The following is a 72,089-nucleotide window of genomic DNA, read 5'->3' on the forward strand; positions in this document are numbered from 1 at the left end:
CCACCACACACAGCTAATTTTTTAAACTTTTGGTCCGTTCCAAGATGATGATATAGGAACAGCTCTGGTCTGCAGCTCCCAGCGTGACTGACGCAGAAGACGGGTGATTTCCGCATTTCCAACTGAGGTACCTGGTTCATTTCATTGGGACTGGTTGGACAGTGGATGCAGCCCATGGCGGGTGAGCCGAAGCAGCGTGGGGCATCACCTCACCCGGGAAGTGCAAGGGGTTGGGGAATTTACCTTTCCTAGCCAAGGGAAGCCGTGACAGACTGTACCTGGAAAATCAGGACACTGCCGCCCAACTACTGGGCTTTTCCAATGGTCTTAGCAAACAGCACACCAGGAGATTATATCCCACACCTGGCTCAGTGGGTCCCACATCCACAGAGCCTTGCATACTGCTAGCACAGCAGTCCCAGATCGAACTGTGAGGTGGCAACCTGGCTGGGAGAGGGGCGTCTGCCATTGCTGAGGCTTGAGTAAGTAAACAAAGTGGCTGGGAAGTTCCAACTGGGTGGAGCCCACCACAGCTCACCAAGGCCTGCCTGCCTCTGTAGACTCCACCACTGGGGGCAGGGCATAGCTGAACAAAAGGCAGCAGAAACCTCTACAGTCTGTTTTTTTTTTTTTTTTTTTTTTTTTGAGACAGTCTCGCTCTGTTGTCCAGGCTGGATGCAGTGGCGCAATCTCAGCTCACTTGTCAGCTCTGCCTCGTGAGTTCATGCCATTCTGCTGCCTCAGCCTCCCGAGTAGCTGGGACTACAGGCACCTGCCACCACACCCGGCTAATTTTTTGTATTTTTAGTAGAGACGGGGTTTCACCATGTTAGCCAGGATGGTTTCGATCTCCTGACCTCATGATCTGCCCACCTCGGCCTAAACCTCTGCAGTCTTATTAAACATCTTTGTCTGACAGCTCTGAAGGGAGCAGTGGTTCTCCCAACACGGTGTTTGAGCTCTGAGAACTGGACAGACTGCCTCCTCAAATGGGTCCCTGACTCCCTTATAGCCTAACTGGGAGACACCTCCCAGTAGAGGCCAACTGACACCTCATACAGGTGGGTACCTCTCTGGGACGAAGCTTCCAGAGGAAGGATCAGGCAGCAATGTTTGCTGTTCTGCAATATTTGCTGTTCTGCAGCCTCTGCTGGGAATACCCAGGCAAACAGGGTCTGGATTGGACCTCCAGCAAACTCTAACAGACCTGCAGCTGAGGAACCTGACTGTTAGAAGGAAAACTAACAAACGGAAAGGAATAGCATCAACATCAACAAAAAGGACATCCACACCAAAGCCCCATCTGTAGGTCACCATCATCAAAGACCAAAGGTAGATAAAACCACAAAGATGGGGAGAAACCAGAGCAGAAAAGCTGAAAATTCAAAAAACCAGAGCGCCTCTTCTCCTCCAAAGGATCGCAGCTCCTCGCCAGCAACGGAACAAAGCTGGATGGAGAATGACTTTGACAAGTTGACAGAAGTAGGCTTCAGAAGTTTGGTAATAACAAACTTATCTGAGCTAAAGGAGGACGTTTGAACCCATCGCAAGAAAGCTAAAAACCTTGAAGAAAGATTAGACGAATGGCAAACTAGAATAAACGGTGTAGAGAAGACCTTAAATGACCTGATGGAGCTGCAACCATGGCACAATAACTATGTGACGCATGCACAAGCTTCAGTAGCCGATTTGATCAAGTGGAAGAAAGGGTATCAGTGATTAAAGATTAAACTAATGAAATAAAGTGAGAAGAGAAGTTTAGAGAAAAAAAGAGTAAAAAGAAATGAACAAAGCCTCCAAGAAATATGGGACTATGTGAAAAGACCAAACTTACGATTGATTGGTGTACCTGAAAGTGACAAGGAGAATGGAACCAAGTTGGAAAACACTCTTCAGGATATTATCCAGGAGAACTTCCCCAACCTAGAAAGGCAAGCCAACATTCAAATTTGGAATTACAGAGAACACCAAAGGATATTCCTTGAGAAGAGCAACCCCCAGACACATAATTGTCAGATTCACCAAGGTTGAAATGAAGCAAAAATGTTAAGGGCAGCCAGAGAGAAAGGTAGGGTTACCCACAAAGGGAAGCCCATCAGACTAACAGCGGATCTCTCAGCAGAAACTCTACAAGCCAGAAGAGAGTGGGGGCCAATATTCAACATCCTTAAAGAAAAGAATTTTCAACCCAGAATTTCATATCCAGCCAAACTAAGCTTCATAAGTGAAGGACAAATAAAATCCTTTGCAGACAAGCAAATGCTGAGAGATTTTGTCACCACCAGGCCTGCCTTACAAGACCTCCTGAAGGAAGCATTAAACAGGGGAAGAAACAACCAGTACCAGCCACTGCAAAAACATGCCAAATTGTAAAAACCGTCGATGCTAGGAAGAAACTGCATCAACTAATGGGCAAAACAACCAGCTAACATCATAATGACAGGATCAGATTCACACATGACAATACTAACCTTAAATATAAATGGGCTAAATGCCCCAATTAAAAGACATAGACTGGCAAATTGGATAGAGTCAAGAGCCATCAGTGTTCTGTATTCAGGAGACACATCTCATGTGCAGAGACACACATAGGCTCAAAATAAAGGGATGGAGGAAGACCTACCAAGCAAACAGAAAGGCAAAAAAAGCAGGAGTTGCAATCCTAGTCTCTGATAAAACAGACTTTAAACCAACAAAGATCAAAAGAGACAAGGCCATTACATAATGGTAAAGGGATCAATTCAACAAGAAGAGTTAACTATCCTAAATATATATGCACCCAATACAGGAGCACCCAGATTCATAAAGCAAGTTCTCAGAGACCTACAAAGAGACTTAGACTCCCACACAGTAATAATGAGAGACGTTAACACCCCACTGTCAATATTAGACAGATCAATGAGACAGAAGGTTAACAAGGATATCCAGGACTTGAACTCAGCTCTACAACAAGAAGACCTAATAGACATCTACAGAACTATCCACCCCAAATCAACAGAATATACATTCTTCTTGGCACCACATTGGACTTATTCCAAAACTGACCACATAGTTGGAAGTAAAGCACTCCTCAGCAAATGTAAAAGAACAGAAATCACAACAAACTGTCTCTCAGACCACAGTGCAATCAAACTAGAACTCAGGATTAAGAAACTCACTGAAAACTGCTCAACTACATGGAAACTGAACAACCTGCTCCTGAATGACTACTGGGTAAATAACTAAATGAAGGTAGAAATAAAGATGTTCTTTGAAACCAATGAGAACAAAGACAAAACATACCAGAATCTCTGGGACACATTTAAAGCAGTGTGTAGAGGGAAATTTATAGCACTAAATGCCCACAAGAGAAAGCAGGAAAGATTTAAAATTGATACCCTAACATCACAATTTAAAGAATTAGAGAAGCAAGAGCAAACAAATTCAAAAGCCAGAAGGCAAGAAATAACTAAGATCAGAGCAGAACTGAAGGAGATAGAGACACAAAAAACCCTTAAAAAAATCAGTGAATCCAGGAGCTGGTTTTTTGAAAAAAACAAAATTGATAGACCACTAGCAAGACTAATAAAGAAGAAAAGAGAGAAGAATCAAATAGATGCAATAAAAATGATAAAGGGGATATCACCACTGATCCCACAGAACTACAAACTACCATCAGAGAATACTATAAACACCTCTGTGCAAATGAACTAGAAAATCTAGAAGAAATGGATAAATTCCTGGACACATACACCCTCCCAAGACTAAACCAGGAAGAAGTTGAATCCCTGAATAGACCAATAACAGGCTCTGAAATTGAGGCAATAATTAATAGCCTACCAACCAAAAAAAGTCCAGGACCAGATGGATTCACAGCCAAATTCTACCAGAGGTACAAAGATGAGCTGGTACCATTCCTTCTGAAACTATTCCAATCAATAGAAAAAGAGGGAATCTTCCCTAACTCATTGTATGGGGCCAGCATCATCCTGATACCAAAGCTGAGCAGAGACACAACAAAAAAAGAGAATTTTAGACCAATATCCCTGATGAACATCCATGCAAAAATCCTCAATAAAATACCAGCAAACCAAATCCAGCAGCACATCTAAAAGTTTATCCACCACGATCAAGTCAGCTTCATCCCTGGGATGCAAGGCTGATTCAACATATGCAAATCAATAGACATAATCTATCACATAAACAGAGCCAAAGACAAAAACCACTTGATTATCTCAATAGATGCAGAAAAGGCCTTCGACAAAATTCAACAGCGCTTCATGCTAAAAACTCTCAATAAGCTAGATATTGATGGAATGTATCTCAAAATAATAAGAGCTATTTATGACAAATCCACAACCAATATCATACTGAATGGGCAAAAACTGGAAGCATTCCCTTTGAAAACTGGCCCAAAACAGGGATGCCCTCTCTCACCACTCCTATTCAACATAGTGTTGGAAGTTCTGGCCAGGGCAATCAAGTAAGAGAAAGAAATAAAGGGTATTCAATTAGGAAAAGAAGAAGTCAAGTTGTCCCTGTTTGCAGATGACATGATTGTATATTTAGAAAACCCCATCATCTCAGCCCAAAATCTCCTTAAGCTGATGAGCAACTTCACAAAGTCTCAGGATACAAGATCAATGTGCAAAAATCACAAGCATCCCTATACACCAATAACAGACAAAACAGCCAAATCATGAGTGAACTCCCATTCACAATTGCTACAAAGAAAATAAAATACTTAGGAATCCAACTTCCAAGGGATGTGAAGGACCTCTTAAGGGGAACCTCAAACCACTGCTCAATGAAATAAAAGAGGACACAAACAAATGGAAGAACATTCCATGCTCATGGATAGGAAGAATCACTATCATGAAAATGGCCATACTGCCCAAGGTAATTTATAGATTCAATGCCATCCCCATCAAGCTACTAATGGCTTTCTTCACAGAATTGGAAAAAAAACTACTTTAAAGTTCATATGGAACCAAAAAAAAAAGCCCACATTGCCAAGACAATCCTAAGCCAAAAGAACAAAGCTGGAGGCATCATGCTACCTGACTTCAAACTATACTACAAGGCTACATTAACCAAAACAGCATGGTACTGATGCCAAAACAGAGATACAGACCAATGGAACAGAACAGAGGCCTAAGAAATAGTACCACACATCTACAACCATCTGATCTTTGACAAACCTGACAAAAAGAAGCAATGGGGAAAGGATTCCCTATTTAATAAATGGTGCTGGGAAAACTGGCTAGCCATATGTAGAAAGCTCAAACTGGATCCCTTCCTTACACCGTATATAAAAATTAATTCAAGATGGATTAAAGAATTAAATGTTAGATCTAAAACCATAAAAACCCTAGAAGAAAACCTAGGCAATACCATTCAGGACATAGGCATGGGCAAGGACTTCATGACTAAAACACCAAAAGCAATGGCAACAAAAGCCAGAATAGACAAATGGGATCTAATTAAACTAAAGAGCTTCTGCACAGCAGAAGAAACTACCATCAGAGTGAACAGGCAACCTACAGAATGGGAGAAAATTTTTTCATCTACCCATCTGACAAAGGGCTAATATCCAGAATCTACAAAGAACTTAAACAAATTTACAACAAAAATCCAAACAACCCCATCAAAAAGTGGGCAAAGGATATGAACAGACACTTCTCAAAGGAAGACATTTATGCAGCCAACAGACACAGGAAAAAATGGTCATCATCACTGGCCATCAGAGAAATGCAAATCAAAACCACAATGAGATACCATCTCACACCAGTTAGAATGGCGATCATTATAAAGTCAGGAAACAACAGGTGCTGGAGAGTATGTGGAGAAATAGGAACACTTTTACACTGTTGGTGGGCCTGTAAACTAGTTCAACCATTGTGGAAGACAGTGTGGCGATTCCTCAAGGATCTAAAGCTAGAAATACCATTTGATGCAGTGATCCCATTACTGGGTATATACCCAAAGGATTACAAATCATGCTGCTATAAAGACACATGCACACGTATGTTTATTGCGGCACTATTCACAATAGCAAAGACTTGGAACCAACCCAAATGCCCATCAATGATAGACTGGATTAAGAAAATGTGGCACATATACACCATGGAATACTATGCAGCCATAAAAAATGATGAGTTCATGTCCTTTGTAGAGACATGGATGAAGCTGGAAACCATCATTCTGAGCAAACTATCCCAAGGACAGAAAACCAAACACCACATGTTCTCACTCATAGGTGGGAATTGAACAATGAGAACACTTGGACCCAGGTCGGGGAACATCACACACTGGGGCCTGTCATGGAGTGGGGGGAGGGGGGAGGGATAGCATTAGGAGAAATACCTAATGTAAATGACAAGTTAATGGGTGCAGCAAACCAGCATGGCACATGTATACATATGTAACAAACCTGCACATTGTGCACAGGTACCCTAGAACTTAAAGTATAATAAAAAGAAAAAAAAAAGAAACTTGTAGAGACAGAGGCCTCACCATGTTGCCCAGGCTGGTCTCAAATTCCTGAGCTTAAGTGATCCACCCACGTTGGCCTCCCAATGTGCTGAGATTATAGGCGTGAGCCACCATACTGGGTCAGCCTTTCTTTGTAAACTAAGGAGCCTGGCACTCATAGGCTTTGATGTGTTCCCATTATTCAGGTGTTGCATCTCTTTGACTGATTCTCAAATGTCCTTATATTTTATGTCCTAATTTCTGTCTCTTTAATTTGTTTGTTTACTTTCTGGAGAAAATGGCATTAAGCTTTATGTTATACATTTTCATAATATTTATATATGACTATTAAACTTTTTAATCTTCAAGAGCTTTAAATGTTCCTTTTTTTGAGCATCCTGTCCTTATTCCATGATTTATCATTTAATCTGTTCTGTTCCTGGTAGCGATCAGTGATTTATTTCCTCTGAGTTTTGTTATATTGCTTGTTTGTTCATGTTTAATTTTGGTTGCTCTTGTTAGTGGTTTTTCTCAAATGTCTGGTTGTCCTGTGTTGTCCATTTATATTTATGGGTAAGAACAAAAAAGTTGATTGAAACCAGACGAGGTGGTTCATGTCTATAATCCTAGTGACTCGGGAGGCTGAGGTGGGAGGATCACTTGAGTCCAGGAGTTTGAGACCAACCTGGACAACATAGCAAGTTACCATCTCTAAATAAATAAGTAATACTTAAAAAAATTAAAAAGCTGATTCAAGTTCTGTGAGCAATGATGGGACATGTCAAATGTTATGAACTGCATGGTTGTGTCCCCGCAAAATTCATATGTTCAAACCTTTATCTCAAATATGATGGAACTTGGAGTTGGAGATGGGCCTTTGGGAGGTAACTAAGTCATGAGGATAGAGCCCTGATGATAAAATTAGTGCCCTTATAAGAAGGGACATGAAAAAGCTTTCCCCACTTGCTCTCCTCTTTCTCTGTCCTGTCCCATCTCTGTCTCTTCTCTCTCTTTCTCCTTCTCTCCCTCTGTCTCTCTCCCTGCTATGTGAAGACAGCAAGAAGGCATCCATCTCCAAACCAAGGAGAGGGCCCTCGCCGGACATCAGATCTACTGGTACCTTCATCTTGGACTTTCCAGCCTCCAGAGCTGTGAGAAATAAATGTTTGTTTTTTAAACCACCCAAACTATGTTAATTTTTTTTTCATATAGCAGCCTGAACAAAGACATCCAGGTAGTGATATGCCTGTAGTGATTAGACAGAGACATGGCTCTTTCATTAGGGGATCCTCAACTGTCAACACCTATTGTCATTTCTCTTGTATAATCCACTTCCTCAGAGAGGAATCCAACAAACGTGTGTAGGGATGAGAGTGGCAGTGAGGGAGTTGAAGGAGGGGCTTATCTATCCCTGCTTGCAATATTCTCAGAGCACATGGAAAAGGGAACCAGGGGATCACCAGTCAGAACAGAGACTTTCATTCAGGCTTCATTCTCAGTCCTTGTGACTTGTGTTTCCAATCCAAACTCCTCCATAGACTGAACCTTCTGTCAGGCTGTTGACCTGCAGCATGGGGGAGGGAATCTAAGGCTCTGACTTCTTAGACCAACCATCAGCCATTCATTCCATTGAAGGAAATACCTGGAACCTTCAGTTCCAGAGCCTTTCCAGAGTGCTAGAAATTACCTTGCTTACTCAAATTCACCCGTAGATCTAGGTGTTTGGCTTTCTCCTCCGATTTTAACAGCCATCTTCTTTTCTGGTCCTGAAATGTGGCTATCTCTTCTGCGTTTTCTCTCTTGACCTCCTCATTATATATGGGCTTTGTTGTTTTGGTGGGGGAAGGGCTTTGAAAATCCCTTAACTGTAATTTTATTGGGAATTGGGACATAAATATATGTGTCCAACCTGCCATGTTTAACCGGAAAAAAGAATGTTCTGCTTAGGATCTTTTAATAAAGCTTCCGATCCTTGTGCCTTTAAAAGTCTGTATGTTGCTTTCACACTTTATTAGTGATGGCTGCTATCGAATGTTAGTTTCACATTCATTTTCCCTCAGAGCTTGGAGGCTTTCTTCTGTTAGATGTTAAGCATGCACTGATGCTGATGAGAAGAGTGCTGTCTTCATGGGGACTCCTGTTCCTTTACAGGTAATGTTGTTCTCTCTCTGGAAGGTTTTATGGTCTTTTGTTTATCCTTCATTTTCAATTTCACAAATTTGTCTCTAGGGCTGAGAGTCTTTTTTATTCATCCTTTGGTGCTTGGTGGGACTGCCCCACCAAGAATGGCTCTCATCTCTGATTCCAGCTTCTTCTGTACCCGTGTTAAAGGATATGGCCCCTTTATTCTGGTTCATCTATCAGTAGGTTATCATTTGCTTTCAATCTTCAAAAAAATTATTCAAAATCTGTGGGCTGATTCTGCCCACCTCACTTCTCATCTGCTGTGGACTTACTCTCTTCTGTGAATCGTGTCTCTTCAGTGCGATCTGAGGAAGGAGAGAGGGTAAACGTGTGTCTGTCTGTCACCCTGACCTAGAGTGTGACCTTCTCCCTCACGGTGCTCTTTGTCTGATTGCTTGGACCTCAGAAGGCCCAGGTCTTTGTTTTGTAAGCCAACCTGTGGTTGTTTGTATGAACCTTCACTAGAATATTCTTAGAGGGCAGGAACCAGTTTTATTAACATCATTTTTGTGCATATCTAGAAAAGATAGCTAACTGAAATTTTTATGACAGATGATAACCAAACACTTTAAATTATTGCTGTTGCGGTTTATGCTTAATTGTAACATTCTCGAATAAAAATCAAAGCAAAACTCTAAAAAGAATACTGTGATTATAGTTCACCTTATTCCTTTTTCTATTCTTTTTTTCCTTCACTTGTTTTTCACTTTTCTCTTCAAAAATGGCCATTATCCCTTGCTTCTTTTCCCTTCTTTCCTGGTGGCTGTATTTATTTTTGTTCAAATTCTTTTCCACAAGCACTTTTGAAAATCAGTCTATTAAGGGATTCTAGAGTTCGTAAATCTTTTTAGAGTGCCTGGGGATAGGGCCCTAAGACTAACGTACTTATTAAAAAAGAGTGCCAAGAGGTCTTATATACTTTGATTTTTAACTTTGAAAATAAAAACTTTAGGTTTTTCATTCATCACTTGGACTACATGTTTCAGTTCTGAACTATTTCCCTTGGGCTTTGCTAAAATTAATAACAAGCTTTTCAAAACTTATTTAACAGTTAACTCCTCTAGCCCATAAAATTTTCTCAAGAATAGAAATAACAAAAATTTAACTTCAATAAGAAAGCAATTACTGGTCATCCACCAAAAATTAAATGCATAAGGTGAAAAATTTATTTTATACAACTCAATTATGTTAAATGTTATAACACATATCGGAACTATAAATTCACCATTGCTTTATTGCTATTAGTAGTCGTTGCACCTATACCTATCAATTCTGAAGGATTTTTTGTTTTATTTCTGGTGAAATTTTATCATTCTCTGACTAGTCCAGAAAATTTGGGTTATTTTCTAGTCAAACAAATATAGAGCTTTTATGAATGTGAACAAAAAGTTTATTTACTAGTATAAAAATTTTAAGTAACAGGCCAGGCGCAGTGGCTCACGCTTGTAATCCCAGCACTTTGGGAGGCCGAGGCGGGTGGATCACGAGGTCAGGAGATCGAGACCACCCTGGCTAACACGGTGAAACTCCATCTCTACTAAAGAAAATACAGAAAATTAGCCGGGCGTGATGGCGGGCGCCTGTAGTCCCAGCTACTTGGGAGGCTGAGGTAGAAGAATGGCGTGAACCCGGGAGGCGGAGCTTGCAGTGAGCCGAGATCGGGCCACTGCACTGGGCGACAGAGCGAGACTCTGTCTCAAAAAAAAAAAAAAAAAAAAACTTTTAAGTAACATTGGAAATTACCCAGACATAGCTTCAAAAATCTAGCTTTATAAATGTTAGAAACAGTATGAAAATGTTAATACTGACTTAAAGTTGCTAGCCTTGATGAGACTCACATGTTTTATTATTAATTTCTGAAGAATTTAATTTTCCACAAAAACAACTTTGACAATTAAATGAAAATACAGTCAGAAATATTGTTACTCTCGGTGTTATTAATTATTGGGTAAATTTCCATCCCTATTGCTGTTGTGAATCTGTCATTACATGATAAGGACCAAGAAATACGTATTTTAGTAAATCATTTGTTAGTGAATATTATTCAATTGAAACCAAAGAAATCTCATGTAGTTTACATCTCAAGACTCAATTCTCTAAACTAAATATCTTGAATTTAAAATTTACTTCAAAAATGAAAGGGGCTTAGCTTTTCCAGCACAGTGTTTGGCAAAGTCAGGCTTTTCATGGAGTCCTGGATGAGGAGTCCAAATTTGGCTCTGTGGCTGACTGCAGAATGACTTGTCATCCCAGGTCCTTAAACATGCCATTTTGCCTCTAGGTCATTGATTTTCCAATCATAAAATAAGGAGACTAACATTTCCTTGTGTATGTGTGAGATCATAGCACCTACAATGACGTCTATGCCTTCCATAACCGACACACCATCCACCCCAAACATTAGAAAATGCATGCGGTAGGAAAAAAATAGTGAGCTTACATCAACTAAACTTGAAGTTGGACTCTGAAAGATTATTTTAGTCAGCTTCAGGCTTTAAGCCTTGGAAATAATCTTAGATGCAAATGGTGGTAGAATTTTTGGAATGAAAGCAATTGTTTCATTCACTGGTGCCAACATTTCTCTTCATGAAAATTATAACATTTAAAAGAACTCCCATTGACCTACAATGAGCATTTGATCCTTTCACTTAAGCGAAAAAAAATTTCTTCTTCAAAAAATGTTTTTAGTATAGCTGTTGGTTTTTCATTACAGAATGCTTACTAAAATTTTAAATAATTTGCCCTGTGGAAAAATTATTTGTGATAATTTGCTTGAAATTATTTCAGAATTTATGGAATATTAAATATATGGAAATATATGTGTAGAATGTGCATACCTGTATACATTTTTTAAAGTGAGAAACTTTTAAAAGATTATAAAATAGAAAGACTGCAAGATTCAAAACATAGATCCCCTTAAATGACACTTCCATCACCAATAATTGGACTGAGTTACAGTAATTTTACTTTAGCAAACAGACATGTATTCTGTGTCTCACGGGCCACCTGCTGAATGAGAGGACTCCAGTTGAAAGGTCAAGAACATAAAACCACAGGAGCTTTTTGAGTGGGTCTTCAGCTTAGTTAAAATAAAAATAAAGGACCTGTACTGGCCCCTAAATTTTCTTTCTCTACTTCAGAGTGTGGCAATGATGTGTTTGGGGACTTTGGCCAAAATTGAAGGTTTAGAAAACATTGAACATGACTTGAGAATATTTAGCATGTTTACAAATGCATTTGGAAATATTTATATCACCATCTATATAAAAATAAAACTGTGAACAGCTGGACAAGAACACTGGTCTACTCGCCGAACTTTTTTCCAAGTTCCTTGACATCGAGGATTACCAATTGCTTGCCAATGGAGAGTCTGATTTCTGAAACGATATTTCGAAAATGTTAGTTACACTAAAAGCATACCAAAGAAAAGTCTAATTTACAGAATTAAAACTCGGAGTTAAATATGATCACAGCCTGAGCAATATAGTGAGACCCATATTATATTTTTTTTTTTTTTTATTACCAGACATGGTGGCACACCTATGGTATGATTGCTTGACCTGTGAAGGTCGCTTAGGCTGCAGTGCAGTGGTGCAATCATGGCACACTGCAGCCTCGAACTCTTGGGCTCAAGCGGTCCTCCCACCCCAGCATCCAAGGTGGTTGGGTCCACAGGTGCATGCCACCACGTCTGGCTAATTTTTATAAAGAAAAATTATTTGTAGAGATGGAGTTTAACTGTGTTGCCAAGCTGGTCTCAAACTCCTGGGTGCAAGGGATCCTCCTGTCTCGGCCTCCTGGCTCATGCTGGGATCAGAAACATGACCCACTGCACCCAGTTCCCCAATTTTTTTTTTAATGATCACAAACAGTTTCCCTTGTTTAGTTTCTGTCAAAGCAAGTTTTAATTCATTGCTACTTTAGGACACCCTCATGTTGACAGAGTAACTTGGGGTTACTGTATTTGCTTTTCCCGTTCTATCTGAGCACAAGTGCTGCGTAAAGGAAAATGGCTGACTGTTCTATGTGTATTTAAACTGGGAGGTCTGAACTAAATGATCTCTTTTAATGCTTTCCAACTCTTTGATTTCATAATGAAAAAACAATGAGAGAGCTGAAAAGAGCAAAGCCAGATTATTAAAATTATTATTTTTAAAGTCACTGCTACCTCAGCCAGGGTTTAAATACTATATGGGTACAAATTAAATTATAAATTCATTTAAAATCAAAACATGGATGAGGTATTCAGAAAAATACTACATAAATATTTTCTATTTGATATAAATTCCTTACCCACTTTATTGTTCATATGGTGTGCTCAATGGAGGCCATGAGGCACTAGTGACTAATAAACATAAATTGAAGTTATTAAATATGAAAACATTCTACAGGAATAATTGACTGGAAAGGCCCATATTTTACCTTTTAATCTGTATTTCTACCAGTTCCATCTGACATACTGAAAACCACAGTCTATGTGTGACCTAAATTAGTCTTTGCCCAATAGTTGCCCAGCATGAAGTTGACTCTTCTTTTAGTTTTGTATAGTGTTATCAAATTTAAACACTAAAATAAGTGCAGAACTGGGATACAGGTGCATGACTGTAACATGTTTTTGGAGTCAATTATTTCAGGGAAATCTACAGATTTATATAAGATTATTACACTGCAAAGATGACCCCGCCACTGTCTCAGTCAGGGTTTGATGAAGAAGCCCCACTGAGCAACAGTTCTGAAACTTCACCGTGAGTATGAATTACCTGGGCAGGGGTCCCCAAACTATGACCCCGTAGAGACCAAAGCCAACCTACCCCTTCTTTGTGTCTGGACTGTGAGTTAAGAATAATTTTTATGTTTTAAAGTGTTAAAATCAAAACAATAATGATATTTTGTGACACACGAAAATTATATGAAATTCAAATTTTAGGGTCCATAAATAAAGTTTTGTTAGAACAAATCCAAGGTTTGCATAGTGTCTGTGACTGTTTTCCTGCTACAAAGTCAGAGTTGAGGAGCTGTCACAGAGACCACACAGCCTACAAAGCCAAAAATATCTACTCTCTGGTCCTTTACAGAAAAAGTTTTCTGGATCCTGACCTAAGACATTTTAAAAAATCCACCTCCAAAGTGCGATTCAGTTAGTCGGAAATGAGGTTCAGGAATCTGTACATTTTACGTCTCCATCTCACGAGATTCTGATCCTAGTGATCTTCAGAACACCACTTTGGAGTGATCAGGTTTTTGATGATCATTTGGGAATGTGATCTAAACTCCAATATCCTTTTTTTTTTTTTTTTCCTGGAGACAGAGTCTGGCTCTATCACCCATGCCAGAGTGCAGTGGTGCAATCTCGGATCACTGCAACCTCCGCCTCCTGGGCTCAAGTGATCCTCCCCAGTAGCTGAGACTACAGGCATGCGCCACCATGCCAGGCTAATTTGTTTATTTTTCATAGACATGGGGTTTTACCATGTTGCCCAGGCTGGTCCCAATTCCTGAGCTCAAACAATCTACCGGCCTCGGCCTCCCAAAGTGCTGGGATTACAGGCACGAGCCACCACTCCCAGCCCCCAATATCCAAATGGACCCATATTCACTGCTGGTGTATAGGGCCTTTGGGTTCCATAGTGGGAACTGGAGCCCTGGCCCCTGGCAGTGCCAGAAGGATGGTCCTCCTCACCTACTGTTTTGACTTCCCAGTCATCCCTTGATATGTTACATACTGGTCAGCTGTCCGGGCATGGAGAGGACAGATTTCTCAGAATGAGTGACAAGAAAAGTACTTCAGTTAATTTCCCTCCTTACCCATCGGAGTCCAGGCCATCTCCAGAACAACGAAGGCTCACAGAGTTCATAGCTGGAGGCTGACAATCCACACACACCGTGTATCCCTCTCGGAGATACTGCATCCATCTAGTCAAGGGCCGGTTTTCCAGAGCACAGTGAGGAGTCAAGGACTCTGTCTTAAACTCCATACAGTATCTACAGCAAAAGAAGTAACAATGACACTTGCTGCAATGAGCAGTGGCCTAACGCTGTAGAAAGTCTTAGGAAGCCTGTCACCTCCAAGGGCATTTGGCCGACTGCAGCAGGTAGTGAGTACATCTTCACAAGTTACGTGTCAATCACCTTTAAGGTCTCTCATTCCCTGAAGCACGGTGAAATACTACTGATAATCACAAAGAACCTTTGTGCCCTTTTTCAGTCCATCATTGAGCTCTCTGGGCAATATAAATGTGCAGAAGTTTGGATATCCTGTATCCTGTCTAATCAGATCACTAAATTGTGCACAGAAGTCCAGGTTTTTGTAGAAACCCAGCCCTTGATAATTTTGCTGATCTAAAGGAATTCTATAACTTGAACAAGCACTTGCTTGAGCCTGAGAACCCTAAAATGTGAGCCCAGGAGGGCTAGCCCTTAACACCTAGGCCAGCACCTCTGCTGTTCTGCTCCACAAAAGTACCCGGGATCTTCCCCACCCTCTCCACCCACCTCACTTTCATGGTCTGAAGTAATGATGATGAGTTTTGACTTGAAGTCAATCATCACAGTTACACTGAGCATCGCAGGTGAAAGCAGAAGTGGGAGGCTGAGTCATACTTTTCTGACAGAAGTTAGTGTCACCTTAAACTGAGCTGCGGAAAACTCTAACATTATATGTGACTAGACACTGAAAGCCCAGGGGAACATCCAGACATGAGGAATATTTTAGAAATTTGTACTTCAGCGCAGTTTTCCAATTCTTCAGGGAAACAAGACATAGTAAAAACTGAGTATTATAACAGAAACTTGTTGCATTTTCAGTTCCATGGGCTAATTTCTTACCCATACAATTATGAGTTGCAATAGGTTAAATGGGAAGTGTTTGGAGAATCTGCTTTAAAGATCTTTAAGAATGACAGGTACAGCTAATTAGTAACTAAAGGTAACAAGTATCTTTAGTTATTGAGGTAAGAAATCCTACAATGTGGCTTCAATCAATTTCAGATAGCTAAGCCCAGACATCTCTTTTTAAAAAAGTATTTATTTTTCATAGAGATGGGTTTCTCACTATGTTGCCCTGGCTGGTCTCAAACTCCTGGGCTCAAGCAATCCTCCTGCTCCAGCCTCCCAAGGCACTGAGATTACAGGTATGAGCCACCAGGCCGAGCCTCAGGCATCTCTTCAATGTTATTTTCTCATTAAATGCTCATACCAACCTCATGTGGTAGGTTATTAACAGTCTCATTTTTTAGGAAGAAAAACCTGAGGTGGAACAAGTTGTTCAAGGTCTTATCCTAGTGAGGGCAATGTGGGGACCTGAGCGTGCAGCTGTCTGGTATCCCTTATCTGACGGCAGAAGAATGGATTTCAGCTGAGCGTGAAGGTGACTGCCAGCCTGTGCCAATAGGTTTCTGTAAGAAACCTCTGAGTTGAAGTGTATGTCACTTTCAAATTCACCAAACAGAGGTGGTGCTGAAGTCTAACGTCCCATAAAGACTGTAAGAGAAGCATCCTTAAGTATGATTGATAAAATAAGCTCATAAAATAATCTCATTTGTATATAGTTTGTTTCTTGTTGGAGATTGGACCTGAGAGGTAGATACATCTTTATAGCCCCACAAAAACCAGGAGGGGACAAGTATTTTCCCAACTCTGATGAAGAGTCCATATTTTAGCCAAAGTCAAAGAGCAAGTAACAGAAAAAACATAAACCAAGTTGACCCTCTTGCATTGACTTGACTATATAATTGGAAAAACATGATTAAACAAACAAACAAACACGAAATTACCCAGCATCCTCTGTGTGTGTAGACCAGTGTGGAGACGTAGCTTGTCGTGTTCTCTCCTTGTTGAATGCAGAGGTAGTTATAAAGGCAGGAACTGGAAAAGGGAGATTTCTGTTGAATTCAAGGAGCCAAAGTACTCAGAGCATCGTTTCCCAATTTTGGTTTTGTACCTGTCTAAGGGTCTCCATTCCTAAACTCACAGGGCTACAGCACACCATTAAGGTGTGAAATGAGGCCAAGTTACAAATTCGATAAAGATGTGTGTGCACAGTTGGGTAGGGAGGGGGCCTGCAGGCCTTTGACAAGCACATTTGTCTGCAGTAATAAAACTGTGTGAGAGGAAGGAGAGGGGCCAGGAGGAAAAACCAGAAGGAAAGGAAGATGGGGGTGAGAAGGGGAACAAGGGAAAAAGTGAGATAATAGAGATTATGTAGAGAAGAGGAAGTTTTTAAAAATGAAAGGAAGAGAAATAGAGAAAGAAAGGGAAAAATAAGATAATAAAAGAATAGAAAGGAAACAAAGAAAGAAGAGAGAGAGAAGACAAAAGAGAGTAAAAGGGGATGGAAGGAGAGAAGACAGACAACCAAGGGAGAAAAAAATGAGAAAGGAAAAAAGCAGCCAGTGCGTTGGCTCATGCCTGTAATCCCAGCAATGTGGGAGGATATGGAGGGGGATCACCTGAGGTCAGGAGTTCAAGATCAGCCTGGCCAACATGGCAAAACCCTGTCTCTACTAAAAATACAAAAATTAGCTGGGCGTGGTGGCAAGTGCCTGTAATCCCAGCTACTCAGGAGGCTGAGGCAGGAGAATCACTTGAACCCGGGAGGCGCAGGTTTCAGTGAGCCGACATTGCGCCCCTGCACTCCAGCCTGAGCAAAAGAATGAAACTCCATCTCAAAAAGAAAAAGGCGGAAGAAGCAGAGGAGGAAAGAAGGTGAGTCTTCCCCAAGCCTCAGGTAACCACAGCAGGAAAAGTTCATGGAAGCTCTGCCCACCACATAGTATCAATGTGGCTGCCCAGTGCCAGCCTGCACAGCGTTGTCCCCACATCAGCTCAGGGAAGGAAGTCTTCAGTGGTCCCCTTCTTTTCCCTCTTCCTCCCCACAACCCTACCCCAGATCTGATGCTCTGGGTCAGAGAAAAGAAAAATGGCACCAAGAATCCTTCCTCCTGCCTCTGCTCACTTTAATTCTATTGTGTTTGTGTGTCTCCTCTCTAACTCATCACTAATTCTAGGGAGGCATTTGTTGCTATAATAACACCTACAGGTTCCAGTCTCCGGGACTTATCTTGAGGAAGGCAGGGTTTTGCCTTGTCCATCACTATAGCTTCACACATTTACACACTCAATAAATATTTGTGCAAGGAATAAACGGGCCAGTGAGTGAATGAATGAGGTCATGGGCTTGCAGCCAAGACACACAGGCCCTACTTCCCTGTAGTCTTCTGTTCCTATACTGAGCCTTGCAGCCAAGATGGCTCCAGGGACAACTCTAAGTCACTTTTCATGTATTAATTTATTTAATTCTCACAAGCCTCTTGAGATAGATCCTATTATTTCCCCATTTCACAGATGAGAAAATTGTGGCACAGAGAGGTTAAGAAATGTGTTTAAGGCTCACATCTAAATATAGCACAGCCAGGCAGCGTCTCTGAAATCAAACTCCTCAGGGCGGCACTCTACTGCCTCTATAACAACACAGATGACAAAGTTCCAGTACTGTTTGCAGCATCTTTCCCATGAATTATTTAAATTTGGCTTTATTTTCCCTTTCTGTCACGAATCATTATGCTCTATGCGAAGTCAGATTTAAGAAAGGAAAAGAGAAACTTTTAGCCCCTTGTATCTGGAGTGACCTCAGGCCATGAGAGAGGTAGGGGGGCCAGGGAGGGCACACAGTGGGTGCAGGGTCACCCTCTGGGTACCATGGCCCCTGGTATGTGTATAGCCTGCTCATTTACAAAGTAATTTCACATCATGTGTTACCAACCTTCACAAAAACTTTGTAAAAGGGTGTTATACCAATTTCATTCATCAGAAAACTGAGGCTCACCGAGGTTAAATGAAGGGAAAATAAATAGTGAGTGACTAAGCAAGGACCCAGCACAGAAGCTATCTTCTGAGGGCTTGGGGGTTTGCATTTTTGTTTTCCATTTTCTGTTTGTGGTAGAGATGGGGGTCTCACTCTGTTGCCCAGGCGGGTCTTCTGGGGCCCAAGCAATCCTTCTGCCTTGGCCTCCCAAAGTGCTAGGATTACAGGCATCTGCCACCAAGCTTGGCCCATCTGTTTTTTAGGACTTTCTATCAAGCTCAGTTTCATGCTCTTGGGATTAGGGTGCATCCTAAGAGCAAGCCAGGTACCCAGGGCTGTCCCCTCCATGTCCTGGCCCCAGGCCTTGGGCTTGGTGGTGGCACATTCTATTGCCAAGGACCCTCTCCTCACATGAGCCAGACTGCCTGGAGGTCCCAGAACCAGCACCACTTTTTAATACACCCCCCAAATTCAATTTTCATTACTTAAGTAATGAAATAACTTAGAAATTGTTTTTGCCTCCTGCCCCACTTCTGCTAATGTGCAGAAGCACGTAACCCAGCATCCCTGGGACAAAGGCCCCCAATAAATCTAAGTTCCCCTTCCTGGCAACAGTATTCAAGTGCAATATATTCTTTGTTCACAGGCGATTTGCCAATGTTTCTGGCGTTCTATCAGCCTACCATTGTTTGGTTTTACAACAACTTCCACTTCTAAAAGCACAGCATTGCATATACTTACTTTGAACATGAAAGTAAATTAAATTTGCTTTGAGAATTTCATAACGCCCTCTGACACAATGGGGTGTCACAAAAGCAGGCCTGGGATTACTGGTCTGTAGATACAGTGCAGAAGAGAGTAAAATGAAAAATCGACAAATAATATCTACCTAGAGGCATATGGTTTATAATAATGCACATTGATCTCCTTTTAGGAGGAAAACACATATATATAAACAATTGTCAATGATGTGCAACACATTCAGTAGCGTGGCTTTTTAAATTTGTTTTTATAATAAAAATATAATCATGGTATGCATTAAATGAAACAGGAAAAAGGAAATAGCTACTCGATCATTAGTAAGAGAGCTTCAGGGATCATGTTTCCGTCACTAGCTTCACGGGCATTTATATTTCTACTTAGTTACAAGAATCTGTAATTACAATTCTAGCTGTAATGATGACAGTTAATAGCAAAACACTATTGAGGTGGGAAAATCCCATAAGTCTTAGAGCTGGGAGATCCAGGTTTTAGTTCCACATGTGCTGTCACCTCTCGGAACTCCCATGTCCTCAGGTGTAAACCAAGGACAATGACTCTGTCCTACCTCTCTGTGGAGGCAGAATTGTGGCCCCTGAAGAATGTCCATGTCCTGATCCCCAGAACCTGTGAATATGTTATATTACATGGGAACAAGGAATTAAGGTTACAGGTGGAATTAAGGTTGCTGCTCAGCTGACCTTAAAATAGGAAGCGTAGCCTGGGTTTTCCAGGTGGACCCAATGTAATCACAGGATCCTAAGAAAGAGTTGGTCAGAACCTGGCCAGCATGGCGAAACCCCATCTCTACTAAAAATACAAAAATTAGCCGGGCGTGTTGGCGTGCACCTGTAATCCCAGATACTCGGGAGGCTGTGGCAGGAGAATCGATTGAACTTGGGAGGCAGAGGTTGCAGTGAGCCATGATTGCACCACTGCACTCCAGCCTGGGCAACAGGGCGAGACTCCATCTTATATGAAAAGAAAAAAAAAAAAGATGTGGCAACGGAAGAAAGGCACAGAGAAATGCACTGTTGCTAGCTATGAGGATGGAGGACGGTGGCAGTGAGGAAAGGATGTGGGCAGCCTCTAGAAGGTGGAAAAGGCAAGGAAGAGGAGTCTCCACTAGAGCCTCCAGAAAGGCCTGTAGCCCGGCTGACACCTTCATTTTTGCCTGGGGAAACCCAGATCAGACTCTGATCTTCAGAAATGTAAGATAATAAATCTGTGGGGTTTTTTGTTTTGTTTTTTTGAGACAGAGTTTCACTCTTGTTGCCCAGGCTGGAGTGCAATGGCACAATCTTGGCTCACTGCAACCTCCACCTCCCAGGTTCAAGCAATTCTCCTGCCCCAGCCTCCCAAGTAGGTGAGATTACACGTATATGCCACCACACCCAGCTAATTTTTTATTTTTAGTAAAGATGGGGTTTCACCATGTTGGTCAGGCTGGTCTCGAACTCCTGACCTCAGGTGATCCACTCGCCGTGACCTCCCAAAGTGCTGGGATTACAGGCATAAGCCAGCACACCCGGCCTAATCTGTGTTGTTTTAAGCCACTAAATTTGGGGTAATCTGTAGCAGCAGCCGTAGAAAATGAATACACTCCTTCACGGAGTTGCTATGAAGGCTGAACCAATGATGTCTATAAGATCTCTCTGCTATGCAGACGTGAGGGATTCGTGTGCCATGCCACAAAGGCGCCTGCTCTGCAAACAGGAAGTCTGGTGGGGATGGGAGGCAGTAACAGGGACACAGGTGACCATGCAGCAGGATGAGAGCCTCCAGGTTGAGTGTGGGCTTCTTCTCCATGCTCCCACACCAACCTGTGTTTCCTTCTATCCCAGAGCTCACCATTGTGAGTTCTATTTAGCTGTGATATGTTTGTTAATCAAGTTTGGATCCCTAAAACCTAGCACAGTGCTGGCACACACAGGAGGTGCTCAGTGAGTGTTAAGTGAAACACATAAGTGAATGCATAGTGCATGGAGCCAAACATGGGGCCCATGGACAATCCACCAAATTGGATGTTCACGTGATTGCCTCTCATGTCCCTCTTGTTTTCCTCTAGTAAGCCATCATTTTCCAGAGCATTCCAAAGCACATGAATGATTTTAGTGGGACGCTCCATAGAAAAGGGGGTCATATAATCAAATTAAGTGGGAAAACACTGCAAATCCTCTCTCTGTCTCTCTCTTATAGAATGAAAATGCAGATCCACATAATAAAGGCTCTGAAAAGTTCTTTGGTAGAGAAAACTGTCTGATTTACCCCATATTTTCCTACTAATCCCTTTACTTGCGCAACTATTCTAATAAAAGAGGATATGCTTTAGGAACTTCTGCCTTCAGGAAACTGCTGCTTAGGTGACCCAGCTATGACAGAGGGGTGTCTGTCACGCTTGGGCTATAGCAGTGGCTCTCAAACTCCAGTGAGCATCTGAAGCCCCTGGAAGCCTTGCTAGAATGCAGAGTGCTGGGCCCACACGCAGGGATTATGATCCCATGGGTCTGGGTGGGGCTGAGGAAACAGATCCTGATGCTGCTGGTCCAGGACCACGCATTAGGAGTCACCAGACAGGGTTGTTGGAGGGGTCCTGTCTTCCCCAACTAGTCTGTGACAGGAGTAATAATCGCCAAGACATCCCCAACAGGAGGGGAATGCTGGGGACCAAAGTCAGGACTGCAAATGCCAGCCGCCCTACCTTAAGTAGAGATTTCTCCTCTCTTCCCAAGCTGACATCTTTTATTTTATGATAATAGGGAAGGAGGCTGTTCAGTACAGATATGTTAAGACACAGTCGCAAACAACTTCCTGCATTGTCCTGGTGTAGAGACCCAGGGCTGGGAAGGGGAGTGCGACAGCCTGGTGCCCCACTGAAGAGCCTGATGTGCTGAAGGACCCCTCTAGCAGTGAGGCACGGCACAGGAGTAGGTGGGCTGCTTTTCCAGATAGGTTCGCACTAGCTTTTAAGAACCACCAAAAACATCCATAATGCCCTACAGTGTCTTCCTCCCCGAGCAGTTTGTGTAGTGTCTCTGCAAAGTGACTGAGCGTAATTTTGTTCTACAGCTGTGTCTGTGAGCAACCACGTCTGAAGCACTGAATGACCTCCCTGTGACCTTAATATGACCGCCGTATCAATGGGGTAACAACACTCTGGCCCCTCCATTTGCCACTCCACTACCAGAGTGATCTTCTCCCCTGCAAAGAACACCCCAATGGCTCTTAAGATAAAGCCCAGAATCCCAAATAGGGTGTTCTCTGTGCGCCCCACACGCCGACCTTCCTTTGCCAATCACATGCGGGCCTTGTACTCCCCTATGTTTACGTAAAAGAGCCAAAGATGCTTATTCCTCACCCTAGGCTGAGACCCTTTAGCTCACAAACATGCTGGCACAAAACTCAAATTTTTAATACATGCAACTGTTTTTAAATAGCCAAACAGGCAGATTTTTAGCCACTTAGGGCCTGCCTGCCTGCACACCTGTGAAACTATACCCAGCATCTGTTGGCCACTGATAGGCCTTGTGTTATCAGACCCCAAGATGCTGCTGCCCTTCTGAGGTCTCAGACCAAAAGACTCCCCACCGTGCTGCTGGATGACCTCACCTTGACATTTAAGGCCCCTTTCCAATCTCCCTCTCCCCCAGGAGTTGCTGTGCCCTCCTCCACAGCCGACCATAAGCCTCTGAACAGTCTCATGCTGTGAGGACGTCCCCTCTCATGCAGCCCTGTCCAAGCACTGCCCAGTAAAGTTCGCTGTGCCACTGCCTCTCATGGATATAGCTTTTCCCTTGATCAGCTCCCAAATCCTTCAAACCCTCTACACCTGGCCATCAGGTTTAACCACACTAGTCTGCCTGCCTGGCAGGCATACCTCAGCCCCATCTCCAGGAAAGCCCGTCCTCCTCCTCCCCCACGAGACTGAGGGGAATCACCTGATTACACCCGCTGAGCGCTCCCTGCACCTCTCACTCGTTTGCTACCAGCTGCACCAATTACTGCAGCTGTAAATCCATTAATTCCCTGGATTATCTGATGATTGCACCCCTCTCACTAGGCTGTGATCTACCTGACAGCAGGCTCCACATCAACTTTTCTCACCATCGTGACCCCAGTGCCAGCCCAGCACCTGGCATCAAGTAGACTCTCAATAAATATTTGTGTGTGGAAAAAAAGAACAAAATGGCTTGACAAGGATTGTGTTGACATGAAATATCCACGTTCCTATGAGAAACATAGGGTTTTTGCTATCCTGAGAAGTCAGTGTTTTGCCCTATTGGATTCAATGCAGATCAACACATCAGCTTTTTCATTTATTTCTCTGTGAGCCTTGTATGGTCTCTGGCTCATTAATGAGCCGATTCCTGGCCCCTCTATTGGCCACTCCAAAACCAGAGTGATCTTTTCAAATTACATTAGCCCCAATCCAGTCTTGAGAGGAGAGGCAGGTAAAACGAATCATTAAAAAGTAATAATAAAAGGCCAGGCGCAGTGACTCATGCCTGTAATCCCAGCACTTTGGGAGGCTGAGGCGGGCGGATCACGAGGTCAGGAGATTGAGACCATCCCGGTTAACACAGTGAAACCCCGTCTCTACTAAAATATACAAAAAATTAGCCGGGCATGGTGGCAGGCGCCTGTAGTCCCAGCTACTCGGGAGGCTGAGGCAGAAGAATGGCGTGAACCCGGGAGGCGGAGCTTGCAGTGAGCCGAGATCATGCCACTTGCCCTCCAGCCTGGGTGACAGAGCGAGACTCCGTCTCAAAAATAATAATAATAATAATAATAAAAGAATCACTATCATTGTTTAGAATTCTGTGATTTTTCCACGATTTTCCCACATGTGTGAGTGTGCATAATGAAACAAGAATTGCAGTGGAAGGTGAAATAGCATTATACTTCCTGGACACTTACTGTGCTGTGTGAAATGTCATCCTCCTGTCTAAAGTCCTTTATTACCAGTTTGATTGAGTTCACTCAAAACCACAAGCATGCGGTTTATTTCATTACTGAGTCCATGCACAATGAGAATGGGCCATCGGATTATAAAACACACCAAGGGAAGTGAGGGAAAGGGAGGCATTTGCACAGCTGGCCATAATTCCTTTATTAAGCATTTCCTGAGCTTCCTATCTACTTTGGGCAGCCTGGCCCATCCCACTCCCTGCGGTGCATGGAACTTTCCCTGCACAGCATATGGCCTTTTATGGGATGAAGTGGTCAAAAAGTCATCACAGATAACAAAGGCAGCAACCATGAAAACATCAGTACCATAGGTGTGCCCGCAGTCCTGGCCCTGCGGGGTGGAGTACTCCAGGCAGCCAGCTCTCTCTTCTAGGGGTGGGCAGGGCGCCCCGCCGTTCTGAGGCTCCTGCTGCACCGAGCGCCTCCGCACACGGGTTGTAGGCTTGCACTGGTCTGCACAACCACTCCAGGGGCTCCATTCCCCCACAAAGCACGGGCGAGCTGAAAAACAGCACAATAGGATGCTCACCTGAGTAAATCTGGCCAGGCTGCCAGGCTGTTCCCGCCAACACAAACAGCTGAGTTTAGCCCCATGTAAACTTCGCCTGGCCCCAGGCCCTGTATCAGGAGACACACACAAAGCCTCAGCAGGTCCCAGTTGACACTGACTCCATCTGCCCACCCTGATGGTGAATTGATAACCTGGTACCCCTTAGAAGCAGCTGGATACCCTGGGATCCTAAATGTGGGTCTGACCCAGGGAAACACACCTAAGGAGATGAGAAGGATGCTTTCAGGGGAATTTCTCATACTCCCTGGGCTGAGATCAGATATTTGCTTTTGTTTTTCCTTGATATTAACTTTATCTGCCCCTGCCCATAACATTTTTATTATAACAAGACATTCTCCTCACAGACAACATAAAAAAAAGTATGAAAAAGAAAATGTACTTCACCCACCAACGATCCCATCACGTACCCAGGTCAATTCTTCTCAGCAAATGTGTCTTCATAAGAAACAGGGCTTAGGGCCATGCACAGGGACCCCTATACTTTAAGCTTCTCCTGTTTATTCTATTTTCTTTCTCCATGGCTTGTAGACTCATGAACTATGAGGGCTGGAGTTTAGAGATGAGCCACCAGAGCCCAGAGAGGTAAAGAGTATTCACGGTCACACATGAAGAGGCAGAGTCAGGCCAAGAATCTGGCCCTGGAGTCTTCTTTGTGCTGTTGGTCTATGCTTTTCCACACGATCTGGTCGGCGTGGGGCTCAGCTGGTTTCTCAGCAGACAGCCGTGCACTGGGCTGCTCCCTGGAGTCCAGCAATACGTACTGGGATCCCCCTGATGGACAACTAAAGCCATTCTCCTTCCTTGATTGTGAAGTCCACTTACCAAATCTGAAGATGTAATTTAAAAATGCAGTTTCCTCACCATGACCATAAAATCAATATGGCATCACATTTAACTTTCTCATTGAAAGTTCTAATGTGTCTCAGACTGTAATCAGCTTTTAAATTGAATTATTTCAGGATTTAAAATTAAATATAAGAAAAGGAAAGAACTAGAAGACAGAAGACATGCCCATGACCTGGATGCCAAACATTTTTTTCCCCTTGAAGTGTGATCCACTTTCCTATCATCCTCACACTTTCCAATTCATAGTGTTTCCCACAAGAATTAGCACTCTGACTTCTTTGAAAGCTTGACTTGAACTTCTGCACTCATGGTTTTTGGAGGACATGTGATTTGGCAGCGCATAGCTACCCCCAACATAAAAAGGGTCTCATGCAACATAAACATGTCAGTAATTTTAAAATTTCCATACTAGTTTAAAACACGCTTTCATTCATCAACTAAATGCCCACAGGTATCACATGTCAACTACCTAAAGAAGCCAGAATAAGCCACGTTACAGTTCATTCCCAATATCTGCCACGCATACATCTTTCGGAAAAACACTAACAGGTCACTTCCTGCTTTTGTTGGCTCTTGTTAGCCCTATCCTTTTTATTTTCATGATTTCATAATTTCATTGGCCCATCGAACCAAAAAGCATTTAAAGAGATCCCCTAGGCTGCGAGCTGATTGAGAAGGACTCCTTCTATCCTTCATTATTTCAATACCTCTTTTCTTCCACCTTCAGCCTTGAGTCTAGCTAGTCCTGCTGTGATGTGTTGGGCTTGAACAATACTTAGTATTGCATACAAAAGAATGCACTTGTTTCAAATATTAACATCTGGACATCACTATAAAATACACTTTTGCCATAGCATTAACTCAGAACTTAGTAATATGGCCTTGAATTAGATTTGGTCCTTATGGTAAAAGATGACACTGGAGAGGGTTTTCTGACTGAACTCAGCCTCCCAGGATTCCATCGTCATATGTATCTCTTGTCTAGTATTTGCTTCTTGTATTTGGTTTGGTCTCACAGTTGAAGTCCTCAAAATTACAGAATCAATCATTGCATCAAGTTGTTCCTATTCGTTAAAGTTTGTCCCTAGCAAAACACTATATCCTGTTTTTCCAATCCATGATTTTAAAAGCTCCATAAAGAGAATCAGAAAGTTGTAGGATCCAGAACAATGACATCTCAATAGCTTCATTATGAGACAAAATAAAATACACTCACTCAGAATTATAGGAATAAAAAGGTGTTTCACAAAATATTTTGCGTCAGAAGATTAAATAAATTAAGAAGTATTTATTCCTATTCTGCACCAAAGATTCTATTCTTGGTTAGCTTGTGAACTTTTGATTATTTGGATTGCAAGCCATCATAGATCACAAGAGATCTTTGGTCATGGAGGTTAGGGGAAGTACGGAAACCTCTGACAGATTTATTACAAGTCATTTATTACGGCTGCCTGACACAGATTTCCTTTTGGACGATTCCAATAGTATTCGTATCCCCTTTTGCACTAGCTTATCTAATTCACATCTATTCACAGCATATCAAAATATTCTTTTTACAATCTGGCCTTCTCGATCTTCACTTGAGTTTCACCAGCTGTTAATGGAGCCGATAGACTGTGGCACCTAGGAGCGGCATGGTGGCCTTTGACTCCAAGTTTGTCACAGCTTCTCAGTTGCTTCAGAGTTAGGATTTGATGACATCATCCACCCCTTTTAGGAGAAGAAAGCCTAGATTTAATGGATGCCAGGAAGCTCGGAAAGCTTGCTCTTTTCTTTTCTTCTTTGTTTAAACTCAAGCTAATATTCAGGTTGGGTCTCCCCAGAAGCAGCCCGTGAGACATGGATTTAAACGCAAGTAATTTATTTGTGAGGTGATCTCAAGCACCATACAGGAGTTGAGAACAGAGTCAGAGAGGGAGACAGAAGCGAGCACAGACAGAAAATAAAAAAAGCTAAAAGCTCTGCTGAAGGCCTGGTGGGCACCCCTGGCTCTCAGCTCATTGGAGAGTGAGATAATGGATGTAGATTTAGAGTGAAAGAAATTATCAAGTCCTTGCCCACTTACCAACTGGTCGCCCTTTCTCAAGACCTTTCCAGTTATCAGAGATTCCTACCACAGCCAAACGAGAATAAGTTATATATCTCAGTAATGAATCACACACAAGAGTGCAGCACATTTTCACAGCCCTAATGGAGATAGCCAGTCACGTCCAAGTACAATTACTTTAAAAGATGTATCACTAATTTTTTAAAAGAATAAATGACTTAGACTCCCTCATTTCCTTGGGATTTCATCTGACATCCGAACTCCCTGCTGTGACCTGCAAGGTTCTGTTCCTGTGTGACCTGGCCTCTGCCTGACCTTCCACTTCCACCTGCGCTTCCCTGCCCACCTCTGCTCCAAGTTCAGCCACATGGACCTCTTTACCCCTTGAACACACCAAGCTCTTTCCCACACTGGGACCCTTGTACGCATTTTTGCTCTGCTGGGAATATTCTCCCCACACTGGTCATGGCTGGGTCCCACTCACCCTTTAATTCCCAGACTACCTACTTCCTCTTCAGGGAGTCTTTTTCTGGCCAGCTTTTTCTAGTCTTCGCCCAGCCCCACTACACAGACACACACACACAGACACACACACACACACACACACTTATTTCCTCTCAGAGCTTGGTGTTCCTTGCCTTGTAGCATTGCCATAATTCATAATTACATATTCATTTGTTGTGTTTATTATTGATGCCCCTGAGGATCATGATAGTTTTTTATTTCATTCCTGGTGCTTGGCACATGGTAATAGGTGCTTAATAATATTCATTGAATGAATGAATGAAATGGCATTGGGCATGTTTCCCCTCCTCCCTAGATAATGTTCTACATTGAAACAGACTCTGGCCTGGGCGCGGTGGCTCACGCTTGTAATCCCAGCACTTTGGGAGGCGTCAGAGTCGAGATCAGGTGAAACCCCGTCTTAAAATAAACAAAAAATTAGCGGGGTGGTGGGGGGCCTGTAGTCCCATATCGAGGAGAAAGAAAAAAAAAGAAACAGACTCTGATCTGCTCATATCATTAGTTAGAAGCCAAAGCACTGATGGAGGCTCCAGCAAAGGAAGGAAGTGGGGTGGAAGGAGATGAGCGAATCAGAAGCCCCCAAAGCCAACCCCATGGGAATTCTTAGCCTGGCCCAGAGTTTGGGCTCTCCTGGCAGCAATGGCCCCAAGGGTGTCCATCGGAAGGAGCATTGTTTTCTGTGCCTTAAGATCAGGTAGGTCCAAGCTTCTCCTGGCAGCTGCAAGTCCTTTAGATCCATTCTGATCTATTTATATCTCCTGCCAGGACCACATTTGAAAGTAACAAGCTTCTTTACTTTTATTATCTGTGGCACAAAATGGCATTTCCTTTCATTTGATTCAAATTTCCCTCACTCAAGAATTTCAGAATATGGTGAAAAAAAAAAATCCATGCTTACCTTTTTTGTGCCACTCATGGTCTGACATGGTCTGTGCCACTCATGGTTTGGGGAGGTCTCCTTTCCTCCCAGCCAGACTCTTCAAGGTCATGTCTGCCGCTTTTGGACCCATCTTTCTAGGCACTTCTCATCTAGGAGTTACCACTGGACTTTCTCCAGGTCTGTTCGCAGCTCGAGGAGTTGTGCCAGCCAGAGAAAGACACCCTATTCTCAGCCTTTAGGTACCAAGAGGTCATTTAAAAATGTATATATTTTTTCAAATGCTTTTCTAGGTGACGTCAAATACATGCACACAGAGAGCAACAAAATGAGCCGACAGCCAGAGCCATTCATTTTATAAAGAGAGTTTGGACTATTTTTTCTTCGAGGTGAGGCCTTGTTCTTGTTTTCATGTAGCGGTGTCTCCTTGGTTAATCACAGAGACTCAAGCACTCTCCTTTGTAATCTAGCCCTGCCTATTGGCTTTTTGCCATCTAAAAGTTTAAGGCCACCCACAAACAAGTGCTTTCTCCCTCACATTGTTAAGTTCAAATAGTCCTAATCATTCCTAAGGAAATGTTCTTACACCGTACCCACAGCAGTACCCATTTATGCATAGCTATTGTTTCTTCACATTCTGTGGAAGAAAAATAAAACAGCCCTATTATCCCCCAACACCCACACATGCACACCTCATAGTGACACAAGTTTAAATATATATCATCTCCCTTTTCTTTTTTTTTTTTGGAGACGGAGTCTTGCTCTGTCACCCACGCTGGAGTGCAATGGCGCGATCTCGACTCACTGCAACCTCCGCCTCCTGAGTTCAAGCGATTCTCATGCTTCAGCCTCCTGAGTAGCTGGGATTATAGGAGCGCACCTCCATGCCTGGCTAATTTTTTGTATTTTTAGTAGAGACGGAGTTTTGCCATGTTGGCCAGGCTGGTCTCGAACTCCTGACTTCAGGTGATCCTTCCACCTCGGCCTCCCGAAGCGCTGGGATTACAGGCATGAGCCACCGTGGCCGGCCATCATCTTCCTTTCTCTTTCTCCATATATATTCCTCTTTCAGCAGAACCTTGTCAAAGCTTCTCTGAAAGCCAAATGATACTACATTCCCCAAGTGCCTATTACTCCCTCAGAAAGCTCAAATAAAATGATCAAGACTTTTCTCAACCTCTTGCAGAAACCATGTTATCTGGCCCCCAAAGGGTTTTTTTTTCTTTTGAGACATTTATTGGACTAGTTCCTGAAGTACTAGCAAGATGACATGGGCTGCGTCATTTGATAAATAGAATTTTATACACTATGTAACCCAGGGGAAAAAATGATATGAATAAAAAAGATAATAGTACTTTTTCTTTCTGGGTAACAGGTTTCCAGGTGAATTGTTTTCTTGTTTTGCGCATTTCTGTATTTTCCAAATTTTCTGCAACAAACATATATTTTATAGTAAAGGAAGGAAAATCTTTTATAAAGGAAATGTGGCTACACCCTGGATGGCAGTGTCGTCTGAAGCCATGGATAACATCACCTGGTGGGGATGGGTGGGACAACTGCTCACATTCTTCTGACAAACACTATTAAGTGGCATCATGGTAGCCACTGGAGCTTATGAAAACAGGCAAGACACACTCTGCCCTTGAGGAGCCCCGAGTAGATGGAGGGAGAAGCCTTGCTCACTCTGCTGGTGTTTATGTGGGGCCTCCCCCGCAAAGCACACTGCTTCTCATAAGACCTCATTTCTCTGAGGCAGAAAAACATCATGTTTTGATGTATGGGCTCTGGATCTGGATGACCTGGGTTCAAATCTCACTACACCAGTTATTAGTGTTGTGACTTTGGACAAGTTACCTAACGTGTCTGTGCCTTGCTTACCTCGTATGTAAAATGAGACCAAAATGAAGAATAACATCAGCGGGTTGTGGGATCCAAGTAAGTTAATAACTGTGAAGTGCTTGGGAGATTGCCTGGTATGGCGTAAATGTTAAGTGTTAACAACTTGACCCTCCTTCACTGCTCACCCAGGGCTGCAGCCAAATTCTGCTAAGTCAAGTCCATTTGAATACTGGCTCCAGTCAGGCCCCACTCATTTTTTTTTCTTCAAAGACAAAGGCAATGTCTCTCAGACTGTTCTGGCTCCTGTAAAGCCTCAACTCTCTAAATCATCGTAGACTCTGGCATCTTTCCTTTGGGTGAGTTTGGAGCCCATATTTTCAAGCATGGTCCCTCTTTCCCTCCAGATATGATGTCATCAGGCTTTGGCTAGTTTGTTTCCTAGACTCTCCATAAATCTAGGAGAAGACACCAGCCCATATAGGCTATTCAATATTTGTCCTGCTTCACTTGGGTTAATTATTACCCTCTCCTTAAGCTGCCAATCAATGATCTAATGCAACTACTGTTCTATGATCTTAGAAAATGCAAATTCTAGGAACTCAGCTGGAGAATTAGAGATTGGGGTGTTATCCACCTCATAAGCAAGTTTTCCAAGAAGTTCTTCCAGGGCAGGGTAACTTGGATCTGTTCCCCTACCCTACTTTTCCCCATCCCTGGTAAGGCACAGCCAGTGGAGAATTTTCCATCCCTTTTTTAGTGGAGGTGGGAAGGGAGCTGTGATGCTCCCTTGGTGTTGAAACTCATGCCATCATCATAAGGAGATTTCCTGAGATCATTCCAGAACAGATGTCTTTGACAGTTTAGTAACTGTATAGATTCAATAACATTTTAGTTTTTACATGAGAAAAAAAGTCTTTTTACTTAGAAAAAGAAATGCCAGTATTTTATCTCTTAGCCACATAATAACAATAATAATACATTTATCAAGATGAAAAAATCAGAAGGAATAGAAGTAAAGCATGCTTAGTTACACTGACTCAGTTACATTTCCCATTCACATTGAATGTAATATCACTCAAAAAAGGCTTTAGGCAGCAACAACAGGTAAAATAATGGGTAAGAAGGAAAAGAGGGCCAGGCATCCCGGCTCACACCTGTAATCCCAGCATGTTGGGAGGCCAAGGCAGGCAGATTGCTTGAGCCTAGGAATTGGAGACCAGCTTGGGCAACATGGGGAAACTTCATCTCCACAAAAAATAGCCAGGCTTGGCAGCACATGTCTGTAGTCCCAGCTACTCAGGGAGCTAAGGTGGGAAGATGGACTTGAGCCTGTGAAGCAGAAGTGTGGAGGTTGCAATGAGCTGAGATCACGCCACTGCACTCCAGCCTAGGCGACAGAATTAGATCCCATCTCCAAAAGAAAAAAAGAGAGAGAAAAGAAGAGAGTCTAAGAGGCAGAATGGTTCTATGAGTATAGAGTGGGGGTTCTAAGATGCTGAAACCTGATTTATCTAGGAATAAGTAATAGCCATAAATTGGCAAATATATGTGGCAATTGGCAGTCTGAAATCAGGCACTTCAGATCTCAGCTCTGCTCATTGGTGTTAGCTTGAGTAATGGAAACCCTTGGAAAGCCTTAGCTGTTCTGTCTGTAAAAATGCTAGTATAGGTCACCAGGTTCTTTTCCCAAATGCTTGAGGCAGTTCAGTCTCAGTACTCAGGACATCCTGGATCTTAGAAAGGGAACACAGTCTATGTACCTTATTTGGGGTGTCCCCCTCTCCTCAGCAGGGTCTGGAGCAGATCCTTGCAAAATATATTAATATTTTTGAGGCAAAATATAAACAAAGATTATCAATATCCTTCTATCAGTGCAAGTCAGGTGAGATTTTTGCCACCAAATGAGTTACGAAAAAGCTTTAAAATGTTAGCACTTTTTAGATTGGGATTGTCATATGGGTTTGTGGACCTGACCTGCCTTTCTTAACAATTGTTAGGATGGCCAGGCATGGCAGCTCACACCTGTAATCCTAACACTTTGGGAGGCCAAGGCAGGTGGATCACTTGAGGTCAGGAGATTGAAACCAGCCTGGCCAACATGGTGAAAGCTTGTTTCTACTAAAAGTACAAAAAAATTAGCCAGGCATGGTGGCAGGTGCCTGTAATCCCAGCTACCAGGAAGCTGAGGCAGGAGAATCGCTTGAACCTGGGAAGCGGGGGTTGCAATGAGCCAAGATCACACCACTGTACTCCAGCCTGGGTGATAGAGTGAATGAGACTCCGTCTCAGAAAAAAAAAAAAAAAAAAAATTGTTGGGAGGATTAAATGAGACAAAGTATTAAGTATCTGGCACATGGTGTGAGTTGAATAAAATGTACTTATGATTTAATATTAACGAATACAAATTATAGCAATATGTTGTCAGAAAATTATGATGTAAATATTTAATCAAATAAAACATTCTCCACTGTCCGCCAGTGCTAAGAGCCAACCAACAGCACATTTGCTACCTAAATGTCTACCACATACCAGGTGCAGTGCTCTGGGCTTGCCAGGCGTCGCCTCCTTCTGTCAACTCCACAGTCCCACACAGTGGTTTCATCTCCCCTGCCCCCACTTTTTTTTGAGACAGGGTCTTACTCCGTGGCGCAGGCTGAAGTGCAGTGGCATGATCACAACTCACTCACTGCAGTCTCTACCTCCTGGGCTCAGGTGATCCTCCCACCTCAGCCTTCTGGGTAGCTGGGACTACAGGTGCACCACCACACCCAGCTAATTTTTGTCTTTTTAGTAGAAACAGGGTTTCGCCATGTTGGCCAGGCTGGTCTCAAACTCAGGCAATCCATCTGCCTTGGCTTCCCACTGTGCTGGGATTATAGGCATGAGTCACTGATGCCTGGCAGTATCATTCCCCTTTAATGAGGTACTTTAGGCCCCACGAGGGTGACTTCTCCAAAGTCACAAAGCCAAATGGCACCAGGGTAAAGGCTGAACCCAGGATTCTGACTTCAGAGGCAAAATTGAGGCATTTGGGTTACTTCTGGGATTAAAAAAAATCACAAATAAAAAACAAATATTTGAGACTTAGACTCTGTGAGAGGGAAGGCTGCATTCCAGGAGTTGCCCCGAACCAGTTTCCAGCTGCCAGGTCAGCTCTGAGCCCGGGAGGCAGGCGGTGGCCGCCCTGCCTAGGAGCCACAGTCGGCATGGTTGTGGCGCGGGTCCAGGGCTGAGCACGCTGGGCCTCTCGGCTCCGGGCCCTCTGCTCTCACCCTCAGAAGGTCAGGCTTAGTCCCACCAAGTGGCCACCTTCCAACTGTCTTTATTTTCCTCCTCCCTTCGCAAGAAACTTCAGACACAGAATTTCTCAAGACGGAGCTTTTCAGTCCTGCACCTGCTTCCTTATAGGCCTGCAAGGTCCTCTGTTGACTCTGCCACAGGGTATTGAGGGCTTCAGAATATGCTCCTTTTAAAATTCAATCCGACACCATCTCCTTTTCCCCCACTCACAGCTCTTCTCTGGGGCACACACAGTGATTTCTGAGATCTTCACAAGACAGCAGGCCGTCTCACCGCTTCCATACTTACCCACTAAATCCCCACTCCAAAACCATAGGCTCTTTGTGTCACTATTCTACCGCCTAGACTGAAAATAAGCAATTTCTTTTTGACCAAATAAAGACTGAGGGTTTTGCAATTCCTTGGAGCACTGTTAGGTCTCACTAGAAAGCAAGTTCTTCTCGAGACATTTGCCTTGTCTCTCCTCATCCCTCTTATGTGCCTGAATCTCTCCAGATCTGGCTGCCTCCAGCATCTGTCCTGTTCACCATTTTGGCCTCAAGGCCTAGCACAGGGCCTGGCACAAGCAGGTGATGCCCACAGTAACTGCTGGATTGTGACATTGGGCTTCCCTCCTACAGCCTGCCTCTCCCTCCTTCAGCAGGCCTCTTCCTCATTTTCCAGGCCCAGGCTCGCCCATTACTTCCTCAGGTGAGTCTTCCTTGAATTCTTTGGGTCTTTTAAGAGCTCCCTTCCAGGTCAGCTCCTGGATCACCTATTTCAGTGCTAAGTGTGTCGAACAGGGGTTTGCACAGGTTGCCCAGCTAGAGTAGAAAGTCCTAGAGAGCAGAGACTGCATCTTCGTCACTTCTCTATCCCTGCGCTTACCACAGATCAGGGGACATTAACTGGGTCACAGGAATTCCATAATTACCTTTAAAACGTACGCAAGCCCCTCATGAGAGAGAGGCTTTGCTTGAGTTATGCAGGAAAATGAGGCCGACAGTTTAGGATGCTGTGAGGAGGAGCTGTAGACACCTGGCTCAAGGGCACTGCATTTCCTAAATAGCTGACTCTTCCATCTTACTTTAGTGGTAAAATACTCTGACCTTAGAGCCAGAAAGGGAAAGAAGCTTATCAAAAAGCTTTATCAAAAAGAATATCAATATTCACAGGTAAATCATTAGCTTTCAACCAGGGTCAAAAAATCTTAATGCTTTCAACTGTGTTCTTTCAGCATCGGGCCTGGCCACGGGCTGAAGCCCTCTTCAAACAGCGCAGAGGCAGGAGGGGTGCTCCCCGCCACTGGGTATCCGGTTGCCCAGGGAATGGCATAGCCCCAGAAAATGCTGAGGCTCCCACACTTCGGGATCCTTCAGCTCGAACCCTAATATCTGTGTGGCTTTGGGGATGATGTGATTAACAGGAGCAGGGCGACTTACTTCCATGGCTGGCTTCTCTCAGGTACACCTTGTTCCTCAGGGCTGTACTCATCATTTGTTCCTTTATCTTTTAATCCAATTAAACCAGCTTTTATTGAGGCCTTACAGGGACGAGGAACTGTGAGATACTGTGGGAAATTTAAAGTTGAAAAAGACTGACCCTAAAGGAAAACCAGCAAGATTACAACATAATAGGGACCTCGAGATAAAATCCTTGTCATGCTGTATAGAGAAAATTAAACTCCAAGAACATACTGTACACCTCCTAGGAGAAAGAGGCTGTGCTACATTTTGGGGTCCAGAGATGAGGACACCTTCAGATTTTTAAGACCTTGCTCTCCAGAAGAAAGTATTAATACCTTCCCAGAGCACGCCCTTGGCACAAAGTGGGAAGATTACACAATTCTGCCCTCATCAGCCCTCACCAGCCCCAAAGATCCCCGAGGGTTAACAGAATGAAGGTGGTGGAGCCTGGCCCAGAGGCATGCCCGTTATCTGTCAGTGCCATCTCTGCCGGCCAGAGGTGGCCCTATCCAGCTGGAGTTCCTGAGTCGGAGATTTCGTCGCCCGGCTCCCTTCCAGGAGAACAGCGGGATCCAGCCCTTCCATCCGGGCTCTGGTCTGTCTTGGGGGTGGGGAGACACTTCGATGTCTAGGAGGGGACTGGGAGACCCTAGGATGAACGGAGCCGGGCGTACCTCGATGGCGGTGGTGGGGATGGGTGGGGATAAAGGGGCTGAAACACAAGGAGGGAAGGGGCTGGAGGACACCTGGCTCAGGGGCTGAGGTCCTTGGCACAGCGCCCTGCCCTGTGCCCGTTGGTTGCAGGCGAACGGCCGGCGCCCCACCCTCGGCCTGGCCACCCACCTGGGCACGCCCTGTCGTAGTCGAAGCAGCAGTCCCCGGTGAGGCGACAGGCTTGGTCGCAGAAACACGTCCCGTAGACCCTGTCCAGCCTCCAGCCGCGGGCGAAGCAGGCGGGGTCCCGGCCAGGACAGCAGCGCCCGGCCTCGGCGCAGCCGGCCTGGGCCCTGGGCCACAGCCGCACCAGAGCGCACAGCGCCATCCACAGGATCCTCATTGCCAGGGCTCCGGCGGCGCTTGCAACGCGACAGACCCCCGGGGCAAGCGCTCTGCTCCTCGGCCGGCCGCCGCCCGGGAGTTGCCCGAGCGGCCGGCGAGGCACAGCCCGCCCCTGCCCCGCGCCCGGCCCCCGCCCTCCGCGCCGCCCCTCCCCAGCCCTGGCGGCGCGCCCGTCGAGGCCCGGGCGGGTGGCGGGGCTGCCCTGCCCAGGTGGGGAGGGCGCTGCAGTTCCCGGGACGCGCCCGCAATCGACGGTCTCGGCGCCACCCACTCTCCGCTGCCAGTTCGCGCCCCAGCTCCAGCCCGGGGACCTCCGGGGCGCGGGAGAGGAAAAGCAGGTGCTGGCGGGGCGGGGGGCGGGGTGGGGTGCCGGGGCGTAGCCAGGAGCCCGGCCGGGGAGGCCACATTTCCTGGCTCTAAACTGTACTTCTAACGCCTGGGGACACATTAGCGAGTGGGCATTTTCACTCTAAAGCCATGAGACAAAGAGCACTCGATGTGCACCAAATGTGTCTCAGCAGCACCCTGCGCGGGCCACCCCACCTTCGCCCAGGAAAGCTCATTCAAATACAGAGTGGACACCAGCTCGCCCACCCTCTCAGTCCCCGCAGGCCGCAGAGAAGCCAGGAGATAAGTCCAAAGAAGCATCCTTTCTTTCTGCTGCATTTTATAATGGGACTGTTTTGCCCCAGGAAAATGCCACTTCGCTTTACGAGGAGGCTATTCATGAATGGTGGGAAGAATAAATAAAATAACGGGGCTCTGTTTTCTGATAAACCAATTTCTCCCCCTAAAAACTCTGTGTACTGATATTTTAGAACTTTCACTTTAATAAAATGCTTGCCTAACTTTTAATATATATATTTTCTTCTCCCTTTCTCTCCAAATGTGTTACGTTTTCTGCACCACTCTTTTTGTTCACCAAAATTTATTCTGGGATTTTCATTTTATGTTCTTAAATCATTTAACCTAATATGATTTTTGTGTGAAACCAGGAATATAACGTTTTTTGCATCTGCAAAACCTAAGAAATCAAATTAATTTCATAGACTTTCTTCCTTTCTCATATAAGGATTTACAGAGGAATTTTCTTTACTCATCAGAGAGAAAAGTTGACAAAAGTAGAAATGAAAAACTTGACTACAAAAGTAGTAAAACAATACAGTAATCAATCATAAAAAACACATTGTGAAATGAAAAAGATTTAATACATTATAAGAATTTTATCTTATGAACTCTAACCACAAAGTTTGACCAGTGGAGACTGTAATCTTATTTCATCTTCCAAGAAAAACACACTCTAAAGTCAAAAAGAAATTTTTTCTTTGTGAGCTTATACAAATAAATTCTCAACGTTGAGATTTTTTTTCCCTCTTTGGGTAAGTCTCTCTTACTTTTGTAGTCTGAAGAAATAACATATACATATATTTATATATATGTGTGGGGGGGTGTGGGTGTGTATCTTTAGTTTTTGTAGCTGGAACTAAATAACTTTGCCAGCAAATTATACCTTCTGCCTTTTCCCATGTTACAGATTTTATTAGCAGTTTTATATTAACTCATTCATGTAATTTATATCCACGCCTTCTCTAAGGCCGTCTGCTTTATAGAACGCCTTTAGGCAGATACTTTTTTTGTAATGCCGTAAGAATCTGGAACAGTTCCAGAAAGATGTAAAGGAAAATGATCCACTGACAAGTTCACTTTCAGGAATAAAACATGAAACGAAGTGATAACAGAAAGGAGAAGAGGAGGTCTGGTTTAAGAGAATTAAAAGTATAATGCCAAATGCCTGCTCAAATACCTTTTTTTTTTCAGCCCGCTCCCCACCCCCACCAGCCCTTTTCCTTATAGACAAAACCAAAATTGAAAATCGAAAACAAAAAGTTAGGGGGTCTGTGCTCATGAGATTTAGGTTCCAGAATTACAAAATTTGGGTCTAGTTCTGATTCTATGATTTCTGACAAATCTCAGTGCCCTCAACTCAAACATAGAACACTAAATCTTTTCAGATTGTTGTGAGATGCCCATAGAGACGAGGCGATGTTAGTGGGAACTAAATATCTATTAATGTCCTAATGTCCACCCCACTCCCACTCCATAATTTAAGCCTAAACTAAGTAAAGACAAGTGCAGTTTTGGTTGTGTGCAAAATAGAGGAAAGCAAAAATGTTTTGTTGCTTAAAAAAAGAAAGAAAGAAAGAAAGAAAAAACCACAAATGATTACTACTTTAACAGCACAGATAAAAAGGAGTTTGTCTCTGGTAAGTAACATTAAAAGAAACAATCTCAAGTTAAAGCTTGTACTGTCTTGAAAATATGAAGATAAGCCTCCCGTAGCAGGCTCTAGCAAAGGAAGCAGTTCCTGCAGGAATGGGCAAAGTCAGAGGACCCTGACATTTACAGCAATGGAGTTGACGTCCTTACTGGAAACTGGATGCAGTCAACTGTAACAATTAGTGGCTTTGTTTTCCTTGCCCTGGAGATGTTTGGAGAGCAGAAATCATCCCAGTGATCAGGTGGATGACTATAGGAAGTAATAAAATGTACCTTAGAAGACACTCTTTCTTCTAAAGTGTTGTCTTTGGAAGCTGTCCAGGATTGGTAAAATTACAGTGGCGGGTGGGGGGGTGAGGGTGGGGAGAGAATGGAGACCTACGTATTCATCATTCTAGAACATAGTTATTTATTTATTTATTTGAGACAAGGTCTTGCTGTGACACCCAGGCTGGAGTGTGCTGGCACAATCATAGCTCACTGTGGCATCAAACTCCTGGACTCAAGCGATCCTCCCACCTCAGCCTCCCAAGTAGCTAGGACTACAGGCACATGCTGCCACACCCAGCTAATTATTTTTTGGAGACACTAGGTCTTGCTATGTTGCCAGGCTGGTCTCAAACTCTTGGTCTCAAGTGATTCACTTGTCTTGGCTTCCCAAAGCACTGAAATCACAGGTGTGAGCCATCCCACCTGGCCAGAACATAGTCATTTAAAAAAACATCCACATATATGATCTTATTTGATGCCACATAATTGTGAGGAAAATATTAGCATCCTCATTTTGCAGATGACAGAGAGATTAGACATGTAGCTAATTAGTGACAAAACAGGACTAGAACTGAAATTATTCTTTCCAAAACACTGCAACGTTCTTCCCCTTACATAAAGCTTTTTATGAGGGGTTGGGAAAGATTGGAATAGAGAGTAAAGACAAATAAGATTAAGTACTATACTAAGTTCTGTAACTATAATAGCATATGTGGAAATCAAAATACAAATACTTTCCAGAAAGGTTTGGGTACATTAAAATGTAAGTTTTACTTTTTTTTTTTTTTTTGAGACAGAGTCTCACTCTGTCACCCAGGCTGGGGTGCAGTGGCTGGATCTCAGCTCACTGCATCCTCCACCTCCTGGGTTCAAGCTATTCTTGTGCCTTAGCCTCCAGAGTAGCTGGGATTACAGGCATGCGCCACCAGGCCCAGCTAATTTTTGTGTTTTCAGTAGAGACAGGATTTCACCATGTTGGCCAGGCTGGCCTCTAACTCCTGACCTCAAGTGATCTGCCTGCCTCAGCCTCTCAGTGTGCTGGGAGAACAGGCGTAAGCCACCACGCCTAGCCTATGTTTTATCTGTGTAAGATGAATAAAAAGTTTTTAAAAGCAACCAGGATGCTATGAGGGCTGTAGAGGGAATCTTTTGAGGTTGACAAATAAGGTAGTTGATTCTTACACAGTTTGGGGACATTTGTCAGAGGCAGAATACTGCATGGAGAGAGAGAGAATATTTCATTGGGTATTAGCCACTTTTGCTTGTAAGATGCACCAGTATTTTATTTGACACTAACACAGAAAAAACAAAAAACAAAAAAAAACCCTGCCTGCCAATTACACTGTGATGCATACTTATAAGTGATTGTAGGACAGATTTCAATTTCAGAGATGTTTAAATTTGGAAGCATGTGCATCCCTGAACCAATGAAAAAATGGAACGAGATATCATTTTCATCATTTTACATTTTATAACACGCTTTTTTGGCAATCCTATGAAGTTGATGTTAACTTACTTGTTTTGCTGAAGGGGAGGTTAAAAGGAGCTAAATGACATGGGCAGTGTCCCATGGGCTCAAGCCCAGCTCTCTCTGGAGAGCTAGCGCTGTTCTTGTGGTTGCATTCATTCTCTTCCTGAGGGTGTGATGTTATTCCACGTTGAGGGTCAAACGTGGGTAAAAATGATTCTTCCCTAAGGAGACCAAAATCCAGTGGAGGAGCTGGACATGTAAGCAGTCACTGCAGCAGGTGGTGATAAGTGTTACCATTAAAGGGAAGGGGGAGGGATGTCTGAGATACTGACACTGGATCGGGGCAGACAAGGAGGATTTTGAATTTGGATTATAAAGATCAGGATTCGTCCCTTTACGTTCTCCCTGGAAAATGCAGATTCAGCCACCAGGAAAGTTCCAATAACTTTTGGAAAGGTACTGCCTCTATAGGCTAGTACCTGCGTTTATTTAATAACGCCAAAATGTGCAGACAAGTATCCAAAGATGCTTGTTTAAGGTGGTATGCATAACTCTGAGTAATTCTTCTCCTATCACCTTATAGAAAGCAGTCAAGTACATCACCACTAAGGTTTATGCTGCCATTTCTATGCCCTTGACCCTGTCAATGAATTTACTTTACCACTTCCATATCCGGTTTACATTTTTTTCACTGACAGAGAAAAGAAGAGAAAAATTGATGACCTTGTCAATGGAAAAAAATGTAAATTGGATATGGAAGTGGTAAAAATAAATTCAATCAATTTTTCCCTTCTTTTTCTAACAGACTTTTTAGATTTTCCTTTCCAGAGGAAGCAACTTTTCCCTCCATTATTAGACAGCACCCCTAGTTCTAGGGATGAGCTTTGAGGGTTAATCTTATTCTCAGTCTATGAACCCATCATTCAGAGGCTGGTCCAATCAGAGCCCCAGGGATCAGGGACATTCATTCAATAGATGACTTGGTTTCATCTCTTCACATACTAGGGGAGAATGGGGACACGTTTGGCCATGTGAAGCCAGCCTGAGATCGTAGGCGACAAGCTAGGGAAGAGCGAGCCAGGAAATCACAGGGGCTTTGCTTGACATTAGAAGGCGAACTTCCCCCTTCTCAAGCCTCTGCCCTATTAAATCCTTTTTATAATTTATGCCCTTTTCAATTGCAGTTTCCGTGGCTTTAAACAAAAGCACTCAACAGAGGGGATATGGAAAGTGAAAAGAGCAAAAGTTTTAAAGAGAAAAGTAGATTTGAACTGTCGCTCTATCATTAGGAACATGAAATAAATTATTGTAAACTCAAGCCTCAGCTTATTGATCTGTAAAAATGAAGATAAATAAGAAAAGCATTTAATTATATAATTTGTACATGTCTAGTATAGTTCCTGCTTCATAAAAATGAGCTGGTAATTAATAATTATTGTATTTTAGCCCTGGACTTTAACACAAAAGACATACTTTAATGATGACTAATTTTTTTTTTTCCCATTAACTAGTGTGTCAGGCTACATGGTGCAATCAGACGAGCTCTGTAGTGGGAGTCTAAAGCCCTGGCTTTGATCCTGCCAATGAGTGATCTGGGGCAGTTCATTTAGACTCTCTAGGCCTCAATTTCCCTTATATAATTTGATAATGGGAGCCAAGAAAATCTCCAAGAACCCTGTTAGCTCAAAAATTTTAATATTCAATTTAAGTAATAGTGTAAGCCACAAGAGAGTGGTCTCACGTGTGATCTCTTTGACCTTAATAGTAGGATGCAAGTAACACAACTGCAGAAGTGACTTTGCAAAGTCTCTCCAAGTACAGCTAATTTGGAGACAGACATTTATGTCCACAGGTTAATTACAAGTTCATCATAGATGCTTTCCTGGATGTGCGTAAGTTGTGGTGATTATTGAAGCAATTACATGGTAAAAAGAAATTTTGATTTAAGAATCAGGAGATGGATATTGTAGTTTTGTGTCCGTAACTCACTAGCTGTATGACCTTAGGGAAAGTATGGAATTTCTCTGTGCTCAGAATCCCAGCTATAAAAAGAAAGGCTTTGAGAGGCTCTATGAGATCTCCTACAAATCCAACACTGATTCTATGAATATAACCTTCTAATTCAGGGGTAGGCAAATTATGCCTATTTGTATGGCCTGTAAGCTAATTTTTTTTTACATTTTTTTAAATGATGGGCAAAAATCAAAAAAAGAATACTATTCTGTGTCATGTGAAATTTAAATGAAATTCAAATTTCAATGTCCATAAGTAAAGTTTTATTGGAACATAACCATGCCCATTTGTTTCCATATTGTCTATGGTTGTTTTTATGCTAGAAGGGCAGAGCTGAGTAGTTGCAGCAGACAGAAACTGTAAGACCTGCAAAGCCTAAAATATTTACTACCGGGCCTTTATAGAAAATGTCTGCCAATGCCTACTGAATCTGTCCAGCTCTAAAATTCTGTGAACTAAAACATAGAGCTGGGCCGGGCACACTGGCTCACACCTGTAATCTCAGCACCTTGGGAGGCTGAGGCAGTTGGACCACTTGAAGCCAGGAGTTCGATACCAGCCTGGCCAACATGGTGAAACCCCGTCTCTACCAGAAATACACAAATTAGCCGGGTGTGGTGGAGCACACCTGTAATCCCAGCTACTTGGGAGGCTTAGGCAGGAGAATCACTTGAACCCAGGAGGTGGAGGTTGCAGTGAGCTGAGATTGCACCACTGCACTCCAGCCTGGGCAACAGAGTGAGACTCTGTTTCAAAAATAAATAAAAAATAATAAAATTTAGAGCTGGATGCATTCAGTATGCAAAGAGACAGTAAACACTTTGTAAACTACACAGCATTCATCCATATGTAAGGGGTTCAGATAAAATGGAATTCTGAAATTAAAAAGGCACAGCCAGAACACTCACGCCCAGCAAACATTGTTTATGATGGCAAAGCTACGGATAGTGCCGAGGTTAATCCTGTGCTGCTAGAAAATGCTGTGGAATTACAAGAGAGCTTACAAAAATGAAAAGGAGAAAATCATCTGGATGACGTTAAAGAAGTCATCTAATTTTGCTCCTTTTATAGTAAATAGCCTTCTCTGATCCATAGCAGAGATCTTTATAGCAAATTGTTCTTTCTTCCTACATGCAAAACTCTCCTTGTGTCAGCGAAGGGCAGAGAGTCCTAAGAAGCCTACCACACGACAAACCAGAGAGAAATGTGCCCCTTCGAGGCAGAGGAATGTTCTACCCCCCTTAGTTCTAACAAGTAAGTGGGAAGAAGTGCACTCACTGGCCAGCAGCAGCCCTGCGTGGGTGTGAATGCAGCTCATGGGTGCATATTATGGTTTTGACCTTGATCCTAGACATTTGCTTGAGGGAAAACATGTTCTTTGCACACTAAGCCTCCAAATACTCTCTTATTCACAATACGTTTATTAAGGCCTATCTAGTACCAGGAACTATATTAAATATTTAATGTATCTTATCTTGTTGGAGCTTATAAGGCAGGTGTTACCATTTATCTTCCACAGCTGAAAAAAACTGAAGTTTGATGATGTAAAATAACGTGCCCAAATTAGAGATATTCAAACCAGTTCTGCAATTTGCAGAGTCCGCATTTTTTTTCTACTTAGAAAACAAATTGCATAGTTAGCAATTGGATTTTTATTAAGATTTCATAGGCTTTTTATGATAAATACCTTGAAGACAAATAGGGCATAGTTAGACCATTAAAAAAACCTAAGACCTTAAACCTTCTGGTATTATTTTCTGTTAACTTTCTTAAATTTTAAAATATTTAATTAATGATAAAGAATATTGAATTGGAGATGGAAAGAACTAGGTTCTAAAGGTTTATCTATTTATTTATTTGAGACAGGGTCTCGCTCTATAGCCCAGGCTGAAGTGCAGTTGCCCTGGCTGGAGTGCAGTGGCACGATCTCAGCTCACTGCAACCTCCACCTCCCGGGCTCAAGGGGTCCTTCCACCTCAGTTTCCCAGGTAGCTGGGACTACAGATGTGCACCACCACACCCAGCTAATTTTTGCAGTTTTTGTAGAGACAGCGTTTTGCCATGTTGCCTAGGGTCGTTTCAAACTCCTGGGCTCAAGTGATCCTCCAGCCTTGGCCTCCCAGTGTACTGGGATTACAGACATGAGCCACTGAAACTAGCCAAGATTCTGGTTTTGTTTTTGCTACTCTCTACCTGTGTGATTAGGGCATTTACTTAAACTCTACAAGTCTGTTTTCTTCATCTGTAAGGGAGGGACAGCAAGATCTACTTTGACAATCCCACAGGGATCTCGTAAGGATCAAGTAAAATAGTATATGTGAAAGTGCTTTGAATACACTCATTATTATTTCTTGGTTACTGTTGGGTTCCATTTTTTATATTGAAGTTTTTTATATTAAAATGTTTATATTCTAAGAAGTAAACAGAAGCATGTCTCAAAGATTTCAGTAGATGGAAATGCAATACTATCGGCTTAAAAATATAACTTTCAAAAGTATGTCTCCTTTCACCAAGCTCATCACAGAGAAAAACTATCTTCTAACTTTGCATAAGATGTTATGCCAAGAGAGTGGTACAGCCACAGTTACAAACCCTCTAGGAGTTTGCATTAAAATGCAATGTCAGATATGGCAAAAGTTTAAATTCCATGCCCACACACTACACAGCACACATGTGCACCCACCTAGATTATAGCTACCAATATTATTTCCCACAGATTCCTGCTTTTACTGCCTTCCTAGAGTCACAGAGGATGCAGGGCCACGGATTAGCAGTAGTCTGCCTGTCCAGCAATTTCCACGTTGTGGCTACATGGCCACTCTGCTTTCAAATATCTGACAAATTGGAAAGACCCACCGAGTGCAAACATCTCTCCTCCTCCTACAGAGAGCTGTTCCAATCAGCAGCCCATCTGCAGGCTAGTGCCAGGAACAGAGTCAATATCTTCTCACCTTTTTTCCTCCTCTGAACTGTCTAGCACCAGCTGTCATCCTCAGACCTGCTATTTCACAGCCCACGATTCAATTAATTCTATCTCAGTAAATCATTCTTTGACATGTACACACACATTCTCTGTCATTCCTGCATTAGTTTGCTAGGGCTGCCATAGCAAAGTACCACAAACAGGGTGACTTAAACAGAGATTTACTGCCTCACAGTAGCACAGGGAGTCTGAGATCAAGATGTTGGCGGGTTGGTTCCTTCCGAGGGCTGTGAGGGAAGAATCTGTTCCATGCTTCTCTCCTTGGCTTATAGAAGGTTGTCTTCATGTTCATATGGCAGTCTTCCTGTGTATGTGTTTCCGTGTCCAAATATCCCCTTTTTATGAAGACAACAGTCATATTGGATTGAAGCCCTCCCAAATTTCAACTTAACCGATTACATCTGCAACAAACTTGTTTCCACATAAGGTCACGTGCTGAAATACTGGCTTAACACCCAGTGTTTCAACATATGAATTTGATGGTGGGGGGAGACATAATTCAAGCCATAACTGTTCCCCTTCTTCTTTTCTCTTCCAATTTGCTCAGACCCCTCAAGGCAATCTTTTATTCTCAATCTCTCTTCTACCTGCTCTCTACCTACCCCATCAGCCTACAAATTATCCTATACAGAATGGCAACACATAAGAATGGGCATGTCTAGGAAAAAGAAGGCCATGTGCTTTGAAATTTAACTAGACCTGGGTGGAGTGTGAGCAACCCCTAAAATCACTCAGGAGGTATGGATTATCTTCAGAAGGTTTTTCTTCACTGTCCTTTGTTTAAACCAGTTTGTTTTCTTTCTCTCAAGCACCACCGTTCAAGATAAATATTTCCACATAGCATTTTCCTGTTTCGATCGTTAATATTCAAATTCTATTGCACTGTGATATATTTACATTGTCAATGTGTAGTATTTTAAGTGGCACAAAATAAATTGGAATAAAATTCCTGGCTGAGAACAGTGACTCACGCCTATAATCCCAGTATTTTGGGAGGCTGAGGTGGGAGGTTTGCTTGAGCCCAGGAGTTCAAGACCAGCCTGGGCAACATATCAAGACCCTGTCTTTACCAAAAATAAAATAATAAATTTTTAAAAATTAGCTGGGTCTGGTGGCATGCACCTGTGGTCGCAGCTACTCAGGAGGCTGAGCCCAGGAGTTTGAAGCTGTAGTGAGCCGTGATCATGCCATTGCACTCCAGCCTGGTGACAGAGAAAGATCCTATCCCTAGGAAAAAGACACTTGGAAAAAAAAGTCCTCATGAGATGGTAACTATCTCTTCTCCCCTTCCCACCCGTGTCACTCTGCCCAAGACATCATTACAGTTTTTTCTCTAAGTATTTATTGCAAACCAGTTACGTGCTGGCCACTGTGGTAGATGCTGGAGATACAGAAGTGACTCATGATATCTGCTATAATGAGAGGGCAGACAGACATAATTAATGCTCCAGGCCTCGTAATCATGGTATTTGTAAGATGACATGGCAGCACATAAAATGCAGAGATTAATTAAGCATCAGGTATCAGAAGTCGTCAGTCCCTATCCATGCAATAAAGGACAGCATTCTTGGTGAACATAAAATCTCTTAGTAGGTTGAACCTAAGAAACCAAGCCCGGCCTGCAGAAGAGAAAGACATTTTAGTACACTGCGGGAAGCCTGGGAGGCAGCTTGGAAGTGCAAGTGGGATACCAGGTGAAAGGGTCTTTGAGCAGTCTTTCATTCAACCACGGGCCTCAGACTACTGCTGTGGATTAGTTTGAATTTGTTAAGGACTTGGGTACGCTAAAGTGATGGATGCTGTCTTTGACCTCAGGGACACGCACATTGCTCGGTGGAAATAATGAAGTATTTCTGAACTTTCTTTAAAAATTGCAATTCAAGCCTCTTCATCAACTTACAAGTATGATTATAATCATCCAACCAATGAATTGTTGTCACACTATTTCATCTGCCCTACAGATGACTATTATGAGCTGCAATGTGGCCAGTCATCCATAGAAACTTTTCATTTTCTCTTGGTAGTTAGTTTCACATCATTTCCACTTGCACCAATTCTTGCAGTTTGTTTAGGACTGAATTATTTCATCATTTGCCACATACTCACCAAGCTAAAACCTGGATGCACTGGCAAGTCAGCTTTAGAATTATCCTTTTTGAAAGAATAGTCTCAGTATCATGATTTTCACTTAAATCATTTGTGTCATCAAAAGACAGAAAAAATCTGCATGTTTATTGTCTATAAAGCCAAGGTTTGGTCAGGATCTTGTACACAGAGTCCTCTATTACCACTGATTTTTTAGTTTTACATCTCATTAATTAATAAGCGGTGAATGTATTCATGACCCATGTTGCACCAGCCAAATCCTACCTTGCCCTGGAATGGATTTCTTTCCCCAAAATTGTGGTACAAGACACCAAGAAATGTCAGAATGTTAAAGTTGAGAGAGTTAGAGATCATCTTATCTACATCTATAAATATTTCATATATATATATATATATATTTTTTTTTTTTTTGGAAATAGAGTCTTGCTCTGTCACCCTGGCTGGAGTGCAGTGGTGCAATCATAGCTCACTGCAATCTTGAACTCCTGGGCTCAGATGATCCTCTCACTTCACCCTCCTGAGTAGCTGGGACTACAGGCATGCACCACCATGCCTAGCTAATTTTTTAAATATTTTGTAGAGACAGGTTGCCCAAGCTGGTCTAGAACTCCTGGGATTAAGCAATCTTCCTGCCTTGGCCTCCCAAAGTGCTGGAATTACAAGCCTAAACCACTATGCTTGGCCCACCTACATACTTTTATAGTGAAGAAACTGAGGCCAGAGAAGTTGTAAGACTGATAAGATTTTGCAAAATCCAAACCAGAATTCAGATCTCCAGACTCCAGTTTTGCTTTTAATGTTTCCCATTCTGTTTTTTAAATTGTATTTATTTATTTTATTCCTTTTTTTTCTTTTTAAGAGATGGAGTCTCTCTATGTTGCCCAGGCTGGTCTGTAATTCCTAGCCTCAAGCAATCCTCCTGCCTCAGTCGTATTCCCTCCACCCCTGGCTATATTTTTTAAGTGGACAAATAATAATTGTACGTATCTCTGGGGTACATGGTGATGTTTTAGTACGTATAATGGATAGTGATCAGACCCGGCTAAGTAGCATGTCTGTTATCTCAAACACAATTTCTTTGTGTTGGGAACATTCAATATCCTCCCAGCTGTTTGAAACTATATAGCATATTATTGTTAACTATAGTCATCCTAGAGTGCTACAAAACACTAGAACTTATTTCTTCTATCTAGTTATTTTTTTTTCCTCTGTTCCTGCCCTTGTCTTTCTCTCCCTGTGAGCCACATTAAGAATTTTGATCCTCATCTAAAAAGATTGCTAATCAACCAAAGGATTCGAAGCTGGCTGAGCATGATGTGATTTCTACATATTTTTTAAGAACTCCCAAGTGACAGTAGAGAGTGAATTGAAGCGAGCACTGAAGGGTTTGCCCTGGCCACAGCCCTAAAGTGGCCCCCTGTGTCTCTGGAAGCCCCTCCACCCTAACCACAGCTCAGTGTCCTTGGATGGTCACTTGACCTAAGGGCAACCAACCAGCAGCTATGACAGAGTCTGCCAAGATAGAGATGTGCTGGTTACTACTCTCTCTCCACGGAGATTCTGGTTGAGTCCTCAGGGGTGAGACCCTAGAAATCTAGATCTTTAAAAATTGCCCCAACTGATGTAAATACCAAGCCAGTCTTGGGAGCCACTACTCTAGTAAATTTGAATTAAAAGATACAGAAACAATTCTCAGCAGTGGTGGGTACTGGAAGAGGGTTGTTGTAATATCAGGGCTTGAGACCATTTTAGGCCAAGTGCCAAGTGAGTGATTAGAAGGTGTTGCTTGGGGGATAGAGGAACTGAAGAGAAAGAGGCAGAGAAGGAAGAGAGGAGCTCTTTCTGAATTTCCAACTGCCAAGGACCGGCTTTACTTTATTTCATGTCCCTGTGGCTTCTAAGAATATTGGATCTTTACAGGAATCCTTCCTCCCTCCCTCTCTCTGTGTGTGTATGAGTGTGCACTAAGTCGAGTGGGTTTCTGGTCCTTGCTATTGAACACTCATCAAACTGGAGGAACTGCATAATGTCAGAATCTTTCCTCATTTTTCCCCTCCCTTACTCTGCATTCTCCCTAATTCTCCTCCAACCCAACCCACACCTTTGTCAAGGTCTTTTTCTCTTCCCAGGAACTGATGATCTAATCCAAGTCAGAGTGTCCTTCAATGCCGTCACACCAATGACAAGGCTTTGGTGTGATATCCACAAGCAGGCACATTTCCATTTGCAAATCCTCCCAGAATTCCTGTAGCATAAAGAAAAATGGGTTCTTGGAATGTGTAGGGGCCAGAGTTAGCTGAGGAGGAGGGCAGTTGATGAGGGACTTGTTGAGGGGCTGCTTTACTTCACACTTTTCAGTCACACCTTATTGGTCAAGATCAGAAAAGCCTGCTCAGAGAAAAAGCTCTGATTTCAGCATCTATTCACACCCCTGAAAGTTTAACCCCAAGTCACCATCAGGAACAAAAACTTTAGTATTGACCTTCTCAAGTAACCGTGACCTAACATCACATTGGATTACGTGGTCTAAGAGTTAGCTCTTTGTAGATAAAACCTAAGTATCTCTACTGAAGAAAACAAGAGGAAGCTTCTATTTAGAATTGGGTCAAATTGAGAAAAATGAAAGTCGTTACCCTCAAGACACCTTATTTCTAGTAGAGTTACCTACACATACACACACACACACACACACACACACACACACACGCATGCACACACAGAGTGAAAGAGAAAGACAGAAAGGAGAGAGAGAGAGAAGTAGATGGAAATCCTGGAAGAATTTTTACTAGAATGTTAACTGAGTAACTTTGGATAAAGCAATTCATCTTTTTATTTCGATTTGTTTTGGTTTTGCTTATTTGTATTTTCTTAATGTTTTATAATATTTACAATACTATTGCATTAGCATTATAAGAAATTTTTTTAAGAAAGGAAGAAAAGAAAATAAGCCCCCCCAAAAAAAGGAAAAAAAGAAAAAGAAAAGGAGACAGGAATGGAGAGAGTAAGGTCGGAAGGGACAAAGAGAAGCTTGGGAAAAGGTACTGTCAGTGTTTAGACCCCGCAGTCAGTCCTGGTGTGTGTTTTGTTGTCTTGTTCTGCAGAGTGATGTGTTTCCAGACTTGATGTGTGAAATGTGGGGGCTAAATGCACCACCAGGAAGAGGAGAACAGAGGGAAGCCATCTGCATGCGGAGAATCTCTTCTAACAGAGGACTTACTCAATAGCAAAAACACTTTGTTCCTGTTTCAAGTTTAAATTATAGCCACAGCAATATCGAAAACCCGACAAAAGGATCATTCAGGTCAACTTCAAAGAGGAGCTGAGATGTAGGATCTGTCAGGGGAGAGCATGCCACACCTCCACCTCCACACTGGGACCCACCCAGGGCTGGGACTACAGATGCTCAGGGCTCACTTTGTTCACTCTCCAGGGATTTAACTGATGGAATCAAGATGAGGGCACTTCACACATGCTTCATTTTTCTGTTTTTCTTTTCCCCTCTTCTCTCTCTTGCTTATTTCCTTATATCTGTGTACTCTTGAAAGACATTCTTTTTCTTTCCCTCTCTCCCTCTTTCCCTCTCTCCCTCCTTCCCTCTCCTCTCCTTCCCTTCCCATCTTTCCTCTCTTCTAAGGGCCTTGAATGAGAAGCTCCTAAGACCAGAAGCTGCCTGGTTGTGTGATTCTGTGATTCACAACTTCACTCCTGGTTGACTAGTTGGTAATACACCTTCCCTGGCTTCCAGGTCCTGGTTGGGGACTGACCCAGAGCTAACTTCTCACTCGAGTGATCACTGAATCATTTAGGATTATTAAGAATTCTTTTAATTTTATTTTTAAGATTACTTCAAGGATCATTAAGATCCTTATATTTTTCTTTAGAAAAATAACTGTACTTTAATATCTTGGATACAGATAAGGCTAAAGCAATACCAAACAGGTCAGATTAAACTGCAGTGTAAATTCCAGCCCTCTGATGCCAAATTTCAGAAAGGACATTTCCCTCTTACACAAAACACTGACTAACAGTGGTATTTTTGTTTTTAATGCTTACAAAGCACTTTTGCTTTATATTGGGTGAAGCTTTCTACAACTCTGAGGGAAAGAGTGCACATGTTATATTAACCCCAGTTTACAAGGATAGGAAACAGAGACTAAAAGAAGTCAAGCGGCCTGTGGAAGAAGGTAGCCACCTGGGAAAGAACTGAGATGCAGCTGTTCGGCCCACATCTGGGGCTCCTCCACACCAGCCACCATTCCCTTCCATTCCCAAAGAGAAAGAAGCTCCTTTCCCAGAACTTGCTGCACTGTCCCTGCCAGCACCACGGGCAGGACAGGACTGGAAGGAAAAGTTGGAGGCTCCCTAAAATAAACTTCTAACAAACTTTGATTTTTCATGTTTAATAATTGTTTATTTAAAATTTAAATATGTATGTATATTTTGAGGCAAAGCCTCACTCTGTTGCCAGGCTGGAGTGCAGTGGCGTGATCTCAGCTCACGGCCACCTCCACCTCCTCCTGGGTTCAAGCGATTCTCCTGCCTCAACCTCCTGAGTAGCTGGGATTATAGGCTCCCGCCACCACGCCCAGCTAATTTTTTGTATTTTTAGTAGAGACAGGGTTTTACCATGTTGGCCAGGCTGGTCTCGAACTCCTGACCTCAAGTGATCTGCCTGCCTCGGCCTCCCAAAGTGCTGGGATTACAGGCATGAGCCACCTTACCTGGCCCTAAAAACACTTGATAACTCACTCCAGAATACATTTTAAAAAAACAATACTTAACAGTCTTAGAGACATAGGAAATCAAAACATTTACATTTACATGAGGTATTTTTATTTTAGGAAATTATGATAGGGTGGTTAGCAAAAACTTTTAAGCAGAACAAGATAAGAGGATAAAATTCTGTGGGAGAAGTGGAATGGAAATACAAGTCCAAGGAGGCAAAGAAGCACTGCAAACTTTCCCACCGTTAGAAGAGAACTTTTCCATGTATTACAAATGCATGACAGTGGTTATAAAATGACTACCATATCTGTAGCACAGTGGGTTTATTTAAGAGTAATTATAGTAGTGTTATTTATAAGTGCCAATATTTACAATACAATAAAAATTACAGCTTTTGCATCAAAATAAAAAAAAACTTATTTATCACATTTTTAAAAGTATGGGGATACAAAGTTTTTCAACATTCCTTTGGTGGGGAGTATAAACAAATATTTTGATGACCACTGCATTAGAGAACTCATGGCCTCATCTGAGGGTGGGAGGAGCCCTAAAATGTGCTTTTCTTAATAAACTACTTAGTGGGAGAGAGAAAGTTTTAATAAAATAATACAGGTCAATTGCCAAATTGGATATGACTTCATTTTAAATTAGACAGGATCCTACTTTTTAAAAGCCACAAGTGATCAGAAAGTTGTGGATGAGGGATTTGACAGAGTACTTTAAAAAGCAACGATTGAATGAAACAAATTGGACTATTTTGTGTTTGTGATCAACTAAATTCTGACTGTTCAATAAGCCATTTATGCAGTATCTTTCCACTAAAAACATAGGCCTTTTCCTTTAATTAATTCAGCTGAGCAGTGTCAATGTGCTAAGGAGAACCATAGAAGATTGTCTATAAATTGGGGAAACCCACCAGTCAGTCTGCGTGTCCAGTAAAGGGGGCCAGCAGTAAGGGCTTCTCCTAAGTTTGTAGAACTGTCAAGAAGGGATCCCAGTAGTGAGAGGCCCTAGGGTGTTGGAGGGGGTATGGCTTGAAATATGTCTCTTAATGAGTTAGCTGGAATTTAAAAAAAAATTCATTCATGCGTCCATGGATAAATATATATTTATTGCCACGATGAGCTAGAGTTAGTATAAATTTACAAGGATGGAAAGTGTTTTGTCATAGCAAAGCCCCTCAGCCCCTTGAACATCATTTAAGTATTCTATAATCAAAATTATTTTTAATAATCAGCTTACAACTCAAAAAGGACTTCCTTCAATTGTATTGAGAGCAAGTATTTGGCAACAATCTGAACTGCAAAAATATGTGTTACCTGATCGTTAGAATCACTCACTTTCTCAAGACCAGCATCAAAACCATCTGCCAGGCTGAGTACAATAGCTCACGCCTGTAATCCCAGCACCTTGGGAGGCCGAGGTAGGGGGATCCCTTGAGGTTGGGAGTTCGAGACCAGCCTTGCCAACATTGTGAAACCCTTCCTCTACTAAAAATACAAAAAAAAAAAAAAAATTAGCCAGATGTGGTGGCCCACACCTGTAGTCCCAGCTCCTCAAGGGGCTGAGGCAGGAGAATCACTTGAACGTGGAAGGCAGAGGTTGCAGTGAGCCGAGATCGCACCACTGCACTCCAGCCTGGGTGACAGAGCGAGACTCTGTCTCAAAACAAACCAACAAACAAAAAACCCATCTGTCAAATTGTCCCTTTATTAGACATCCCCAGAGGTTTGTCAGATTCAGGACAATGCAGTATGGTAAGATTAGAGATAGGTCGTATCTTCCTCTTGTAAAATGGAAGTGGGATGATCATAAAAGGAGAGGTGGGAAATGAGGGTCTCCTAATAATAAAGATATTCTGCAGTCAATTTTATCACCATTTTATAGGGAGGAAACTGGGAATGTAGGGGATGAGACACTTTGCCTGAAGACTGCTCGCATAACCGGAGAAGCTTGACTTAAAACCCACATTGTTCTGATTCCCAAGTCTGTAGTCTTACCTGTTATGTCTCCCAGGAGCAACTACATGGAAAGTGACCATTTGTAGCCCATCTGAATCCCAAGGATGACTAGCAGGGGTGCTCCCTGAGTCCCCGTCCTTTTAGTGTCTTTGCCTTGCTGTGTCCTGCACACCCATCACACCCATCCACTGTCCTTGATTCTCCTCTTTTTGTTCTTCCCATTTTTCTTTAGGTTTACCAATGTCTTAAGACTTCTCTGAAGGCACCCGCATGCACTGCATCCTTCCTCTCAGGGTTAAAAAGCTCTGTGCAGCCTGTTTGTGGGGAGAATATTCAGGATTTGGACCTGTTTTCTAAGGTCACATTCCATTCCTGGACCATTTTTTTCCACTGAAGCCCACACAAAGTAATTAATATCAAATAGTAAGACAAGGTCTTCAATAATTAACACCTGGAAAGAAGCCAGCCAGCTGACATCAAAGCCGGACTCCATGTAATTTGGTATCATGAGCTGGAAAAATAATGAAGAAAAGAACACGTAGTCACCACTTGAGTATTTGGGCTGTAGCAGTGTAATAAAAACTGGACAACAAGCAAAGATAGGACGTAGGAAATTGGAAGCAACATGGAGTGGCAATGTGGACAGGGGTAGCTAAACTGAAGTGACACATGAGTTGGAGATGGGACATCCTGGAAAATATGTGGCCTGCAGGCAGTGGCTGGCTTCATATTGTTAAACTCACAGATTTCACTGAGCTCTCCTGGGTTCTATGCTGGCAGTGAAAAAGCAGCACTTGGTATGGCCAAACAATTGTTCTGAAGTCAGTTCTATTCTCTTTGGTCTGGCTGTAGCCAGGGGCATGAGGAGTGATGGCATATTTGGTATGAAATGGGCAGAAAGCCCCACCTTCATAAATACCATCCCCTGTATCTACTGCCTCATTATGGGGCTTCAAATTTCCCCCACTAGTCACCCTTCTGGATTAAAGCACTAGAGGTGTCTGCTACAATGTGTACGTTGAGAGCATATTGGAAGATTCTGACAACAGAGACACTTATTTTTTTTTAAACTGACGTTAGCAGTTTTCCCCTATCTGGTTAGGTCTCCCTCTTCCACCAATCAAGCTGTTTCATGGCACCTGCATTACTGGGGAGCAGGGCATGCCCACCTGCCCGGCAAACCACAGCGGCCCAGGCCATAAACGCAGTGAGGCTTGAACAGTGAGAGGGAAACATACTCTACCACGGTGTGGAGGATGCACCTTCACACGAAAGCAATTTAAAGTCCAGAGTTCATTACCAGTTTTGTTGGGGTTTTGGATTTCTTTCTCTCTCTCTTCCTTTCTTTTCTTTTTCTTTCTTTCATTCTTTCATTCTTTCATTATTTCATTCTTTCTTTTCTTTCTTTCTCTCTTTCTTTCTTTCTTCTTTCTTTCTCTCTCTTTCCTTTCTCTTTTCTTTCCTTCCTTTCTTTCTTCCTTTCTTCCTTCTTTCTTTCCTTCCTTCCTTCCCTCCCTCTTTCTTTCTTTCTTTCTTTCTTTCTTTCTTTCTTTCTTTCTTTCTTTCTTTCTTTTTCTTTCTCTCTGCTTTTTGAAACAGGGTCTCTCTCTATTGCCCTGGCTGGAGTACAGTGGCACAATCATCTTAGCTCACTGCAACATCCACTTCCTGGGCTCAAGCAATTCTCCCACCTCAGCCTCCTGAGTAGCTGGGACTACAGGGTGCATGCCACCACACCTGGCTAATTTTTGTATTTTTTGTAGAGACGAGGTTTCACCATGTTGCTCAGGCTGGTCTCAAACTCCTGAGCAGGCGATCCACCAGCCTCAGCCTCCCAAAGTGTTGGGATTACAGGCATGAACCACCACGGCTGGCATTTTTTGCTTTTCAAAGAAAGTATTTCCTCAGAATTTTCTTAGGTGTACTGAAATATCCAAGAGAATACCTAGATAACATACCTTCTATTTCAATGAAGTATGAAATGCTCACTGGCAAGTGAGTGATTCACTTCTGCTTTGTATTTTAATTGAGGTGAAATTCACATAACATAAAATTAATCATTTTAATATTAATGATTCAGCCAACTGGCATCAAAGCCAGACTCAGTGCAATTTGGTTTCATTGAGGGGGACAGATAATGAAGAAAATGAACAACATTTAGTCACCCCCAGAGTATTGGGGGCTGTAGTGGAGTAATAAAAACTGGACAATAGTGCTATTTAGTACATTCACAGTGTTGTGCAACCATCACCTTTATCTAGTTCCAAAACATTCTCATCACCTCAAAAGGAAACCCTGTGTCTATTAAGCAGGTATTCCTGATTCTTCCCTTTCCCCAGGCCCTGGCGAGCACCAGGCTGTGTTCTCTCTCTATGGACAAACTCATCCTGGTTATTTCATATAAATAGGATCATATGATACGTGACTTGTTGCATCTAGCTCCTTTCACTTAGCGTAGTTTTTTTCAAGGTTGATCCATGTTGTAGTATACATCCATATTTCATCCCCTTTTTGGCTGAATAGTACTCCATTGCACGGGTGTACCATATTTTATTTTTCTATCCCTCCGTTGATGAACATTTGGGTTGTTTTCACCTTCTGGCTATTGTGACTAGTGCTGCTATAAACATGCGTGCACATGTATGTGTTTGAATACCTGTTTTCCATTCTTTGGGATATGTACCTAGGTATGGGATTATACAATCACATAGTAGTTCTATGTTTAAATTTTTAAGGAACTGCCAAACTGTTTTCTATAACAGCTGCATCTTTTTACATTCCCACCAGCAATGTGCACTTTTTTTTTTACACCAGGCTGGGGGCACTGTGGGGTGAAATGGCCCCAGCTTCCAGGCGGTGAATGTGCACATTTTTAAAAATTATAGCCATCCTAGTGAGTATGTAGTAGTATCTTATCATGGTCTTGATTTGCATTTCCTTAATGACTAGTGATGTTGAGCATCTTTTCATGTACTCACTGGCCACTTGTATATCTTCTTTAAAGAAATGTCTATTCAAGTCATTTGCCCATTTTTTAATTGAGTAATTCACTTTATCCTTATTATTTATTTATTTATTTATTTATTTATTTGACATGGAGTCTTACTCTGTTGCCCAGGCTGGAGTGCAGTGGCATAATCTCGGCTCACTGCAACCTCCGCCTCCCAGGTTCAAGCAATTCTCCTGCCTCAGCCTCCCGAGTAGCTGGGATTACAGGCGCCCGCCAGCATGCCCGGCTAATTTTTGTATTTTTAGTAGAGACAGGGTTTCACCATGTTGGCCAGGCTGGTGTTTCAACTCCTTACCTCAGGTGATCCACCCGCCTTGGCCTCCCAAAGTGCTGGGATTACAGGCATGAGCCACTGCGCCTGGCCCACTAATTCACTTTAAAATTGATGTTTATTGCCTCACAAAACCATTCACAGTTGGTATTTTCTGACTTTTAGGGTAATGATCTGTATCTTGCCTTGTTCTTGTTAGAGCTCTCATTCTGATTCCATTCCAAGAGAAATGTTAAGAACTTTCTTTTGATACTCTTCTCTGATCACAATTCCCATAATAATAGGGCTAACATCTATTGAGTTCTTACTGTGTGCTAGGCACTGTTTGAAGTGCTTTCAGTTATTAATTCATCTAATCCTCATAAAAATCCTATGAAATACATTCCACAGAGGAAAAAACTGACACATCTTGCTCCAAACACACAGTTAGAAAACGGTGAAGTGGGGATTTAAACCCAGTTTGGATAGGCATCAGTGTAGGTAAAATAAGAGTTGGCTGAGGTAGTCCTCAGCTAAAATTTCTGCCCTGTTAATAAACTCTAAAAGGTAGTTTTCAGATCAGTTTATATTTCAGGTTCTATAAAGCTATTAGGACAGGAAGATGAGCTTATGTGAAGAACTGAAATGGGTCAGGAGAGCAACAAGCATGGACAAACTTCAGTGAAAAGCTATGGGTTTCTACTAATGAATGGGATCAATGATGCAGGAGGTGTGAGGAATAGGAGTGCTAGTCTTATCAGTGCTAAGACCGAGATCTCAATCAAGAGAACCCACAGACTGTACTGCTCATTCTCTCTCTCTCTCTCTCTCTCTCTCTAATAAAGACAGGGCCTTGCTATTTTGCCCAGGCTGGTTTCAAACTCCTGGGCTTAAATGAGCCTCCTCCCTTGGCCTCCCAAAGGGTTGGGATTACTGGTGTGAGCCACTGTGATGGCCTCTGTTTAGTTTCTCATCAGGAAAATGGGTGAACATGCTCACAGCTTATGGATGCATCACTGGATAAACTTAATGAAAACCAGAACACCGAGAGCTGCACAGCAGGAAATTTTTGTAAAACATAAAAGCTCGGTAGTCTATTCTATATTTTAACACAGAAGAAAACGCCATTCTTATTACACTGAGGAAGATAGTTTTGGTAACTGGATTCATTAAGCACAGCATATGCCCAAACTTCTTCCTGAAAGTGTATGCTAAGTAGCCTTTGATAATGCTATTGGTTCAGTGAAATGCAAAAATAAACCTAAAGACATTAATACGTTTTAACATAAATGGGTCCTGAACATGAGATACAGCACATTCCCCAAAGCCTTTATTTCCCTACCCACTGTCATCTCTTTATTCACTTAACTTCTTCCGTCACTAAAAATTACTTCTAACTCTACAGCCAGAACTGAAGTATAGGAGAAAATGTTATAAACTGGAGCGCTAAATGCCAGAAAAAAAGCGGGGGGGAGTTTGAAAAACAAAATTGATTTGAATCAGAGAGCAAAATCGACAAGAACAAGACAGGAACGAACTGTCCAAGGGTACAGGTTTGATTGTTCAGTGGACTTTGTAAATAGCCAATCATCTACTGTAAAGGCATTCATTTTTCAACTGTCATTAGATACAGAACACACAGATGTTTGATCAAGATAAGTATGAGAGACAGCTTTGAAATTCACCACAACTGCTGTGTGAAAGCAGCTCAGGAATGGTGGCCGACAGCAGTGAAGTGTTTCCATGCATTTAATAAAATCCCCTGGGCATGTTATCGAACGATGCTCTTCTCAGAATCTGTCCACCAAGGGGTAGATAGATATCTTCATGGGAAAGTTGTTGGAGGGAAGAGAAGTTAGCAGACAGAGAGTGTGGAAAGATGTCCCTGTGGAGAAGGGTTTGGAAAAAGTTCTGTAAGGAAAAGATGGGGTGATGGGCAGGAAGGAGGTGGGAGGCTGCTTCAGCTGGGGTAGGGGGTGGGGAACACAGACATCCAGAAGAACAAGAAAGAGGTCAACAGGGTGTCCCCTTAGACAAAATGAGAAACAGGAGCCCAGTAAGGTGCACGGGATGAGGTTGCCACAGTGTCCTGGCACACAAGTGCAGAGGAGGGAGCTGACTTGGGAGGCAAAAAGGAGTTGTGGTGGGTCAGAAAACCTGGAGGGGGAGATTGTTTTGGAAACAGCATTTTGACCTCAAAAAGCAAGAGAGCTGTGCAAGTAAGAGCATGAGTGAAAGGCTGCAGGTAACATTGGCAAGGTCTGTCCTTAGAAGCAGGTTTTTTGATTTGTTTGTTGTTTGTTTGTTTGTTTTGTTTTGTTTTACTCTAGTTCGACGGGTAGGGCAAAAGACCACGGTGCTATATATACAGAATGTTGGAAACCTTTCATGTAACATTAATCCCCATGGGCTCAGTCATCCCCAATCCCATGATTTATTTAGTTGGCCACAAGAGGTGTAAAATGCCAACGTATAGAGCAGTGGTTCTCAGCCAGGGGTGATTTTGCCCAGGGGACATTTGGCAATGTCTGGAAACATTTTTGGCTGTCACAGCTTGGCGGGGGATTAGGGGGAGTGTGGGCACTACTAGCATCTAGTGGGTAGAGGACAGGGGTGCTGGTGAACACCCTGCAATGCTCAGCACTTCTGTTTCTCAAGCGTGTTGGGCAGCCCTTCAAAGTCATAACTCTGAAGAAACACTGGGTTTTGGTTACTCCAAGCATAGTGCTTGGCCAGTGGCTTTAGTAGAGAGGAGGAGAGTTGTGGTGTTTGTCAGAAGAGAACTTGATGGAGATACACACTTTCTCTGAATATTTATATATTTTGAATTTTTTTATTCTTAAAATTTAAAATAGCCTAAATATTAAACAGTTAACATTTTTTATTATGCATGCTTATATACTATAATTTTAAATGAAAATTAGTTTAAAATCCAATAAAAAAGAAGACAGTCGCCCACAACAAAAAATTATCTAGTTTAAAATGCCAATCGTGCTAAGGTTGGTAAACCCTGCTATCGACTGATCCATCGTTTCCCTTTTCTTATACTCCATGCCCAGGACACACACACACACACGAATGCACACACATGTGCGCACCCACAGGCGAATGCAGGAATCTGGGTCTGGGTCTGAGTCCCAAGTGCCAAGGCTTTGGGCTGTCACCTAGAGGCTAGGGTGACTGAATAACAGCAGTAAGAGCTGCTGATCTTAACTATTGTGTGTCAGGTACTGTGCTTTTCTCGTAGCTCATTGAATCCCTGCGGCAGCCCTGGAAGTGAGGCCCTCGCAGTCTGACTTCCCAGAGGAAGAAACTGAGGCTCGGTTAGATGATGTATGTATCCAGGGTCCCATACTCAACCCCTCAGAGGGCTTAGACAGGATTCAGAGCCACCTCTGCAGACTCCAAAGCCATTAGACAGCTTTAATATCCATTGTAATGCCACAGCCAGGAACATTTCGCTGAGGTGGAAAAAGGGCATTCAATAAACTCTCAGCTTTATTGTTTAACCGATGGCATTTTGGTCTGCTCCTGACTTCCTTGAGTGCCAGAGAGTGGATGAAACTGAGTGAGGCTCAGGGGTGAGCTGAGGGACACAGGCTTCCAGGTATCCGTCACTTCAGGTTTTATGAGGTAATGAAAATAAAGCAATTTTCCATCAGCCTGCCTGTGGCCTTTCTCCTGCCACATTTCTTCCATCGTGTGTCATCTTGTGTGTGGTGTGTGTGTGTGGGCAGCCTGCTTTTGTTTTCATATATAACAAAGTGTTCTGTCTTCCTGACTACTCCCATCCCTTCCCATGCTCTCTCAGCACCACGTACATTATCAGCCCAACGCCACACCCTCAGCAAGCATTTCATAAATGTTAGCTGTTATTACTATTATTTCTTCATCCCGGTGCATATTACAATGTGAGGCTGTACAGCCCGTTTATCCATCTCCTCTCCAGAACTAGAACCTCCTGTAAGACAGGAACTGTATCTTACTTATCAGTGAAATCCAGCTCCTGGTGGGTGGCTAACAATACCTATCTATTGAATGACTACTCCATTGGAAAGTAGATCTCAAACACAAAGTTGTGATGGCTCACAGTGCCTAGTTGGTGCCTTTGCTCAGCACTTCTGTTTCTCGAGGGGGTTGGGCAGTCCTTCAAGTTATTTCTTTATAACTCTAAAGAAATATTGGGTTTTGGTTACTTCAAGCATGGCGCTTGGCCAGTGGCTTCAGCAGAGAAAAGGATGGTTGTGGTATTTGTCAGAAGAGAACTTGATGGAGATATACACTTTCTCTCACACATTCTCACACAAATATGTGAGGGCATGAATATGTGTGTGTGAGTATCTGTCTGCAATTCCATTTGGCATGCAATTTCAAGAGGTTCACAGACCCCATGAAGCACAACCAAGAATATTTATATATTTTGAATTTTTTTATTCTTAAAATTTAAAATAGCCTAGATGTTAAACACTTAACATTTTTTATTATGCATGCTTATATACTATAGTTTTTAAATGAAAATTAATTTAAAATCCAGTAACAAAGAAGACAGGGAGATGAGAGGAGAAAGAAAGGAGGTATAGTTCTAATTGTGCTATCACCTCACTGTTCTAAAAAAAATGAATGGTTATGAAGTTGATCCTAGAGTTGAAAAACAAACAATATTTCTTGAGTCAGTAAGTAAAGCTTTTTTATTTTGCATTGATTTGTAAATTAAAGTGTTTTTGTAGTTCTTGGCTTGATAATCACTCTTGAAAATGGTTTTGGAATGTTAGTGATTGCAAGAAATTGTTTATTCCATTACTTTTACTCTGACCAAGCCCACATCTTTTTCTAAAGTATGTCTTATTTTTAGAGTTTATAAATCAAATGTATTGTAGGGCTGGAATGCAGCATGCAATGCACTCACAAACAAAAATCCAGCCTTCTTCAGCAGTCTTCACACAGTATCAACAGAAGTGTAGCCACTAAGACTTTTTGCTACATGAAGGCCTTTTTTTGAGATATTTAACATGTGTTCTTAATAAAAAATATTAGAAATCTACCTTTAAAGAAAATTTGACTTCTTGATCAAATGTATGGCAGGAGAGACAAAAGCCAGCACTTAATTCTTACTCATTCTAACATTTCAGAGCACAAGTTTTAAATATTTAAACCTACTGGAAACCTGTGAATATTTGCAAGGAGCACAAAGATGAGAATAAGTAGAAGGAAGCAATTCATTAACATATGTTCACTCCATCTCTGAAGAAAAGAGGTGTACCCCTGGCAAATGTCTTGCCCTTACCTGGGCCCCAGGTCCCTTACCTGAGAGATGAACATGTTGGATCGCGTATGTTCAGGTCCCTTCCTGGCCTCCTATGCCACAATTCCCTCCTTCTCACTTCCAAGTCCAAAATCATCACTTTGTAAGTCATCTATATTTTGATAACGCTGACCCCCAGCCTTTTGAAGGGGTTTTGTTTTAGACATGAGTCCTCTGGAGGTCTTTAATTCTGCTTGGTAATGGAACAAGCTTCCAGGAGGAGTCAGAAGCTCAGAGAAGGGCCAGTCTGCTGCGATTTACCACTGAAAACTTTTGCATACCTTTGCAAAATGTGGTATCCCTCTGCCTAAAGAGCCTCTGCCCCTGACTCCCTACCAGACATCCCAGCCACGGGGGACTGTCACCTGCCATGGCCATCCCAGCTTTCTCACTTCCTCACTTAGGCTCACCGCTGCAGATTTGTTTTCTGGCCTTGGTTATAGCTCATTAACATACATCCTTTAAAACACATCGTGTGGTTTTCTTGTGGGCCCTTGTGACGTTATTCCTTGGAAAGTTTTTTTTTTTTTTCCTAGTGGCTCACTGGTTGTTTGGAAATGACAGTGTCCAACAAGAACTTCAGAACACCTGGTTTCTAAACATAGCCCTCCCTACTATTAAAATAAAACAAAACAAAAAAACCCTATGTGTCTCATTGTGCCTTAACCTACTCATCTGAAAGAATGAGAAACAGTCACAGCCTTTGCATCCTCACTCAGACACTGTTAAGGATAAAGTGAGATATGTCAGTGTAAAAAGTCATACCTAAAAAGTTTTTTTAGGTATGATACCAATATAAAGTAATATTCCACAATGAAATTAACATCAGAACAATCTCCAAAAAATATTTTCAGATGTATGTGATGCCTCTTTATAATGGGTGCCTGATAAATTATGGCTTTCAAATTCAAGTTAATAGAGTGGTGGGAAAGAATCCTTCCTCGCCCCAAGCCTCCCGTTCCATCTTTTCTCCTTGCCTGAAACATCTGGCAGCCCTTTGTAGTTCTGGATGATTTGATTTGGAATTCATTAGTAATAATTGATGTGCTTTCTGGAGTTTGTTTAAACAGTGCATCGTGTGGTGAGTAGCTAAGCCAAAAAGGATTGTGCAAATGGAGGCTGCCAACCCGGTAGAGCTGAGATGGGCAATAACTCAGCACTTGGTGCCGGAGGCTTGAGAAAGTGGCCTGCACCCTCCACCCCCCTCACCCAGTTTGGGTGGAAGGGAGCTTGTCTGTCCTGGTGGAAGCTTGGTTGGCCCATAGTGTGTGTTTTCAGAGCTGCCTTTTGGCAAAGTGATGAGGAGAGCAACCAACTAAGACCTGTAGAAGGGCATAGAGCTAGGAATTAGCATTTGAGATGTTTAAAATCTGGAAAAAATTAAAGCGCCTACACAGGCAACTCTAAGCAGTGTGGGGAGGATTACTCTAAGGCAACTCTAGGGAAAGGGTTCTTTATCATTTTGGGTGTTGTGGACCTCTACAAGAATCTGATGACAGCTGTTGGCAAATGTGTGTGAGGGCGTGAATGTGGGTGTGAGAGTATCTGTCTGCAATTCCATTTGGCATGCAATTTCAAGAGGTTCCCAGACCCCATGAAGCACACCCAAGAATCCAGGCTAAGAAGCCCAGCAAATAGAGATGGTAAAATATGAAATACCATGTCACTTATGAATCTTTCTGTTATGGATAACAGGAAAACCCCATTTTAAGCCGTATTTTAAAATTATTAGATTCAATGGGCGTAAAATTACTCTGTTGAATTTCTATAAAAGTTTCTAAATGTGTCCTCTCGACTTTCATATTTATCTTCTCGAGCACCAGTAGCAAGCACTTTATAGGCTGGCAAGGGTCCCTGGACCGCTCTGAGTAGCTGGCCCTGTGCCAGATCACAGCTCTTCCTGCCTGCTCAGAGACATGACTCCAGAAATTCCCCCCTCTCTCTACTAGATAACCACTATCAACATTCAAGCATACTGTTAAGAAAATGTAATTCAAACCAACTTATGAAGGCATTAAGGGATTATTGATACTTATAAGCACATGAAAACCTTTTGAGATATTTTAAAGGCCATTTTACCCTAATAGTTCAGTACATCTTTCTAAAAATTAAGGTCAGTTTCTTACATAACCACTATGCTAACATAACACCCAAGAAATGTAACAGTAATTCCTTAATATCATCTAATATTCTAATTTCCCCAACTATTTCCCCAGTGTTGGTTTGTTTTCATCAGGATCCAAATATAAGGTCCACACGTTGTTTGCCCCATGTCCTTGGTCTCCTGATCTTCAACAGTCTCTGCCCTATCAGCACACATGCTATTTTTTCCTACCATTGACCTGTTGAGAGATGTCAGATATGTTATAGAAGTTCTCACATTCTGAATTTCTCTACTGACTTCCTCATGGTGTTTTTGAAACAGATCTTCTATCCACTGTGCTTCCTATAAACTGGAAGTTAGATCTAAATGCTTAAGTTTGCGTTCTAACTTTTTGAGAAGAATACTTGATAATGATGCACTGTCCTCGTACATTGGAACCATAATGTCTTATTCTCTCACTTTTAGTGAGACAAAAACTGATCAGCAGGTTCAGGAGATGACAGCTTTATCCCTCCTTTGTGAAGACTCACTTCCCCATATATGATCAGCATCAATATATATGTATATATATGATTCTATGGGTTGATATAAAATGCTATCAGATATGAAAGAAGCCTACTTCTGCAATGACTGGCCAAAGCCTGAGACTGTATAATTTCTTAGGTGGAATGTTACTGTTTTCCTTTGGGAACTTCCTTTCCCAAACATTCATGTAAATAATATTTCTGCACAGATTCAAGCCTCCATCCCCTCAGCAACTATAATAGATAACAGAAATTCCTGGACAATTCGGGGCAGTTTTTGGTTTGGTATGAATCAAGTTTCTGCACCATGCTGGGAAACTTCTTATCAAGTTCCTCGTTCTTTTCCTTAAGAACATAAAGCCTGGCAAATCTTGTGGGGATTGGTGACAATGGAGTCTTAGTTTTTTGTTTTACATGAAGCTTGTTTTGTTTTATGTGAAGCTTGCTTATAGTTGTTACAGGTAAAATATTTTTCAATTTTTAAAATTTCATAGTTATGATATTTGTTCCTTTTCTTTCTCTTTCCTTCAGCTATAGAACTTCGAGCTATTTTTTTTTTTTTTACAACCAAACATTATCACCATGGGAAACCATTTATTAAGCCTTGTGTGCTCGCCCAGAGCTTTCAGATTGATGGATGTTTTTATGGAAATATTTGAAAGACCCAAGTTTTGATCCTTTTTACTACTTTCCTTGGGCAGAGGCAATTTATGTTTTGCTGGTATTTGCTCCATTTGAGGTAGTTAACTTTCTTTTGCAATTCTAAAAACATACCCTTTCAATTTTGTAAAATAATATAGTATGACAATCGTAAGGGTCCTCAGACTCTTGGTTTCCAATTCTGCTATAGAAATGGAATATAAGTAAATGAGAATATTAAAAACTTGGAACTTGCACTAAAGACAAATTATGGTGCTATTTATAAACCTCTGACAAAAATACATCATAAAACTTTAATATAATTCCTTTCTGTATTAGTCAGGGTTCTGTAGGGGGACAGAACTAATAGGATGGATGTATACATGAAGGGGAGTTTATTAGGAGTATTGACTCACATGATCACAAGGTGAAGTCCCACAATAGGCCATCTGCAAGCTGAAGAGCCAGGAAGCCAGTCTGAGTCCCAAAACCTCAAAAGTAGGGAAGCCGACAGCATAGCCTTCAGTCTGTGGCTGAAGGCCTGAGAGCTCCTGGCAAATCACTGGTGTAAGTCCAAGAGTCCAAAAGCTGAAGAACTTGGAGTTTGATGTTTGAGGGCAGGCAGCATCCAGCATGGGAGAAAGATGTAGGCTGGGAGACTAAGTCGGCCTAGTGTTTCCACGTTCTTCCACTGCCAAGACCAGTTCGGTCATGGAGACCCTAACCCAGTGGCACTAGAAGAATTAAAGACAGACCCTGAAATAGAGTGCAGAGTGGGATCAGGGGGCTGACAGCCTTCAGAGCTGAAAGCCACAAACAAAGTCTGACACACGTATTTACTGACAGCCAATGATAAGCATAGTTTCTATAGATTATAGATTAGTTAAAAGCATTCCTTACGGGAAACAAAGCATTCTTAGCGAGGACTAGAGAAACAGGCTCTGGCTGATTATCTGCAGCAAAAGCATGTTGTTGAGGCGCAGGCCGCTCCTGCTATTGTTTGTGGTTTGAGCAGTTTTCCGCTCCAGGCAGGCCAGGTTTTCCTTGCCCTGCTCCAGTAAACCAACAACTTTCAGCAGTGTGCATGATAGTCATCATGAACACGTCACATTGCTGCAGAAATCCTGTTTATGGCCAGTTTCTTTAAGGCCTGTTTACGGCAGGCTTAGGGTTTGTTCATAGCATCCTACCTGCTTTTATTCTGGCCTTGCTGGCAGCTGATTAGATGGTGCCCACCCAGATTGAGGGTGGATCTGCCTTTCCCCGTACACTAACTCAAATTTTAATCTCCTTTGACAACACCTTCACAGACACACTGAGGAACAATACTTTGTATCCTTCAATCCAATCAAGTTGACACTCGGCATTAACCATCACACTTTCAGATGCGGATATTGGCACTTCTGAACTTTTCTAAATACATAAGAACTGTGAACTCTCAGGGTTTGGAGGAATGGTAGAGTCATGGAGCCTAACCATCTGTCTTATGCATGACTCCCACACCCCTGCCAAATGACAGGTCCAGCAATCTCTGCCTGAGCTCTTCCCACAAACAGTGCCTCTGCCTCCAATAGCCCCCTACTCATTCATTAAGCACCTGCAGTGTGCCAGGTGCTATGCCAGGATCCTGACTACTCAAGAAACTCCTATGTAGGTACAGAGAATAGGATGAGAGAATACAGATGAGGAATAAGAAAGAGATCCTTGAACAAAGTAAGATGGTTCTGGACACTAAGAGTCATCACAAAACCCAGCACATCCTCTAACATTTGACAGGCATTTCCTCTTTGCCATCTCCCCATCCCCTAACCTGGTCATACTGACAGTTGTTGAAGCATACTTACATAAGGGATATTGTGTTTCCATTCTAGATTCTCAAAATATTTCACCATTTTGAGCAGTGTTATATTGACTCTCATTCACTGTCAAAAGGTTTCATGATCTAAATCTTGTAGTAGTCAAGATGAAACCTAAAAAGAATGGCAAGGGTTGTTTGTCCAGTTTCTGTTCCAGCAATCACTCTGGGTGCTCTGTGATGCTAACAGCATGGGACTGGAGCCAAGCGATAGGCAGCAGGTCCGTGACATTGTCCAGTCCTCACTTTGCCCCACGAGGACCCTGAGATCAGCCTGTGAACAGCACAAGGTGGCCTGCAGGCAGGTGACCTCTCTACACAGCTCTCTCAGACCCCAGCAGTGAGGGAGAAGAAGGTGGGGAGGTGGCAAGAGAAGCTGAGCCATCACTCAAGGGCAGGGCAAGGAGCCAAGGGAAAAGGAAGTGACAACTGTTATCTGTAATTAATCACTGTGACACCCACCACTTCTCTCGGGGTTATGATGGTGTTTTTGTCACCATCCCAAGGAAACTAGATTATTATTCCTATTCATGGACATGGAAGGTTATGGCTCCCAATGGTCCTTTAGGGTGTTCAGCGTCTATTTTCTTTCTTCTTTCTTTCTCTTTTCCTCCTTTGCTTGTCCTTCCCTGTTTGGGGGTTACCTTCATCTTCTTCACTTTTTTGTTCTTTCTTCCTCTCTCTGCCTCTGTCTCTGTCTCTGTTGGTTTCTCTCTCTCTTTCCTTCCCTGTCTCTATCTCTGTCTGTCTCTCTCTATTTCTCTCTTTCTTTCTCCCCCGCCCCCCTACCCCACAGGCTGTGTTTCACCTATAGATGGAACAACATCCTGGGCATTGATCTAGAGACTGAGATAAAAGTGTTTCAGGAGCACAAAGCAGATAGAACATGAGGCTAAGATCCAGGAAACCTGGATTCTCTTCCTGGCTTTGTCATTAATATCTGTGACAGCTAGGATGAGATGAAAGACATGAATGTGCTTTGAAAACTAATACAGAGTACCATTGTATATTCTTCCAAAGCTACTACTTGCAAAGTGATGTTGAGGAGGCCCAGCAAGAATACAAAATCTATTGTGAACCTGCTGTTGTGCCTGGCATTGGGTCAGAGAGCTCATTCAGCATATAGAACTCATTTTGAGCTTAAAAAGGCCTATTTAGAGAGAAAACCCTGAAGAATTTGTGCAATACCAGGCATGCAGTGAAACCTGAGAACACAAAAATTCCTGAGCTCAGTTTAAAATCAAGATCAATGTTGTCATTCTGAAGTCACTGTTCCATTTAGCTCCATGCCAAGGATTACTGCCATGCTGAGTGATGAGAGCCATTGGATCCAGCTCTGTACCATGGAAAACATAACACACTCAGATGCTGTTTTCTCTAATTACATTCTTGAATGGGCCACTGCTGATCTCTCTGACATGAGCCCATCCCCATTCGTGTGCCACAGGGAATAAGAATGACTTTTACAAACTGCTCTGTGCACACTTAAGGTGCTAATTTCTTTCTAACATCCATCCCTTCAAGTCCTCTTTTCACTTTTAAATTTTTCAAGCCAAAGGATACAAAGTATTGTTAAACAAATAACATGGAACACTTCAGAAGCTGAGTGACCTGCCACAGTTTAGGCCTTAAAGGAGATAAAGCAGGGATTCTCTAAGTGTGGTCCCCAGTCCAGCAGCATCGGTTTCTCCTGAGAACTTGTTAGAAATGCATATTTTCAGGCCCCGCCCAAGATCCACTGAGTCAGAAACTTTGGAGAAACAATCTATATTGTAATAAGCCTTCCAAGTGTTTCTGATAGACACTAAATGTATTTTGTTTTATATCACTGCTGTAACAAATTACCATAAACATGGTGGCTTAAAACAACACTAATGTGTTATCTCCAGTCTGTAGATCAGAAGTCTGCCAAGGGTTGCATGGGGCTGAAATGAAGTTGTTATCAGGTCTGAGTTCCTTTCTGGAGGCTCTAGAGAAGAATCTGTTTCCTTGCCTTTTCCAGTTTCCATAGGCTGCCTTCATTCCTGGACTCATGGTCCTTCCCCCTGTTTCCAAAGCCAGCAAGAGTGGGCCCAGTCCCTTTCATCCACCATCTCTGAGCCTCTGATTCCTCTTCCACATTTAAAGACTCATATAAATAAATTGGTCCCACTGAGATCATCTAGACTAATCTCCCCATCTTAAGTGAGCTAATTAGCAAACCTAGTTACATCTGCAACCTTCTCTTTCACCATGCCACATAACATACTCATAGGTTCCAGGTATTGGGGTGCGGGCATCTTGAGTGGCTGCACATTATTCTGCCTAGGACAGGCCACGCTCTGGCACTGAAAGGTTCATGTCTGCCCCACATGCAAAATACATTAACCCTATCCCAGTGCACCCAGAGCCTCAACCCATTATAGCACAAACTCAAAGTCCCAAATCTCATTGTCTAAATCATCTAAATAAGGTATGGGTCAGCCTCTGGGTATAATAGATATTTGGGCACAGTTTCTCTCTACCTAGACTTGTGAACTAAAAAAACAGGTTATCTTCTCTGAAAACACAATGGCAGGGCAGGCATAGGATGACACTTACAGACATTTCTGTTCAAAAAAGGAGAAAATAGAAGAAAAAAGAAATCATCAATCAAGTGATTTCAAACTCCAGTGAGGCAAACTCCATTCGGTTTTAAAACCTAAAACTAATCCTCTGTAGTTCACTGCTCTACTGCCTGAGCCATCCTTCCTTATTCATAAAAGGCAGCTGAGTAGTTTTATTGGTCTGTGTTCTGCATTTCAGGGGACCAACAGGCTTCTTTCATTTTGCACTCTGTCCCTTTCAGTCCAAGCTGGAAGTGTTTCAGCAGGTATAAAAATCCTCAGAAACATTGAAAGTCTCCCATGTAAATCACAGTGATTTACCCCAAAGATCTTTCCTAGATAATCCCATCTCTATTTTTGGTTTCTGCTGAGATAATGGGATCTGTGAGTTGCATCTTTAATTTTTATAGAAAGTTTTTTTTTCTTTTGTGACTAAAGACTCTGAACTTTTCATTTTTCTGAAATACTTCATTTTTCTGGAGTATTATCAAAAGGATCCAGCCATGATCTCAGCTTTTTCTCTACGCATGCTTTTTGATGGTGAATCTCTTAATTTTAGCATCTTTTGCAATCTGGGTAAAATGAGAATTCCCCAAATAATCAAGACTTGAATCATTTTGGTTTAACTGTTCTTCACACAATTTATCTCATTCCTCTCACACTTCACTATAAGCAGCAAAACCAGACCGTGTCTTAAGACCTTTCTTGGAAGTCTCAACCTAGTGTTCAGTTTCGTCAGTTGGAAGTTCTGGTTTCCACATAACTGCAGGACACAATTCTGCTCAGCTTTCTGCCACTATATTACAAGAATCCCCTTTCCTCCAGCTTCCAATAGCATGTTTCTTGTTCCCTTCTGAGCCCTCTGATAAAGACGTTATGAACATTGTTGAAATAACAACACAGGATTTAGACAATTACATAAACTTATTTGATAAAGCAGCATCAGAATTTGAGAGGATTAATTCCAAATTTGAAAGAAATTCTATTGTGGGTAAACACTGTCAAATAGCATCATATGCTAGAGAGAAATCTTTCATGAACGGAAAAGTCAATCAATGCAGCAAACTTCACTCTTGTCTTATTGAAGAAATTGCCACAGCCACCCAACCCTAAGCAACCACTACCCTGATCAGTCAGCAGCCATCAACATTGAGTCAAGAGACTCCACCAGCGAAGAGATGAAAATGCACTGAAGGCTCAGATAATCGTTAACATTTTTTAGCAATAAAGTATGTTTAACTAAGGTATGTATGTTGGGTTTTTTTAGACATAATGCTATTGCACACTTAATAGACTACAGTATAGTGTAAACCTAACTTGTGTATGTACTGAGAAGCCA

At 42.5% G+C, this 72,089-nt stretch overlaps 1 protein-coding gene across 1 annotated transcript; it reads right to left on the reverse strand.

The window, feature by feature from the left end:
- Positions 1-8,994: 8,994 nt before the first annotated feature.
- On the reverse strand, positions 8,995-36,778 carry SBSPON (somatomedin B and thrombospondin type 1 domain containing). Its single transcript, XM_032759843.2, has 5 exons — positions 36,460-36,778; positions 24,473-24,667; positions 16,410-16,500; positions 14,443-14,619; positions 8,995-12,014 (listed from the first exon to the last, which is right to left on the reverse strand). The coding sequence occupies exons 1-5, from the start codon at positions 36,671-36,673 to the stop codon at positions 11,897-11,899; spliced, it is 795 nt and encodes a 264-aa protein (XP_032615734.1). The 5' UTR covers positions 36,674-36,778; the 3' UTR covers positions 8,995-11,896.
- Between the last annotated feature and the right edge of the window lie 35,311 nt (positions 36,779-72,089).

Source organism: Hylobates moloch, unplaced genomic scaffold (assembly GCF_009828535.3).
Source record: "Hylobates moloch isolate HMO894 unplaced genomic scaffold, HMol_V3 SCAFFOLD_9, whole genome shotgun sequence".
Classification (NCBI taxonomy): domain Eukaryota; kingdom Metazoa; phylum Chordata; class Mammalia; order Primates; family Hylobatidae; genus Hylobates; species Hylobates moloch.

Bases quoted from the DNA above. Each gene is read 5' to 3' on its own strand.
- SBSPON (XM_032759843.2), bottom strand. From the start codon at position 36,673: ATGAGGATCCTGTGGATGGCGCTGTGCGCTCTGGTGCGGCTGTGGCCC. The intron at 14,620-16,409 runs GTAATTTCGTGT...CTTTTGCTGTAG, and splicing joins ACACACACAGAGGATGCTGG to ATACTGTATGGAGTTTAAGA. The intron at 12,015-14,442 runs GTAAGGAGGGAA...ATATCGTTTCAG, and splicing joins GATGGCCTGGACTCCGATGG to AAATCAGACTCTCCATTGGC.